The sequence below is a fragment of the Epinephelus fuscoguttatus genome, linkage group LG18, assembly GCF_011397635.1.
Source record: "Epinephelus fuscoguttatus linkage group LG18, E.fuscoguttatus.final_Chr_v1".
Lineage (NCBI taxonomy): Eukaryota > Metazoa > Chordata > Actinopteri > Perciformes > Serranidae > Epinephelus > Epinephelus fuscoguttatus.
The window spans coordinates 2,680,132-2,752,220 of NC_064769.1; the positions used below are offsets into that span (position 1 = coordinate 2,680,132).

Here is a 72,089-nt window from a genome sequence, read left to right on the forward strand (position 1 = left end):
ACCTTGGATGTATATCACTGCCTAGCAGGGCTAGCATCCTCCTCCTCCTGCCCTTGTATCTGCTCTTGTGGTAACTGTTGTCCACTGTAATCCTTGTTTGTCTTTGTTTTTGATGGATTTTCTGGTGAATTGTTGTTCTTCTGAAGCTGTATTTGTCATATCGTGGCGTCACTAGGCAGCGGCCATATTGGATTTCATAAATCTCAGTAAAACAGCATTTTTAACATGTTTACACAGTACATTTCTTTTGTTTTGTGCCGTTTTTGTCGTCTCATCCTCAAAATAAAGGAAGAGGAATCTGATGGGAGTAAAGTAACTCATCTAATTTGCATATTGTGGCGTCACTAGGCGGCGGCCATATTGGATTTCATAAATCTCAGTAAAACATTCAAATATTCAAATCATTCAAACTTTATTTTATAATAGGCAGCTATTTAGTGTGGCGTCAGCTTTTCAACAAACTTTCAAACATTCAAATCATTCAAACTTTATTGTATTCAAGGCAGCATTGCAGCGTGGCTTCAGCTCGCAGCATTCACACCCGCAATTTCTTCAGAAATTGCTTCTCTAGTTATGATTATTATTCTTCTTCCTCCAAATAAATTGCCTTTTTGGGAGGCTTAACATACCCGAAAACTCATGAAACTTTTCACACATCTCAGAAGTGGTGAAAAATTTGATATTTTAAGGGTCTCGTGTGCGGGTTCCAAAAAATGGCTCAGTAGCGCCCCCTACAAAAGTTTGAGGAAACAGCCCCTGAAGCTAGTTTAACCTACATGTATGAAACTCGGCAGGCTCATGTAACGCTCCAGGACCTACAAAAAAGCCTCTAGGAGGCATCCTCTAAACCCAACAGGAAGTCGGCCATTTTGAATTTACTGTGCAATTTTGGTGCATTTTTGGCCATTTCCAGGAGTCATAAATGAACGAATTAGTCCTAGAGATTTCATCCGATCGACTTCAAACCTTGGTCTGTCGCATCCCAAGACCTTGAAGATGAAAAGTTATCAAAAGCTTGAGTTTTCGTCAATGCGTGTGACTGTGGGATGGCGTCAAAGTTAGGGGTCTCGCTACTAAACAGGAAGTAGTTTATAACTCCAGCATACATGGTCCAATTTTGGCCAAACTTAACAGGAGTCTGTGTGTTGAAGCATCTCATTTAGTATGCCATCAGGTCCACTGGCTTTTTTACACTTTAGGGTTTTCAGTTTATGGCCTAATTCTTTTTCAGTAATTTCATAGTCTAATGGGTTTTGGTAGTCTTTGATTATTGTTTCTCACTGGCTTAATTTTTCTTCTATTTGGTCTTGTTCAGGTGTGTTACTTGTTTGTTGGTATAATTCTTTAAAGTGCTTTATCCAGATATCTCCATCTTGAATGGCTAGATTATTATTATTTTTATTATAGTTTAAGGTCCTCCAGTGGTCCCAGAAACTGTTTGAGTTTATTGATTCTTCAATTAAGTTCACCTGGTTTTCAAGGTGGTGTTTTCTTTTAGTTCTCAATGTTTGTTTATATTGTTTGAGCAGGTCACTATAGTGTATATGTAGCTCCTGATTTTCTGGAGCCCTGTGCTCTTGGTTAGATAGTTGTCTTAGTTTTTCCTCATATTTTTGCATTCTGAGTCAAACCATTTTTCTTGTTGTCCCTTTTTTTATTTTGGTTTTAGGAAGGGTAAGTTAGATTGTTGTGCCACATGATAAAATATATTGTTGATGTGGTTTGTGGCTATATTTACTCCTTCTTTACTGCATGGATATGTATGGGCCAGGACAGAGTTTAAATACTCTAAACTATAAAATAGTTTCATGGCTACTCATTGCTTCCTGGTATTCAGTGAGTCTGTTTTGCTCCCATCTGTAGTGAGTTGTTATATTGTATAATTTACTGGGATTTGGGCATGGTTGGTTAGAGTGTGTTCTTTTTAGATATAGTCTGATCTGGTTATGGTCTGAAAAGGGGTTTGTTGCCCAACTGTGAATGCTCTAAAAGAGAAAGGGTCCAAATCTGTTAGTGCATAATCTACTGTGCTACTGCCAAGAGAAGAACTGTAGGTGTAATGGCCAAAGGAGTCCCCTCTTACCTGACCATTGACTATGTACAGACTGAGGGCCCGGCAGAGCTGCAGTAGTTCTTTCCCATTTTTGTTTGTCATTTTATCATAATTATTCCTCGGGGGAAGAGTTAGACAGGTGTTAGTTTTGTTATTCATGTATCTGTCTCCCTTTGTACTTATACTATCTGTTTCTTCTGCTGTGCGTGCATTCATATCACCTATAATTAGGACATTTCCTTGAGTTTGGAAATGACTGATGTCACCTTCTAGATCAGTAAAGGTTTGATCATTAAAGTAGGGAGATTCAGCTGGAGGGATATAGATTGCACATAGATAGATGTTTTGGGTGTTGGAGGTCAGGTCTTTCTTTAACTTAAGCCATATATAATTTTCACCTTCTTTAACAAGTTCAATAGAATTTGTATATTCAGCTTTGAACCAGATAAGTATTCCCCCTGAGCTCCTTCCTTGTGTTACACCAGGAAGCTTTCTTGAATTGACTGTCAACTCCCCATAGCCTGGAGGACAACTGGTGGTAAGTCTCCTCTGTCCCACGTCTCCATTAAAATGATAATGTCTGAGTGTTTGAGCTCATCAGTAAACTTGGAGTTATTACTTTTAAGTCCAAAAGCTGATGATCTCAACCCTTGGATGTTCCATTGGCTGATGACAAAGGATTCATATCGTGTCATGCTACAGTGTTAATTATTGAATTAGTTGTTGTTTTTATACAAAGTGAAAATGCTTTCTTTTCTTTCTCTCTTTTTTTTTTGGATTAATAAATTATTTTATGTATAGAATTGGTTTACATAAACAGTATTAATAACATATAGTTGCATTGATATTAGTGAATATTGATCGGTTAATAGAATTCGTAAACAGAGAAATAAAAATAAAGAAATAAAAAATAAAATTTAACAGTAGCTTATAACAATAACATATAGTAATAGTAATATATTTTGTGTGTGTGGGTGTGTGGGTTCACCACGGCCCCTGGTCTGTAAGGCGAGTGCAGATGAGTGTAAGCATTTGTCTGATGTCCATCATGTCATGGGAGCTTGGAGGACCAGTGAGGGCTTCAGCGTAGCTTCTCCTATGAGTCTGTGATGGTGCTGGTGGGTGGAGGTCTTGCTGCCATGTTTGTGGAGGTCGTGCAGTGACATTAGTGTCACTCCTGGGAGGGGGTGAGGGGTCAAGGTGAGGTGGGCATGAACGTGGGATTAGAAGTGGGGGTGGGTATGGCAGGGGTCGGGGGGGGGGTACTGGGGGGTTGCGTTGGGGTGGGGGTCTGGGGTGAGTTCCTTGGTGGTGCTCTGGGGGCTCTCCAGTTGTTCCATGTCCTGGGTGGTGTGAAGGGCGGTGTTGTGGGTTCTGGTGTGGTGGTCTTGGTGGACCTCTCCTTTCTTGTCTCCGGTGTGCTGGTCCTTGTGTCCTGGTCGGTGCCATCTGTGTTCTGTTCTCTCTGTTGTTTTGGTTGCCTGATGTGGGGATGCGACCCAGTGCAGCATCTTTCAGTGTTTTGGCAAAGACAGAAATGTTTTCCTTTTTGAGGTGTACTTGGTCATAGAGGCTGTCCACACTGATGTTTGGGTGATGGGCCAGATATACATTAGGTTTGAGAGCACAGTCTCTTGATATACTGGCGTTAATTCCTAAAATTGTTTTAGGATGGAAGTCTTTTCTGGGAGCAGAGTGGACATGACAATCTTTGTGTTTGGAAAAGTGTTGCTGGCCTTATTAATCACTGCTCTTAGTGATGTTGCAACCGTTCCTGCTGGGCTCTCAAATCATTGGTTCCTGTATGGATTATGATGTGGCTCGGGCTGCCAAGATGTTGTTCGGATAGCAGGTCAAGGGCTTTGTTAGTGGTGGGATACCTGAGTTTGGTCACGCTATGATTTGGGAACAGCCTTTTTTCATCCAAGAATTTCCCATTAGAGTCTATAAGAAGAACAATGTCCGAATTTTGCTGATCAAGGTGAGGTGACGATTGCTCTGATGGGTGTTGCTGCTCGCTGGGTGAACTGAGGTTTGTCTGTGTTTCTGGTGGTTGCTTCAGGTCAGGAGAGGCAGCCGGTGGATTGGTGAGAGTTTGTGGTTCATCGGGGTGTGGGTTTGGGGTAGTAGGATGTTGTAGCTGCTTGTTGAGACTGTTAATTGTCGCCTCTTTCTCTCTTAGCTTCTCAGCCAGTAAAAATATCTCTTTCTTGTTGTTAGTGTTCTCTTGCTGTATTTCTCTCAGCAGTTTGTTTAGTATGGCCAACTCTTTCCTGCATGTGTCTCTGTCATCTTGCAGTTCTTTTAGCTGGGTCTGGGTCTGTTCATATTGTGACTTCATTGTTGACAGTTGCAGGTGGATGGCTTTGTTCAATTCTCTAAGAGAGTTTGTCTGGAGGGAAATTTCCTGAAGTTGCACTAGTTCACTTTCCATATGTGCAAGCTTATCTCTCATTTCAGTCATGGTGGTATGTATGAGCAGGGTCCTGCAGGTCAGGTCCTCTGCTAGGCTGCTGTGTGTTGGTGAGGGAGGTGATGACACTGTCTGTGGAGATCTAGAGGAAGAATGACAGCAGGGCCAGGTTTTTCTTTCTGTGCTCCTGCTAATGTTTTCAAGGTTTGAAATTCATACTGGAAGTTCTTTAAGTTGCCTTGTACCATAATCTTCCCAGTTTTGTAGATGTTGATAGTTGTCATCACTGTATCTGGGTCCTCACTCTCTTTAATCTGCAGCTTCCATCCATTACAGATGCCTTTTCTTTCTGCAGAGTGGTGATGTAGAATGATGGCACTGTGCCATGCACTGGGGTGTCCAGAATAAAATATTAGGTTGCTGACCTCTCCATTTTTATAAAGATCAACAAACAGTCTGTCTCAGGTTTTTCTTCCATCAGCTTCTGTTTAAACTCCTTTCTCTGAGATTCATTTTTTATCTCAGGAGGGTAGTGGATTGGGTGGTAGTTACTTACAGTTGAGCAGTGGGGGAGTGTCTCTGATTGGCTCATGCTGGTGGGGCTGTTTGTATACAGCACTCTGATTGGTCAGATTACTTCTAGCTTCTTGATTGGTTCTCACTGAGCCTTGTTTGAATGAAGTAACTGATAATGCTTGTCCCAGCTGTTAATGGAATCCTTACTGTTAACTGCCAATGCTAATGTTAGCTCAACTTAGCTAACTGATTAGACTGATCAGAAATGTGTGGCAAAAAATGAATTTTCAGGATTTTCCAGTTCCTCTTAACGTTTTTGTTACAGATACATTGTCTCCATTTAAAAGTGGATGGGTGCTCTTCAGTACCTTGGATGTATATCACTGCCTAGCAGGGCTAGCATCCTCCTCCTCCTGCCCTTGTATCTGCTCTTGTGGTAACTGTTGTCCACTGTAATCCTTGTTTGTCTTTGTTTTTGATGGATTTTCTGGTGAATTGTTGTTCTTCTGAAGCTGTATTTGTCATATCGTGGCGTCACTAGGCAGCGGCCATATTGGATTTCATAAATCTCAGTAAAACAGCATTTTTAACATGTTTACACAGTACATTTCTTTTGTTTTGTGCTGTTTTTGTCATCTCATCCTCAAAATAAAGGAAGAGGAATCTGATGGGAGTAAAGTAACTCATCTAATTTGCATATTGAGGCGTCACTAGGTGGCGGCCATATTGGATTTCATAAATCTCAGTAAAACATTCAAATATTCAAATCATTCAAACTTTATTTTATAATAGGCAGCTATTGAGTGTGGCGTCAGCTTTTCAACAAACTTTCAAACATTCAAATCATTCAAACTTTATTGTATTCAAGGCAGCATTGCAGCGTGGCTTCAGCTCAGCATTCACACCATAATTTCTTCAGAAATTGCTTCTCTAGTTATGATTATTATTCTTCTTCCTCCAAATAAATTGCCTTTTTGGGAGGCTTAACATACCCGAAAACTCATGAAACTTTTCACACATCTCAGAAGTGGTGAAAAATTTGATATTTTAAGGGTCTCGTGTGCGGGTTCCAAAAAATGGCTCAGTAGCGCCCCCTACAAAAGTTTGAGGAAACAGCCCCTGAAGCTAGTTTAACCTACATGTATGAAACTCGGCAGGCTCATGTAACGCTCCAGGACCTACAAAAAAGCCTCTAGGAGGCATCCTCTAAACCCAACAGGAAGTCGGCCATTTTGAATTTACTGTGCAATTTTGGTGCATTTTTGGCCATTTCCAGGAGTCATAAATGAACGAATTAGTCCTAGAGATTTCATCCGATCGACTTCAAACCTTGGTCTGTCGCATCCCAAGACCTTGAAGATGAAAAGTTATCAAAAGCTTGAGTTTTCGTCAATGCGTGTGACTGTGGGATGGCGTCAAAGTTAGGGGTCTCGCTACTAAACAGGAAGTAGTTTATAACTCCAGCATACATGGTCCAATTTTGGCCAAACTTAACAGGATTGATGACAGTCCCACCCTGAACACATCTACATGTCAATAATTAGAGATAAACATAGCGTCCCCTACTGGCAACGGGAATGTCATGTTTTAGACTTTAATGTACATCTCCTACAGACTTGAACAGATCCACTTCAAACTTGGTGAAAAAAGTCATAAGATGTTGATAATGCTTTATTGTGGAAACTGTGAGTTTTCGTCGAAGGGCGTGGCCATGGCCTGGTGGCGAACTTTGATGTTTCGCCGTGATGATAAACGTTGCTGTAACTTGACTCCACGTGGGAATATCTTGCCAAAACTTCACACATATCATGACAGTCCAGCCCTGAACACATCTACAGAGGAATTTTGAATCACAGCAATAGCGCCACCTTCTGGCAACAGAAAGCTACTTTATACATTCTTTGATGTCCCGCTTCTAGCAGGTTAATCAGACCCACCTCAGACTTGCTGGTCTAAGTCCTTAGACAATGAAGCTTGTTAGTTTTCATCAAACGCTGTCACCGTGGCGCCGCCTTGTTCGGCATCAAACACGATGTTGTTTTGAAGGGACAAGGGATGCTTGAAAACTCACCAAACGTGGCATACACATCACAGGTCACAAGTCCTGTTGTCTGATGTGATTTTTGTGCTTTGATGCACCAAGATGGCTCAACAGCGCCCCCTAGAATATTTCAATTATGCAGCCCCCAAAGCTGCTTTGACCTGCATGTATGAAACTTGGTAGGCACCTGTAACACTCTATTACGTACAAAAAAGTCTCTTGGAGCAATGCTCCAAACCCAACAGGAAGTCGGCCATTTTGAATTTACTTGTGCCACTTTTGTGTGTTTTTGCCCATTTCCAGGGTTTGTAAATTAACGAACTTGTCCTACAGATTTAATCAGATTGGCTCCAAACTTGGTGTATGTAAGCGTGACTACGTTGTGACCAAAAGTTATCACAGGATTTGCCCAATGTTGAATGACGCGCCCGCTGTCGAGCGTTGAATCTTGAGGTCTCGCCATGAAAAACGAAATTGCTGTAGCTCTGGCATAAATGGTCCAATCTCCACCAAACTTCACATGATTCATATTAGTCCCGCCCTGAACACATTTTCATTACCGTATTTCCTGATAATCATAGCGCCACCTAGTGTCAAAAGGAAGTACTTCTTATCAGACACTTATCTTTGGATTAACCTGAAATTTCAATGCTGTGGTCTATATTGGTTCACAAACATATCATAACATATCATTAGTGTCTACGTGTGCAGCAGAGGGTTTAATTTTGATGTCTCGCCATGAAACAGGAAATTGCTATAAATTTGGAGTAAATGGTCTGTTGTCCATCAAACTTGACATGATTGATATTTGTCCCACCCTGAACACATTTATATGACAATATTCTGTGATAGTCATAGCGCCACCTAGTGGTGAAAGGAAGTACTTTTTACCAGACATTTACCAGTCACTCCTGCATGCGATGTCCAACTTTGACAAAAATGAACTGACACGTCAGAAGACGTCCTGCCAGCCCCCCCGAGTTGCGTGAAGGTGCGAGGGCCCGTTCATCGCTGCTTGCAGCTTTAATTATTATTATTATTATTATTCTTGCAACATTTCGTGCCCCAATTTCGCCCCTTTCCCAAATTTAAAAATGCTTCTAACTTTCCACATTCGTCCGGCCACATCCAAAATTCGATATTTTTGGGCGGTTGCACGTGGTCGGCGCGAAATGCTGAAATAGCGCCCCCTACAAACTTTCAAAATACCCTCCCCATTGGGGTTAGTTTGTCGTAGGCAAACGAAATTTGATACACACATGTATCATACCGAGACGCACAAAAAAGTCTCATGACGTCATGGTGAAATCCCAACAGGAAGTCGGCCATTTTGTTTTGAATGTTTTCGTTACGGCGATTTCCACAACTTACATTTCAACGAACTTGTCCTAGGGATTTCGTCCTATCGACTTCAAAGTTGGTACAGATCATCCTGAGAACATGCTGATCAAATGTTATTAAAAGCTTTTCTCTATGTCAAGGGGCGTGGCCGCTAGGACGTGACAAATTTTGGCGACTTTTTGTTTTCTTGCCATCGAATTTTGAACGACTCTTCCGCCCACATACTTGATCTCAGCAACTTCAAACTTGTTGGACATGATGATGGCTCTGCCCCGAATGCCCCGATATGTTAATATCCCATCTTACTCATAGCGCCCCCTGGTGGTAACAGGAAGTGACCAGTTTTTACTTTAACATGTACTGATGCCACAAACTTGACCGCATCAACTTCATACCACTTCTAATGCATGCAGAACAAGTTGGTTAAGCTACCTTATGAACGCTGTGAAGCTACGTCTAATGGTGTCCATGTGGCGGCTTGGCGACTATCGATCCCTCGCCCCTAAATACGTTTGGCAATTTGATGGTTTGAATGACCTCATCTCCTCATTAAAATTGATACACAGGTCAAGAATGGCAAGCTCTTACATCTGATAGGGGTGTCGCCCATGGGGGGGACAAAATGCCTCTATAGTGCCCCCTTGAAATTTTCAAAACCCCCTCCCCATAAGGTTTGAACATGAAAATTGGTACACATGTGTATGTTGTACAGACGCACATAAAAGTCTCTGGCACCAATGGTCTACTCCAAACAGGAAGTCGGCCATTTTGATTTTGACTTGTCATTTTGGCGTGCATCTGATAGGAGCGTCACCCATGAGGGGGACAAAATGCCTCTATAGCGCCCCCTTGAAATTTTCAAAAAACCCTCCCCACAGGGTTTTTTTTTTTTTGGAGTAGGAACATCGCCTTGCATATTCAAGCAGCTCTCTCTCCCACATAATTCATCCAAACTGCTTCAAAATTTCTGTACATGATAAGAGCCCCGCCCTCAACACCTCCATATGCTCGAAGGCAATCTTGCTCATGGTGCCACCTTGTAGAAACAGGAAATGCCATCTTTTACACTGACAAACGCCAACCTCAAGCTCCTGATCTATCAACTCCATTTTGTGGCCACATGACGATCAAGTTGATGAATCTCCACAGTGACACACGTGTCCTGTCATGTTGCAGGCCGCAGCAGTGGCGACTTTTCATCCTTCGCCACGGAACATCAACTTGGTATAAATCCTTCATATACCGTCCGATTTGCTCGAAATTTTACATGTGTGATGAGGGTCCACCCCTGAATGCACCTGCCCACATCTGGTTTCGCTCATGCCGCCCCCTTGTGGAAACAGGAAATGCCCTATTATACACTGACATTGTCAGATTTGCTCGAAACTTCCCATGTGTGATAACGGTCCACCCCTGAACGCACCTGCCCACATCTGGTTACGCTCATGCTGCCCCCTTGTGGAAACAGGAAATGCCATATTATACATTGACATTGTCAGGTTTGCTCGAAACTTCACGTGTGATGATGGTCCACCCCTGAACGCACCTGCCCACATCTGGTTACGCTCGTAGCGCCACCTGGTGGATGAACGAAACATTGTGTTTTTTCGCTCCTACCAGGTTTTTTCTCCCTTCTCGCTTCGCGCCACAGCCCCCACGTGCTTCAGGCCCCCGCGGTTACATGGGGGAGCGAGGGCCCGATCACAGTTGCTTGCAGCTTTAATTTATTATTATTATTCTTACGAGAATATAATCGCCAATTTGGCCCCTTTCCCAAATTCAAAAACGCAGCAAATTTGGCGCACCCGTTTGGTCTGGCGAAAAATTTTATAATCTATTGTCGTCCTGAATTTCCACCGCTAGGTGGCGCTATAATCAAGGAAAGTGCGTTTTGGGTCAGAAGTCCCATATACTTTGTGGCACATTCAAAAATCTTATATCCTCATGTTCAGTGAATTGTGCTGAATCTCCTGATATAGGCCACGCCCATTTCTGCCTACGTTTTTTTTTTTTTTCAGAAAATTCGCAAAATGTCGCAAACCTACTTTTTCGAACTCCTCCTAGGCAATTTCACCGATTTGCAACTTTGCACACAGCATCTGTGGACTCTTCTGACAAAAAGTTGTTAAAAGAATTTCGATATTCCAAAGAATAATGAAGTTATTAAATCACAACTTCCTGCAGATTTCGTTTTAAACAAGAAGTGCTGCATATCTCCACATTAGTGTATCCAAATGACACGAAACTCAGTTTACTACTTCCCCATGAGCCCCTGAGGCTCTGTGCAAAATATCAGGTGATGACCACCAGGTGGCGCTCTTTAAATTGAAGTATTTTATATCTCAACATTGGTTGGACAGATTAACACGATACTTAGTATAATTATTGTCAATGCCCTCCTGAGGATATCTGATGAAGGACTAACCGATCCGCCACTAGGTGGCGCTCTGGTGGCCGTCTAATTTAATGTTTGGCACTGTGCCAACACCATAACACTTATGGAAATAAAATTGATAGGGGTGGTATAGACTGGCCCCTGTAACTCACACACCAAAAATCACCAGCAAGTGGCGCTATTTTCAATGCAAAAGCGTTTTTGGCCCACAACTCCCACATAACATGTCACACATTGTTAAACCTTCTATTTACGTGTTCTCTGAATTCAGCTGAATTGTGTGGTGTAAGCCACGCCCACTTTCGCAGTAACTTTGCATTCGCTAAATCGCAACAAATGAAAAACGTACTTTTTCGAACTCCTCCTAGGCGATTTGACTGATTTGCACCAAACTTTGCAAGAAGCATCTGTGGACCCTTCTGACAAAAAGTTATTAAAAGAATTTTGAATTTTTTGTCCAAAAAACGCCCAAAATATAAAACAACAAATTCCTGCACATTGTTTTCAAAACAGACTTTCATATCTTGACCAAATACAGTCCGATTACACAATACTTTTGCTGATTGTGTTCCATGGCCTGATGAGAGTTTGTGCAAAATTCTGTGCAAATCAGCCAATAGGTGGCGTTCTGGTGGCAGTCTAATTAGTGTGAATGGAAGTAAATTGGAAAATCTTCAAATCCTCTTCAAAACTCATCGACTTTCAACCTCTTCTTGTCCCTCATACTTTGAGCTACAGACACCATGTCAACTTTTAAAGAGTCAGAAGACCTTGAACGCATTAACTGTACATAATTATTATCTATCTTTATCTTTATCTTTATTTCGGCCATGACCAATATTCTTTTGTTTATGAACACTGGTAGATAACTATCTTGCCACCAGGTGATCTTTGGCTGCTCCTGACGCTACCGTCATAAAAACAAGAGACCGCACATGCGCAGTTGCGCACTCTCAGCTGATTGTTAACAGATAAGATCACAACAAGACGCAACTTCAGTGTTCATTTAAAGCTAGACGTTGTGAAATATTCTGAGCAAATGTCGGGCAATACGCCGCGGAGCATATGACGCCTGGTATGCAGAGGACGGCAACAAGACCTTCACAAAAGGAGGGAACATGAGAGCAGCTGACAAACGCAAGATAACGGCTTACCGGTGACACACAAGCCCGTCTCCAGTTCCAGTAATTTCCTCTTTCGTTGGTGTGATGACTGCCCAGTAGTACCTGGACAACCGAGCAGTAGTCTCGCTCACCAGACCTTTCTCAAGAAAAGAAAGGTCTGGCTGGGTCGACTCTCACTTTGAGATTGGAGAAAAAAACACCCCGGCTGCTTGTACTTCTTTCAAACAATCACAGTCGTTCTGGGCGGTGCCACAGCAAGGTGCGCTTGCAAAAATATTGCTGGGGGGAAACAGGTTTTGGTGTAACATGCCCACAAAAATATCACCTACAGGACACGAACCATGGCAGAAAAATGGCTACATCCCCACAAGATCAAACACCGCAAAAGTTAGTAAAGGATGTGTTGAAAACGGTTGAAAACTGCTACACAACCGGAGGTGGTAGGGCGGGACTTCAGCGGGTGGCTCGTTCCGCCCAATGAGAGGCTGATCTCTGCAGCGAACTTCCGCCTGCTCAGACTAACCGAGCAGTGGCGGCACACAGGTATGTGGTGTATCAGAGGAGAAACGAGCCATTCACATTTCTCTCTTTATGTCAGTAATGGCCCACAAACCCCACTGCACTTTAGGGACTGCTCATTACTTGTCAGGGGAGGAGGGTGGCTGGTTGAATTTTATTTTATTTTTTGATTTAATTTTGACTGGCAAATGCAGGCTCGCACAGAAATGTCACGCATATCACATGAAAGCGCAGGAGCAGAGATACCACACACATCATTGTACTGTCATCCCATCAATAAATACAGATTAATTGTCTACAAAATAAAAACCTGACGAATTTCTTTACAATCCATTATACAGATCTTCTTATCAGTCACTTCATATAGTGAGGAATATGTATCTTACCACGTCTTAGGCTTGCGTGTGTTTCTCCCTGTCTATCCACATTTGTAGTCTGGCTTTCAAGATGCAAATATCTCCATACTGTCCAGTTGATACTCCATCAAACTTTGTATGACAAGACCAGCGCACTTCACCTTTGCACACCCAGACGACAGTAGCCTAATTATGCATGCATGACAGGGCCGTAGACACCATATACATTGAGGGAGACACGTGCCCCCCCCCCCCCCCCCCTCCCAGTGCCCAAATTTTTGTTTACTGCTAACAAAGTGGCAAATATTATCTTGGAGGACATCATTGCACTTGGTTGACTATTTTTCTATGATCTTAGATGTAAATATTAAATGTTTCTTTCAGATAAAACACATTTTTGACTTGTGAATGAGTCAATGGAATTTCTTGCAATAATGAAAAAATACTGGCAATCATGTCCGCCTGGCACAAACCACATGTTTTGGACAGCTGTGAAGTGACAGAATGTCCCACCATCATGGTTCTTATAATGCCACATTCCAGAGAGTCTCCCCTCTTCATAAATGGCAGAATATGTCTTTTTCCAACTTGCTATGGTGAAATACATGTAAAAATGTAAGAATTTAGTAACACGGATTTGTTTTTTTCATTGATATAAAAATTTATATAAAATACAGGCACATAGAAGGACATGAAATGATGGCAAATCTGGATAGCCCACATTGTCCTGAAAAAAAATACCCCAAAAACGCCTAGGGTCCATAGGGTTAATCACTTATTGATGCTGTTTTTGAAGTATGAATAAGTCAATAAGTAATTTATTCCATTGAAATATCAGTGATGTATTATAGAAAAGTGATTTATCTTTTTATAAATGACAAAAGGCACATCTGCCTCATTCTTGCCGTGGTTTCATGATACTACTCAGAACCGTGATACTTTCACTGGTATCGTACCGTGGAGGGTGGGGAGAGGTGGTGGGTTGGGGGGGGGGGGCGCCGAGGTATGGTTCACCCAGGGTGTAAAACTAGCCAGGACCGCCTCTGGCACTGATATTTTTACCGTAACCATCTTTTTATCTATGGAAGCCCATTTTCACCAGTAATGGGAAAAAATCGCCATTCCAAATCAAAAATGTGAGACAAAAACTCATAATTATGAATGTAGCCTAGTTTTAAAATTAATTTGTGGTATGTTGTCTTGTTAGGTGTGTGGCATCACGGTGGCTGCAGATGGGACAGAGGATGAGATGATTCACTGATTCAAGGCAGGACAACTAGTACACTGTGCTGTATTAAATAGTAAATATTGGTGATTTACAAAAACACCAAAAACTATTTTTATTGTTAAAGTAAAGTTTGTTACTGTAAATAATACAGTACTTTATTTGTAATACTAGAAAAAAATTTTTTACTGTAAAGACAAGTTTACATAAATATTTCTGCTGTTTCAATTTAAAAAAAATACAGTATTTGTATTTTCAAATTTGGCTGTGATTTTTTTCTTTTATTAAAAGCCTCCTTCAAACAGTAGCCTGCCCCTATTTGTAGCCTGGTCCCAAATTATGTTTTTGTTTACAGTGGCTCCAGCTACTATTTGAGGAAATACACCTGTCTAATCTAATGCAATCCAGTAGAACGACTATAAAATGATTTTTGCCCCTGAAGCTTATAAATTTTCGGTTATTGTTGACATCGTCTAGAAAGTGGTGATTCTACTTTGTTTATTATTTAGGTCATAGTAAATGGTGGTGGTGTATTGGGGTGGTCTCCTAATGTTGTCTAATTGAAGGGGACAAAATATTAGGAACACTTTTAAATATATTTCAGTCCAGTACACCAACACCACCCACTATGACCTCAACAATAAAGTAGAATAATCACCTTTCTGACAAAAGATGAAAATGTAAAAGCTTTGCAAACGTAGAATGCGTGGCAGAGCTGTTGTATTGGATTGTATTAGATTGCACAGGTGTACCTAATAAAGTGGCCAGTAAGCCCCACATTTACACCACCAATCCATGCCTGCTCTGGGTCTCCCTGCAGCCCCTGGTTGCTCGGCAGCCTCAGCCCCTGAGACCATGCTGATCAACTGTTATTAAAAGCTTTTCTCTATGGCGCCGTCCTCGCCACCAAATACATTTGGCTTTTTGATGGCTTCAGCGACCTCATATCCTCACAAAATTGATACACAGGTCAAGAATGGCGAGCTCTTACATCTGATAGGGCCGTTGCCCATGGGGGGGACAAAATGCCTCTATAGTGCCCCCTTGAAATTTTCAAAAAACCTTCCCCATTGGGGTTTTCTTGGAGTAGGAAGATGAAACGTCACACCACGTCAGGGTTAACTTACTCTGAGTTTGCACATAACCACTTCAGTGATGCGTGCTGCTGGCCCCCCGCGGTGGCGTGGGAGAACGAGGACCCGATCACAGCTGCTTGCAGCTTTAATTTTTATTGGGATAGAATTGCTCTGTTTGATGACATTGAATTAGCTTGGGATTATTTTTGCAAAAATTTCATTGGTTTTGTAAAATAAACATGCCCCTCTCCGTACATTTCGAATCAAAGGACATAATAATCCCTGGTTCACATCCGACCTGGCAGATATACTGCATGAATGTAATACTGCATGGGCTAGGGCACACAAATCTAATACTGAAGTCATATTGTCAACACGCGTCTTCTGCCTCCATTTCCTTCTTGAGTCTCAAGCTCAGTGTCGTGTACGGATTTAAGATGTGGGCCCAAACTACACGTAACATGATTTGTTTCTTCGGGACACATTGCATACGTACAACCGTATTGCCACGCGCAGTCCCCCGTTACTCCGGCCAAGCTTCCACGCACACCTTGCTTCAGTCCCTGGATATGCTTCAACCTCCGCCTCGTCATCGTCCTCATCACCACAGGCCTCCACATGCAGCGGCCACCACTCTCAGCTGACTGGTCTATACTCGCAGCCGGTGTCCACCCCGAACCAGCGCTTCATTCTGCCTCCAGCCTCTCCAGCCCTGGAGCTCCCGAATCCCTCGTGGCAAGAGAGCCTGCGGTTCAAGCCATCCGATCATCAGCCGCCCTCACTGTTTAAGTTAAGTGTGTCTCATACGATCAGCCTACTACTCCATTCAGTGCTGCAGATCACTGCTGCTATCACTGCATCATTTTTATGAAGTGATTTATTTAATTCTCCTGTCGCCCGCGTTTTTCGATTTTCGGCTCACTGGGTTTCATCAAAGTAAGCATATTAAGCAGGCACACTATGCCCTCTGTTCTCAATCATATTCGTTTTAAGATAAGCAACTTTTCCCTCTTCGTCTTCATTCATAAAAATAAATAAACTCACGTGTGCATCATGCCACTATCTTACCACACTTCCTGTATCATTTCAAATCATAAGCCCTTCAGTGATTCTCCAGTGTGGGTTTTTTACAGGTGACTGAGAATATACTTCTAGCACAATCAATTAAAAACGCATCATCGTAGCACTCGTATTTACTCACATTCCCTTTCTTTCAGGAAACACAGCTTTGTTTGCATGCGTGTGTATGCACGTGCTCTCACACTTACCTCTGTGGCATCCTTCAGGAACACCCCCTCCCGCACCCTCCGCCCAACCTCTGCCGGACTCCTCATCATCCCCACCTCACGCCTCAGTACCATGGGTGCCTGAGCCTTCAGCCACGGCACCCAGACTCTTTATCATAGGACCACTATCATAGGACCCACTACATCTAATTGGGTAATAATCTTGATCCACTTGTTGTTGAGATAGATGCATCTAGCATTGCACTTCCCAATCAGTGTTGGTAATACCTATTAAGGCTGAGCAATATAAGGAGGAAAATAAATAAATAAATAAATTAATCTCTTTATTTACAGGGTCGCAAGTTGAGCCACGTTCGAGATGTCACAAGCAATTTAAATTAAAAAAATAAATAAATAAATAAAAAATAAAATAACATACAAAGACAGGGATATTATCCTCTTTTGAAAACATGCAGCAGCACAATGTTACTCCTCAAACACACTAGTCAGCAGCGGGGCCCCTTGGAGTGCTGCTAAACATGACTGGTTCAAGACACAAATGCATCATTCTAATGTTTAGCACAAGCTATGGCATTTTAAATTGCATTAAGTAGCCTTGCGGCTAGCAGACTCTCCCCTACTCACGCTAAACCAGGGCAAACAGAAACACTTAACTATGTAAATTCTACCAAATAAAACCAGTAGCATGGCCATCTGACCTTTTTCAAGCTGTCCTGGCCATTGGTGACCCTATGTCAATCATCATAATCCCAACTGCCACGATAATCGCCAGGGCAGAATTTTTGAGCGGGTAGCAAAGTACCCACTGGTTTTTGGGGGGAGCTAGGTATGGCTCCATTTTAGCACCGTTTCATAAATCAAATTTCTCCATCCCAAATTCTCACTAAGTCATTCATATAGCTGGTGGTGGTGTTTTGTAGTTTTCTCATCTGCTACCTTCAATCAAATCCCAGTTATGGTTTGTCCTATTGCCCACCTTCATATTCGATGGAGCCACAGTCATGCATCAGCCATTTGCCATTTCTGTTTGGTTATCATATTGCTATTGCACATTGCTGACCTGAAATTTGCTTGTTGTTCAGTCCTATTTTCCTTGCACTCGTTTATATGATTCCAATTCCGTCTGCCTCAGTTTGGTTAGGATGGCTGTCATTTATCACACGTTCCCACAATACCCATGCTCTATGTGATCTCATGCCATTTGCTCAGTCATCCGTGGTCCCCTAACTACATGCTACATGCACGAACACCCGCTCATCCGCTAACTGCTCACCTATCCTTTTATAATGCTCAATCATGTATCACCCATGAATATTCCATTTTGGTTATATAATCACAATTTCTATCTGCTGATTCTCTATCTGCTGGTCCTGGGATATATTCTGCTGTACTCATTTATTCAAGTTGGCTGTGAATTATTGCAATTCTACTGGTTCATCTCCATTTACCTTGTTCGCCTTATCATGCTACTCACTCATTTACATGGTCTTCGGGGCCTCATGCAAATGCACAATCATGGTTTGTGGGACCTCATGCTGTATGCACTAACATCCGTGGTCTTCGGGACCTCATGCAAATGCCCCATCATGGTCTGTTCTTGGCAGTGTAGAAATTGATGCCAGTGACAAACTTCCATTTAGAAATCTGTTTTAGACAGTACTGAGCACCAATTGCGGTATAAGAGTGATAAATTATGCCAGATTTTGCAGTTGAACAGCCACATTTTAAGTGCTGATATGTCAGATTTCCACATAGCACTGTGAACGCAGTGTACTGTCCGTTTTGCTTGCATGATGGCATCCGGTCGGTCGGGTCAATCTGCTGGAGCCCATACGTCCAGCACACAGGTGAGAAATGTTAACTAAGCTTTGGGAAATCATAACAAGTATTAAGGGGCCGTTTTTGTGACAACATACATTTTCACAGCTCCATCGTCACGGCCCTGTTGATGCTTCCACATCCAGACGTGTCCCCTGGATGAAACCTTTGAGCTTGGGGAAAAGGAAACAATCCTAAAACACCTCCCTACTCTCCTGGTGCCACAAAAATCACCTGGAGCCAGGTCAGGTGAGTAGGGAGGTGTTTTAGGATTGTTTCCTTTTCCCCAAGCTCAAAGGTTTCATCCAGGGGACACGTTTTCTGGATGAGGAAGCATCAACAGGGCCGTGATGATGGAGCTGTGGACAATCACTCTTTCCAGCTCTGACAAATTTGCCACTTAAAAGACGTCACAAAAAAAATATGTTGTCACAAAAATGACCCCTTAATATTTGTTATGATTTCCCAAAACTTAATTAACATTTCTCACCTGTGTGCTGGATGTATGGGCTCCAGCAGATTGATGCGGCCGACCGGACGCCATCATCGCAAAGTGGACACTACGCTGCGTTCACAGTGCTATGTGGATATTGGGCATCAGCACTTAAAATGTGGCTGTTGAACTGCAAAATCTGGCATAATTTATCGCTCTTATACCACAACTGGTGCTCAGTACTGTCTAAAACTACAGTGATTCCACACCCCTCTCAGTTGATGCCGCGCCCCCCACGCCACATCAGGGTCAAAAGTCTGAAACTCAAAAAACAGATTTGAACAAAAAACAGATTTGAAACTGAAAAAAAAAGATCTAAAAGTAGAAAAAAAAAGATTTGAAAGTGAAAAAATAAGATTTGAATCTGAAAAGATAAAACATGCAACTGAAAAAAATAAGACCTCAAATGTTAAAATATATATGGAAGTGAAAAGTGAAAATAAATTCAAAAGAATTACCAAAGTGAATCAAAATTATATTTCACCTGAAAAAACGTTTCATATACTTATTTTTATTTTGAATACATTGTTGTATTTTTCAAAATTCAAGATCAACACATGAATTTTCAGTTTCAAATTTTATTTTTTCAAGTACAAAACATTTGACCCTAATGTAGCTCCATACCCCTGCAGATAATTTGTCTCCTGGTTAAAAACCTCCTGAACAGCGAACACGGAAGGAGTCCTAACTGGGATTTCACACTTGGCACATGGGAGACCTTTCAGCTGGCTGCAATCTGCAGTCCTCATGGCTAGATACCACTAAACCCTACACACTGCTACTTAACGCTCCTCAGTGCTTGTAGTCGCAATGAATACAAATCCCATTTTTCCATTTCCAATCTAGTTTTATTGTACAACTTATTACTAAAATTCAGTTTTAAAGCACAAAAAATATCAAGTGTAATCTCATTGTATTAGACACTGATCAGAGCTTAATGCCTTTGTATGCTAATGTGAAGAATACTGAAGAGGCTCTGAGTCTTCATGCCCAGCTGTGCTTGGCATGGAGCATCTCAGTGAGCAGGTTGTTGCAGGGCACCTCACCACTCAGGTGTTTGCAATACAGGTAGTCTTCGGCGAAGGAGCTGAGACAGCGTAACTCAGACAAACAAAGCAGCAGATGAGCAAAGTGTCCAGGAGGGTGAGAGGACGTGCACAGTGTGTACTCGAGCAGGGCTCCTTCAACCTGCTCCTGCACACTCTCTATTAACTGATGGTCTTCGAGTGGTGTCACATCTGGTTGGTGGAGCATAGGGAAAGCAACAACCAATGAATTTACACAGAGCAAAGGTTGTCAAACATTTTCATATCAGAAGTAGCCTACCACTCCTTTTAAATTGTTCTTCTTCATCTGTAACTAGCATCACAGCTCTATAATAATGACATTCCTGGAACCACAACAGTTACAGCTTGAGTTATCTAGACAGCTGCTTTTTGACCAAAAATAATTTTTTGAAACAAATAGTTAACAAAAACAAATTGTCCTCTTCACTTGTTGTATCTCAAGCACTAGATGTCACTAGTCATCATAATTGAAGCTGTACACAGGTTGAAACAGCTGTTTGTGTTTGATCAGTGAACAAAGTTTAATAAATAATAACTAATGCAGGTTTCATCTTCATGGTTCCTGGGCCATCAGAGAGTACTACTTCAAGAGGAGGGACATAGTATTTGACAGCTATGGCTGAGGAACTACATTAGAAGCCTCTCCAAAACCAGACCCTACCCACTCCTATTCTGTCATGGACTGTAAGGCCCAATCCCAATTCCTATCTTAACCCTCAGTCTTAACCCTCAGTCTCAAAAATCCGCGCTCCCGTGAAGTGCTAGTGCTGTCCCAATTCTCAGAGTGTTGAGTTGAGGGTCAAGAATAAGGGCTGTATGGCCCTCACTTTTAAGATTTTCCAGGACCAGCCTTGGCAATAAGTGCTATCCCAGAATCCTTTGCGTATCATCCGCCGAGCTCAGCCGAATCAGACGATTCAGTCAATGCAAGATGGTGGCGACAAGCGTAAGGAAGCAGAGTTATCAATGAGTATTTTCTTCGTTAATAGTTGTTTTAAAATTATGATAACCATTGCATTATCTTAGTTTAACATCATTTTATGGACTATAGACCTCTTTGTAGCGTAACACACATATTTTTGGTCGTGGGTGACGGCTTGCCTGCCCCGTCCCACGTAACCCTGGTTCTCTGATAACCGAGTATGCTGTCATTCAGTTACAAAAAGTCATTTTTCTCAGTGATAATGTAGTTGTTAAGTTGTTTTAATATATGTGAAATGTTTGCGTCTACATTTTTGTAAGATGACCGGACAGTGTCATCTCCTGTAGCCGTAGAGTCTGCAGCTGGTAACGTTACAGCTGCAGGTTAACTTTAGTGATTAGGGATGCACCGAATATTCGGTAACCGAATATATTCGGCCGAATATTGCAAAAAAACACACATTTGGTATTCGGTGGAATAAGTTAAAAGCCAGGCTGAATAATAGCGGCGTTTTGATAACGCAATCAAACAGCGTGCCATGACGGGCGGAATAAAATGTCGGCAGCGTGGCAATCCATCCGTCACGGCACTCACATTTGCGACTAAAAATAGTTTTGAGTGAGCAAAATAGGCTTAAATCATTCAGCACGCTGTGCGAGCAGCCTACAGATTTCAACCAGCAGCAGAAACGAAAGGCGAATCCCACCGAATGTGGGTTGAACGGGGGTCACAGACACAGACAGTCAGGGCCGTATGCAGGATTTTTGAAATACCGAGGTCATTTAGTTGTGGTGCACGTGGGGGGGTCAGAAATTTTTGTCAATTATATATCAAAAGCCTTCAATCGGTGTACTTTGACAGCCAAATTAAGAGGCTACATCTATAAAGAACTACACACATCATTTTAGATTAATCCCATCTTATCATGTTTCTCTTCCCACTTCATACTATAGCGTAATTGCCTTTCACCAAACTTTGTTTGTGGGTATTTATAATTATGTTTGAACCACTTATTCTTGAGCAGGAAGTACTTCTCTTCATCTGTCAGTTGTCAATTATATTAATTTTTATATCAATGAAAAAAACAAATCTGTGTGACTAAATTCTTACATTTTTACATGTATCTCACCATAGCAAGTTGGAAGATGACATATTCTGCCATATATGAAGAGGGGAGACTCTCTGGAATCTGGCAATATAAGAACCATGATGGTGGGACATTCTGTCACTTCACAGCTGTCCAAAACATGTGGTTTGTGCCAGGCGGACATGATTGCCAGTATTTTTTCATTATTGCAAGAAATTCCATTGACTCATTCACAAGTCAAAAATGTGTTTCATTTGAAATAAACATGCAATATTTACATCTAAGATAATAGAAAAATAGTCAACCAAGCGCAATGATCTCCTCCAAGATAATATTTGCCACTTTGCAGTAAAAAAAAATTCTGGACGTTTTCTTGTCGACATGATCTTGGGGGGGGGATGTGTCCCCCTCAATGTATATGGTGACTACGGCCCTGTCACGCATGCATAATTAGGCTACAGTTGTCTGGGTGCGCAAAGGTGAAGTGCGCTGGTCTTGTCATACAAAGTTTGATGGAGTATCAACTGGACAGTATGGAGATATTTGCATCTTGAAAGCCAGACTACAAATGTGGATAGACAGGGAGAAACACACACAAGCCTGAGACGTGGTAAGATACGATATTTCTCACTATATGAAGTGACTGATAAGAAGATCTGTATAACGGATTGTAAAGAAATTCATCAGGTTTTTATTTTGTAGACAATTGATCTGTATTTATAGCGTGATGGGATGACAGCACAATGATGTGTTTGGTATCCTCGGAAAGCTCTGGTCCTGCACTTTCATATGATATGTGTGGCATTTCTGTGCGACCCTGCATTCGTGAGTAATCCATCTAAGAATAATGTGTGTGCAAAGCTGTATGAAAGCTGCGTCGATCAAACAAGAGTACCAGAATTTTCTTTTTTAAATAATTGTTATTACAGAGAAGAGAGAGTCATTCAATCACCTTCCATCGGTCCTCCCACGTACTTTCACCGCACAAATGAAATGGTTTATTTTTATTTTCATTTTATTCATTCATTTAGGTCGGGAAAAATTACCGAGGTCATGACCTCGGTGTCCTCAATGGTAGTTACGGCCTTGCAGACAGTAACGTTAATGTATTCCTGTCAAATACAGCAGCCATAGGCTTACCGGGCGACGGAGAAGTCGGTTCCAATAATATCCTCTTCTTGGTGTCATGACTGCCCAGAAGTACGTGAACAGCCGAGCCAGCCGAACACAGGTATGTGACGTGTCAGAGGACAAACGAGCCTTTCACATTTCTCTCTTTCTGGCAGTAACGGCCCACAAACCTCACCGCACTTTAGGGACTGTTCATTACTCATGAAGGGACTGTAAGGGGAGGAGGGTGGCTGGTTGACTTTTAATTTAATTAATTTATTTTATTTTGATCCCCCCTATGTTAATCCCTTATTGATGCTGTTTTTGAAGTATGAATAAGTCAATAAGTAATTTATTCCATTGAAATATCATTGATGTATTATAGAAAAGTGATTTATCTTTTCATAAATGACAAAAGGCACATCTGCCTCATTTTCGCTGTGGTATCGTGATACTACTCAGAACCATGATATTTTCATTGGTATCGCACAGTGGGTCCCAATTTTGGTACCGTGACAACACTAATCTGGAACGGGTTCATCGGCAAAAATTAATGAAAAACTAAACAATGATATTCGGTATTCGGTACTCGGTATTTGGCCAAGCATTTAATAATATTTGGCTTCGGCCACAAATTTTCATTTTGGTGCATCCCTATTAGTGATCGTATTATCTGGTGACTTTCTGCTGAATAAGTTACGTCGGTTGTTGTGGTACAGGTTATTTGGTTGAATATCAACTTCTAATCCAAAGAGTGAAACGTTAACATGGATGAAAGTCATCAGATAACACTTGTGTGACTGTGTAAACAGCCTCACCAATTCTGCTGGATATTGACTACAGTATTCATTGTGATAATACTTGCAATACTACATGAAACTAAACTAATAACTTAATGAATATCTGACAGGTACCCCCAAAAAATAAAAGAAAGTAATGTTGTTATCTCTGTTCCATTTCAGGGCCACCAGACAAAACACAAGCCGTGATTCATTTCAGGGCTACCAATGAAGACAAGTTTACAAAAAGCAAGCAGACTCCAAAAAAAACTATGGGAGTGAGTAATTTGTAACTTGTGAACTGTTCATATTCATAACATAATTCTTGGTCACAACGGCAACTGTTCCCCTAGTGATCAAGCATTCTGTTTCAATATGAAGTCAGCACAGCTGCAGACGGCATTGTCGAAGATTATTGTTTGGTAACTGTACATTTGTTTTGCTGCCCCTATACTGTCACTTTTTGGAAAGATTTTGTCGAGTATATTCGTTGCAACATTTATGTTCTATTTTCACTACTGTACAAAGATGTGTTGTTTGGATTTTATGATGTCAGCATTTCAAAACAAAAACAATTCTATATCATTAATCTATTTATTATCTTAGCGAAATTCCATATTCATAAGAGTAAATTTTGTAACAGAAAACCCTTGTTCAAAATTTTTATGAATGAAATGCAGCAATACTTAGAAACGATTCAGCACTCCACAAACTCCAAAGCTATAAAGACTCTGAAAATATGTAAACAATTTAATTGTTTGAGCTGCTGAACTTTTTATTTATCTATTTGTTTATTTTATTTCTTTTTCTTTTCTCTTAACCCTGGCATATTTGTTCTGGTCATGTCTGTCACTGCTTGTTTTGTACAAGAATTGAAATAAAGTTTTGGAAAAAAGTGACAGACTGGACGGAGTTTTGGCATATTGCTGCCCCCGACAGTCTTAAGACGTATTTGCCTTTTAGGGATGTCCCATTTTGAAGTCACAAGATAGCCCTTAACACTTGGTTTTGAGGGCTAGTGAGATTGAGGGTTGAGCTTGAAAATTAAGATTGAGGGTTAAGATAGGAATTGGGATTGGGCCCAACTCTGTTTGTAGTTATCTTCATAGATGAATGAAGCACCATTCACTAAGCTGTAGGGTATAATACAGCTGCAACCTTTGGGACAAATTTCACTCTCTGCAGTGAAAAATAGAAATATAGCTTTTTGTAACCACAGGGAAATAAATAACACGATAAACAAACAAATAAATAAAAAGAAATAAAACTTACATCTAAGCTTTTTTTTTGTAAACATCTTTTGGCTTTTTACTCTGATGTTTAAAAGCTGCTTGGCTTTTGTAACAGTTGTAAATATACAGCACTACAATCAAGTGAACATGACCGTTTTCTAGAGACTAGAGAAGGATATACTTTATCCTTTATACAATGTAGCCTTTAAGATGTTAGCATCTGTATGACAATAGGCCTATAAATGTCTGTCTGGTTTGAACAGGTTAAGTTTGTAGGGTTAGTCTCAGAAATTCATTTGTATGGCGAGTCTTCCATGATGCACACAATACGGCAGTTAACATGGTCAGTAAGTCAGCATCTGTGCAGGCTCGCTGTTGGAAGAGTTTAAAATTCCACGTCCAATCCTCACTAGTTGGTTTGGACAGCACTCAATGTGGTGTACCCTCCACATGAAGATGGTAGGGAGAGGGTGCAGCGGGTGATCTAGGAAAGGCTAGTTCAGACCAAAGATTTGCGATGAGACGAGCTGAAACAGGCAACTATTTGCAATGAGCCTTTCTGCAATGCTCTAAAAACCTGCCGGTTCACATCAATGCAACTAGATGAGACAGTGTATCATCTCCATCCAACAACTCTCTGTACTTTGTTCTGATTTCCAGGTTTTCAGGCTTATTTTGTGGCTGAATACAATTTGTAGCTTCTTTAAAATATGAATGAGGACAGTGATAGTGAGATACTGGCTACAGTTGCATTTGTGGTAGTGATGAAACGGTGAAAAACAGTAACAAAATGAGCACCAGATGGACTGTATTCATAATAAATAGGCCACAATATTATATGTAACTTGCACCAATTAATCAGTCAGTGAGAATGCGTGTATGTGTGTATGTGTGTTTGTATGTGTGTGTGTGTGGGTGGTGCATACACATATACAGTACAGCGAGCAGCAGCAGAAACCGAGGGCTCAGCGGCACCTGCCACAGCAAGCGACCACGCCATCTGCGGTCATTTTCACCAGCAGATTTCACTGCAAGCCGACTGGCTGTTGAAACAGGAGACGTGCTTTACATTCTTAAACCAGTCGCCGGTGATTTGACCAGCTGAGATGCAGGTAACACCGTCAGCTGGCTTGAGTCGAGCTCAGACCGGCCAGTTCACACCGCTGCAACTTTTCTCTGCAACATTCTACAACAGTTTCATCTTGTTGCAAATCTTTGGTCTCAACTGGGCTTTAGACTCTGGTTTTTCTGGTCCATAGTTCAACGCAGTGCAGCCTGTGGACCAGTGAAGGCCCTCAGAAACATTTTGTGTGCCCCCTGAAAGTGACATAAAATGCAAGCATTGTATTTGAATGATTCACCTGTCCAACCCTCACTCTCAATAGCTTACACTTCATACGCTACCTGGCTACTGCATCAAACTGTGCCCTCTGACAAGCGTCTGCCAGGTTAAGAATGACAACTTGTAAAAAAAAAACGTAGCATGGCAACTGGGGGCACCTTACAAGTGTTGTAGGAAAATGCACATGGCGGAAGTTAGCCTTTAGTGCCCTCTACCACAAAACGGGGTTCATGTTGTGAAACAGACTATTCTAATCCAAATAAGGATTTTTTCCTAAACCTAAACTGGTAGTTTTGTTTCAAAAACCTACCAAACTGCAACTGTAAAAACAAAACAAAAACAACAACAACAACAAAAAACAATTGGAATTACTGCCCTGTAGTTGTATGCCTTTGCACAACAGTCAGGTTTCTCTTACAGTTCACATCTATGTCTGTGAAAACATGGATGCTTCACACACATCTTCACCCCAGCAACACAGAAGAGCTATACAATCAGCACAGTTTCAAGATATGACGAGATATATGATATATCTGACGAGATATGACGCTGAATAAGTGTTATATGCAGAACATTATGATGTCACAGTGAAGCTGACCTTTGACCTCTTCGATATAAAATGTCACCACTTCATTATTTTATCCTATTTGACATTTGTGTGAAGTTTTGTCATAATTAGCATATGAATTCTTGAGCCAAAAATATATTTTTGAGGTCATACTGACCAAATTTGAAGAAATTCCCTCAAGGCGTTCTTGAGATATTGTGTTCATGAGAATGAGAGAAACAAGATCAAAGTGACCTATGCCCACCAAAAATGACCCAATTCAACGTTAACTCCAAATGAACATTTGTGCCAAATTTGAAGAAATTCCCTTGTGGCGTTCTTGAGATATTGTGTTCACAAGCATGGAATGGACAGACTAATGCGAAAATAACATGCCTCTGGCTGTGGCTATCGCTGGTGCAGAGGCATAAAAAAAACTGTTAGCTAATAGAAAGCAATTTCAGTTCACAACTTGGTAGTTCCATGTGGAAGTATGTATACACTGTTCTTGTTCGGCCCTCAATCACATTAGCTTACACGGCAGCTTGATTCTCATATCACGCAGTCACACAAGGATCACATGATCACCTGAAAGTCCTCATCGGGCATTAAGTAATGCCTTTGTGTCCGAACCACGAAAGCTTCAGCCCAATCAGCATCCTGTGAGAAGCTCCTTGTAGCTATGGGCATGTGTGTGTGTTAGATGTGTGGGACAACACACGCTCGGCGAAAGATATAAATGCCTCCCTTCATAGACATATAGTTATTTTTTTTACACTGTTTTAAACACACAAATTAAAGGAACTTACAGATTACATTTCACTAGATTTAATTAATTGATCATCATCATTTAATTGATTGATTGATTGATTGCTGTTTGCATTATTAGATACTGAAAGGTCCCTTGGCTTAAATACACTTGTGGAATAATTTACAAATAATCCATTAAATCTGTTTGAAACTCCAAGACCTTTTTTCTTTTTGTTTTCTTTTCTTTTTTTTTTTTTTTTTTTTTACCAATTTGATACTTAATGGATAAAAAGCATCAGTTGTCACTAACCTGGGTTAAAGAGGATGAGGAACTTGATGCAGGCAAACTCTTGGCGGTCCACATTTAGGATGTGGAGCTTCTCAACCAGCTCCTGCCCTCTCTGGACGAGGCTGGCCAAGGTAAGACCAGCATGTGAAGCCATGTCAGACAGCTCCATCTGAACCAAACAACAAATGGACTAACATCAGGAACAGTTTCAGGTGTCCCTTTGTACTGGACAACTTTCATATTGATGTCTCCTACCTCCTTTCTAACTGTGCATTCACACCAAAAGCGTCATGAGCGTCATAAGCGGCCGGCAGCCATTCATTTTCAATGTACGCTTGCTACAAAGGGCGTCAGGGGCGTCGGCTGCAGCGAGCGGCGCGATGCCAGCGACCAGAGCGTCAAGTAGAAGTTGAGAGAAGCTGAACTTTATGCAAATGAGCAGCGCCGCTGCCGAAGCAGCAGCTAATTGCAGACCGGGATTCGGGTACGGAGGTCTGGGCTCTCCCGGAGCTGTACGAGCCGGTGAAATTCACCGTGGAGTTGCCGGGTTTGCAGGACACTGTGGACCCAGACGGCCCGACGGCTCCGGTCCCTGTGTTTCCTCAGCAAATACGCCGATGCAGTACAAAGCAGGCTTCCGAAAGTGCGATTAAAGAGCTCCCACTTATTTACCACCAATTACATTTCTCAGTGGTCCTACGTGCCAACAGGAGAGTAAAATCATATTTATAAAGGACTCTATATTGACTGTGTTTATTAGCGTTATTTTAATTGTGTAATGAAAGTCATGGATAATACAAAGTGAAGACATATATGATATATTTGTTCATCCTTGTAAAGTGAACAGCCGTGTCAGCCTTGATGGACACATCTGCAGCAGCCGGCCCCGCCCCTTTGGCCGCTGCAAGCGCCTGCTGGAGCTGCTGCCAAGCAGCGCGATGCCAGCGACCTGAGCGACCGCTGGCGCTCAGGTCGCTTTTGGTGTGAATGCACCATAACTTTCTAAAATGACTCTCAAATTTACACACCAACTTTAATCTCCATAAACAATTTCTGAATATGTGTGCAGAATCTGCAGGACAGGAGATAAGATTTGTTTTTGGAAATATTCTGGTTTCTATTCGTAGTCCGTGTTGTACTGACCACTCACATTTAAACGGCAGGAACCCAGTCCATGTACAGTAAAGAGGTGGACGGCATTGGCCACAATGCAATCTCGGAGCCCACCGGCTATCATCTGACAACTATTACATACAGACAGACATCTATTTTCAGAGATTACCAACACGTAAGAGGAAGTCTTGGCCCAGATGTCCAGTTTGTTCTCATTCCAAACTCATCAAATAGTGGACTGATAAGAGAATAAGTAATAAGAAGCACCTTGTAACCAAATAACCAAAGAAAATTCTCACAAGGTGCCTTTGAAACTTTACAATTTCCAAAATGAATAGCTGAGATTTACTGTTCATTGTATTAAGTAGACCATAGGCTGTTAGAAATGCATGTTGGTCAAACTCAAGCACTTATTATAAATTACCTGCAGACCAGGGGCGTAAATATGGACAGTGCAGGCAGTGCTTTTGCGCTGGGGCCTGTGGGGCGCTGGGGCCTGTAGAGAGAGTGGGCCCTCCAACAGTGTGTTGGCCATAGAACAGGCTTTTGTAACTCAGAAATACCTCTGAAATACACCCAAGTTCAAAGAAGAACGTATGTTAAATTAATAAAGTGGGGCCAGGTGCTATGCCTTCATAAAGGCAAACCCATCTCCATTATGATTTCTTTTTTGTGTGTGTGAAAGACTCAGTAGCAATCTATCTACAATAAAGTTATATGTTTACATAAATTATAACACCACAAATAAACTATAGAATATAGCCGCAAGGGCAATTCCGGGGTTCAAGCCAGCATGGACATTTAAAACTCGAAAGCTGGGTAGACTGGCTAGTAGGTTTATATAGGTATATATAGTAGGTTTTATGACAGTCAGACAGATGCTCATTCATTTATGTCCAAATCTCTACTGGGCCACGCTTTTCTTTGGAAGCACTGTCGCTTACTATTTGTCAACTGCAAAAAAATTTGGTGACATGCTTTAATGGCTTAATTAAAAAAAGTTCACCAAGTTTTGTGATGTTTGAACAAATTGTGATTGTGGCCAAATCATGTGAAAGGCCACTGCACTTGTTTGTAACTTGGGGTGCTCCCTATTGACCAAATTTAATAATTAAAAATAATTAAATAAACATGGTTGATAATTATTATTCAACATAGCAAGCAAAACTTTATTTATGTAGCACATTTCATTCCAGGTGGAAGCACAATGTGCTTCGCAGAGCAAAAAGTAATCAAATAGTTACAGCCATCAAGTAATCAGTAAAACTAGTTAAAAACAATATAAAATGATAAAAGATAAAGCTATAAGAGTTAGAATAAAATAATAGCTGAGAGCAGAAATGGACCGCTAAAAGATAAAAGACATAAAATCATTTAAATAATTAAAATAATGAAAACCATTAAAACCAATAAAACCAGTAAAACAAGTCAAAACCAGTAAAAACATGCCCTGCAAGTTTTGTAATGACTGAACGATCAATTTCTGATTTTTAGTGTGATTTGTGCTATTGCATGCCCATTTTTTTGTATTTGTGGTGCCCCCTAGTGGTCATATAATAAAACTTTTGAGTTATGTTCCTGGTACCTCTTCAGACATTCCTTGCAAGGTTTGTGATGATTGGCCCAAACGTTGTGGAGTCATTTGTTGAGCCACGCCCCCTTTAAAGTTCACTGGTCATTATCTTAAAAAAGCAGTGAGATATCAATAAGAGTTAAAGCGTTGGTGGTAAAATTCTGAAAAAAAAAAAATCTCACATCATTCTGTTGATTTTAGGTATATTGTCTAATATTTTGGAGACATTTGGTAAAAAAATTAGATGAAATAGAAAATGTAGTGCATACAGTAGAAATTAAGATGATAAATATCATTGTGAGGTAACTGTTAAACCAATCTGAACACTATTTGAAACATATGACATCTAGTATCCAAAGAATGTTTCTTCAATGGTGCTTGCATTTAATTCAAGACTTTAAAAAAAAAAAAATAAATAAAGTTTTGTCAGAATTCATTGGATGTGCTGAAAACATTTCAGCTGTGTAGGACATACTAGTGATTTATTATGATTTGAAGTTTGGAATGTGAAATGTATTGAAATTTAAATTTATTGCAATAAGCCAAACACCTATTATGCAATAATTTTTAAATTTTGTGCATCGACTGAGAAATGAGCCTCGATGATGCAAACCTAATTTTGTACAAATGTCTATGGCTGATTATGAGATATCAACTTTCTGCATGTTTAGCGCCCCCTATCGGTCGATTTGAATCAAACTTTCAGGGTATGATTCAGTTACTTATGTTGCTACAAGTTTTGTAGTTTGTACTCACTGTCTCATTTGACAATGAGACAATGAGTGTCGTACACGATAATCCATCGTTTAACCTCATGTAGTGTGTCATAGTAGACGCCAATCGACGCCACGTCTGGGACGCCTCACGACGTTCCAACATAAAGTCTAGTATGTTTGAGCCGTCACTTTGACCAAAAGGGACACAGAGCGATCTGCTGCTGTTGACAACTGTACGACAACAACATCCTGGGGTTTTTGACATTTCCTCTAGGGATGTTACCACAACAGAGGAAAAAGGAAAAAATTATGGTGTGAAACAGCAGAGGCACTTTATCAACCTGGTAAGTACTGCCACTGGCATCAAGCTAGCAAACAATGTTACTTCTTCATAATGGAGATGGACATAAAGTAATAAAAAAAATAGTGGCTTTTACTTACCACAACTGCAGTTCACTTCATTTGAAACAGACTATATTATAAACGGGCAGTTATTTATTATTCCCTCTGTATTTTTATATTTTTACTTTTGATCCGCTCCTGTTTGCCTTGATAAAGTCAATGCATCGCGCTGTCATTTCAAACTCAACACTTCCTGTATCTCTTTCAAATTAAAAGCCACTTATAACCTCGGTTGAGAGAATCCCTTCATTTTCTAAATAGGATTCGGTGACTTGCATGTTTTCATATGGTACTTCAAATGTAGCTCCTGGCATCTAGTGGCAACATTTCAGCTGGGACATGAACAGACACAGTGACTTAAATAATAGTAAAAGTAATAAAAATAGGACAAGAACAACCCATTGACATCATGTCGTGAAAGATGACAGGGGATGATTGGTGTGGACCATCGTGTAGTGTATCATGTCTTCGGCCAAGTCATGGCACGATTTTATGACTCCACAATCGCGTAATGTGACATAGTCACTGTCAGAATGGACAGAAATGTTGTGTAGTGTGTACCAGGCATAAGGCTTTCATAGAGCCCCTTCACCTGACCATGTGTGTCGAGTTTCAAGTCAATCTGACATACGGTGAGACGGTGGTGGCCTTTCAAAACCAAATTTTCCTTGACCTTAATTATAGCACCACCATCTAGCCTGTTGGCATTATATTTCTTGAGCACCATTTGCACACAATTTCCAATCACTGGTGAAAATGGCATGTCTCTATGATGTACTATCTCACAGGAATTTGAAGACATTTCTGAATAATAATAATAATTAAAGCTGCAAGCAGCATTGGGCGGGACCTCGGACTCACGCCTTTTCGGCCTCCAGCTCACGTAGACGGTTAAAGATAAATGTTTTCAAAGATTTTAGACCCCTCTCCACTCTAGCTCACAGCTGACAATTTCTCCACATTTGCTCATGTTACTCTCAGAGGCCCTGGCTCACTTCCTGTTGGATTTAGGTCAGGGGTGTCAGCAGGTGATTTGTAGGTCTTGATGAGGCGAACAAGCCAGTTTTGGTTTGATCTCTCTACGACATTCCTACGGGCCGCAGTGACCACTTTAGTGTGGCTAGGTGGCGTGAAGATTGTCAGGAGGTTTTGTGTCACATCACCCTTAAGAGGGCATAAAATCCAAACCATTTGAGTCATGACAAAGTTATACACAGATCTGTTCAGCAGAAGTTGGCCTGTGATGTGTGCGAGTTTGAAGCTGATATGATAAATGGTGGGCCATTGTAGTGTGTCTAGGTGGTGCGAAGACATTCAGGAGGTTTTGTGGCACATCACCTTTAAGAGCCCATAAAATCCAAACCGTTCAAGTAATGACAAAGTGCTTCAGAAGATCTGTTCAGTAGGAGTTGGCCTGTAATGTGTGCATGTTTGAAGCTCATACGATAAACGGCGTAGGAGAAGGTATTTTTTGAAAAAGTTTGAAAAAGGGCATTTTTGAGGTGAAATCTTACTTTGAAAGGGCAAATAGCTCACTTCCTATTGGGTTTAGGTCAGGGGTGTCAGTACGTGATTTGTAGGTCTCGATGAGACGAACAGGCCAGTTTTAGTTTGATCTTTCTACGACATTCCTACAGGCCACAGCGGCCATTTTAGTGTGTGTAGGTAGCTAGGTGGCGCTAGAGAGGCCATTTTGGCACTTTAGGGGTTAATTTTTTCATTTTATCAAATTTTTCGCCAGTCCTGACATGCATGCCAATTTTGGTGAGTTTTTGAGAATGTTCAGCATGCCTTCAGCCGAGGTCCCTAATAATGACAAAAACAATAGGGTTTTCAGCCCTTCAGGCTTGAACCCCTAAACATATTCAACTGAATGAATACTTTATCATTTTATTTGGTATTTTTGTCACATACTAATTTGTGCTGTATAATGTGCATGTTGATGTTGTCCAATGTCAAGTCGTAGCCAGTTTAGATGCAAAATCTTACACCAGGGTCCATCATAATTAAAACTGCAAGCAGCGTTGGGCGGGACCTCGGCCTCATACCGTTTCAGCCTCCAGCTCATGTAGACAGTTAAAAACAAAAGTTTTAGATGATTTTAGACCCCTCTCCACTCTAGCTCACAGCTTGCTAAAACTTTAGATTTTGATATAATTCTAAAGAACTAACTCGGTCCCCTGGTGCTGTACTGTGGCTGTGTGTGGTTATGTGGTTCTTTAGCTGCTAAGAAGAGGTGCAATTGAATGTGAGAGGATGATAAATCACTCAATAGACCTCTGAATAATGTGTCCCCCTCACTTCTGAAATGATGGCTACGCCCCTGCTGAGTCCATCACTCAGAGGGAGAGACAAGCTGTGTGAGAGCAGGCAGGCCTTTAATTCCCAAACCGTGGGTCTAATTGTCAATCTGAGCATACCAGCAGGGAGATACCTTCGTCCTGAACGCAGCTATATAGTTTTTATATTTGTGGATTAAAAAATGCGGATTTCTGATGGCTGGCTCACAGCTGACAATTTCTCCACATTTGCTCATGTTAATTTCAGAGGCAATAGCTCACTTCCTATTGGATTTAGGTCAGGGGTGTCAGAGAGTGATTTGTAGGTCTCAAAGAGAAGAACAAGCCAGTTTTGGTTTGATCTTTCTATGACATTCGTACGGGTTGCAGTGGCCATTTTAAGGCAGATTGAGATGGTTTTAAAATGTGTCGAACTCCTCCCTTTAATTCCCAAACCGTGGGTCCAGTCGTCAATCTGAGCATACCAGCAGAGAGATATACTTGTCCCGAATGCAGACATATAGGTTTTCATGTTTATGGAGTCAAAAATTTGATCTTGATCGCTGGTGGATCAGGTCTAGGTCACAGCTAACAATTTCTCCACATTTGCTCATGTTACTTTCAGAGGCACTAGCTCATTTCCTGTTGTATTTAGGTCAGGGGTGTCGGTACACGGTTTGTAGGTCATGAGGAATCGAACAAGCCAGTTTTGGTGTGATCTTTCTACAACATTCCTACTGGCCGCAGCGGCCATTTTAGTGTGTGTAGGTGGTGCGAAGATTGTCAAGAGGTTTTGAGACATGTCACCTTTAAGAAGGCATAAAATCCAAACCGTTCGAGTAATGACAAAGTTGTTCAGAGGATCTGTTTAGCAGGACTTGGCCAGTCATGTGTGCATGTTTGAAGTCGATACAATAAAGAGTGTAGGAGCAGATATTTTTTGAGAAAGAGAATTTTTGAAAAATGACATCTTACTTTGAAAGGGCAAATAGCTCACTTCCTGTTAGATTTAGGTCAGGATGTAAGCACGTGATTTCTAGGTCTTGATGAGGCGAACAAGCCAGTTTTGGTTTTGTCATTCTATGACATTCCTACGTGCCGCAGCGGCCATTTTAGTGTGTCTAGGTGCCGTGAAAATTGTCAGGGTGTATTGTAACACGTCACCTGTAAGAGCCCATAAAATCCAAACCGAGTAATGAAAAAGTTACACAGAAGATCCATTTAGCAGGAGTTGGCCTGTAATGTGTGCGTGTTTGAAGCCAATACGATAAACGTTTAAGGAGATATTTTTTGAAGAAAGAGCATTTTTGAGGGGAAATCTTACATTGAAAGGGCAAACAGCTCACTTCCTGCTGGATTTAGGTAAGGGGTGTCAATGCCTGATTTGTAGGTCTCGATGAGCCGAATAAGCCAGTTTTGGTTTGATCTTTCTATGACATTGTGTGTCTAGGTGGCGCTAGAGAGCCCATTTTGGCACTTTTGGGGTCTACTTTTTCATTTTATCAAATTTTTTCGCCAATTTTGGTGAGTTTTTGAGCATGTTTAGGGGGTCAAATTGGGATTCAAAGAGACAGCGGAAGAAAGAATAAAGAATAAAGAATAATAAACGTCCTTCAGCCGAGGTCCCTAAAAATATGCACTGGGGCCTGTCCTAACTACCATATGCCATTGCTGCAGACAATGTTCAAGCACACTGCAAATATTTCCACCCTGGAAATGGAGGAATTCAAAGTAGGGTAAATACATTTTCATTGCATAGTGGTCATAAAATGTACATTTCAAGAAAAATATTTAGTTCCTTTCTCAATAATATAATTTAGTGAATGGGAAAGGTCTTTTGATAATAATTAAATTGCTGCAAAAATCTTTGTTTCACTGTAAAATATGTGATAATTGCACTTTCTTTTTCTAAAAATCTATAACAAAGATACCTGGTCAAACCTTAAAACAATACTATTTGGCCCTCATTTGTTAATAAAGGAATCACACAAAGGTTTTTGCTAATGGGTGAATTCATTTACACAAGCTGAAGAGAAATTCACAGTTTGTTCTATGACATAAAATATGCCAGTAAATACCCTGTTGTAAACTGTGGGGCTTTTATGTGTCTTAAAAATGGTGGTTGCAAATAAGTTGAACATGGCTTTAAAGCCTTGTTGTGGTGGCGACTTTAAGTGACTGTGGTGTGGTTTGTTTATAATGCTAGCTTTTTACTTCTGTCGATTGCATTAAGTCTTCAGTAATCATGAAGTGGTGTTCATTTGTGAAAAAAAAAAAAAATCTTGTGGAACAAAGAATGTAAATATGTTTCATAATCTTTTGTTTGCCAGAGCTAATTTTCTGCAGCAATCCAAAATTCAACAGAAAAATCTCATAGGCTTTTTGATGAGGGAATCATTGCAAAGCTAACTTCTGCATCGTCCTACAGAAAAGCATCATCCCTGGAACTCTTTATGGCCACAGTATTTAATGGTGAATGTCTTGTGGCTTATCAGCAAAAACAGTCTGTGCATCAGAAATGTTTAGAGCAGGGGTGTCAAATGAACGGCCCCTGGGCCAGAACTGGCCTGCCAGTCGATTTCTTGGGATGACTATATGAACAGAATGATTGCATCTGTGATTTTCTTGACTACTAAATTCATCAGTTGGTTTGTTTCTCCATGTAACAATAATGGACTGTATTTTGAAACTTACTTTTATTGTTACTCCTACCGAACGTATAAACAATTGGATACAACAGCTGGTCTCAAGAAATGGCTGAAACTATAAACCAGCACAAAAAGGACAATTACCAATATAACACGTTATCAAGTCTGTTGTTTCAGTTACACAGAATAGTTTTTTCATCAAAACTCTACATCGGCCACTCCTATGGGTAGCATCTACTGTTATAAGGTGTGTAATAACTGTTGCAATATGTATAGTATTATCAGAATGTGGCCAAAAGTATGCAGATGTCCTCCCTGTCATGAAGGCTTGTGCTGAGAGTGGACAATGACAGGGTGGCTGGCTAAAGTTTAAATTTAATGAACACATGGTGGACCTTCAGTTAGCAAAGAGATTCATCCAGGAGTGTCATATTGGGGAAAAAGTGTGGCTGATTATCCAGGGCCCCAGTGAGGGTGTGGGGTGGGGTAGTGGGCCTGAAATGCCTGGAATGGAAAATTGGCATTGTTTGCAGTTTTTTTATTTTTAAGTATTTAGTGCCAAAACTAAATTCAAATTAGCTGAATAATCAGTTTAAAGACTAAACTAGTGGAAGCTCTGAGGCTCCTCTCACCCCTTGAAGGCGCAAAATGGTTCAGTCCACCCCTGCACTAGGATACGTCTCTAAACGCAGCTGGTGTGTCGAGTAAGTGACTGCTTTTGCTGCTGGAGCACCACTGTGCTGTGTACATGAGAGAGACATGGATAACGACCTGATCTCACAGAAATACGTGAAATGACCACAACCTCTTAACACCGCATTCCGTGGTGGCAGCACGGAATGGGTTGAAATTACATGCCGGTACCACGGAAACAATGCCAATGTAAAGTCAATTAGGATCCATTGTCGTAGTGTCCACACGGATTCCCTGATTCAACAACGTCCTGTATACACACAAAAACACGAAAGTGTTCTTGATATTAAAACGGTAAATATATTCCGCCATTTCTACAGTACTAGCTAAATTATCTAAAATTAACCATCATCCTTACTTTTTCTTGACATATTTCATTTAGGTGCAGTGTCATTATTAGTTCGGCTTTACTAGACATTTGATATAATCAGTAGATGTATCTTTCTATGACTCTATTTTACAACAAGGCGCAAAAAACCTACCGTCCCCAAAACGCTGTTTTTAGAATACTATCTAAAATATCTGAAATTAGCCAGCATCTTTGCTTTTTTTCTTAACGTAATTCATCTAGGTGCAGTGTCATTACTAGTTTGGCTTTACTAGATATTAGATATATTCAGTAGATCTATCTTTTTACGACCCTATTTTACAACTCTATTTTACAAGCCGCAAACCAACCTACCGTCCTAAAAACGCAGTTTCTAGCGTATTAGCTAAAATATCGAAAATTAGCCGACATCTTTACTTTTTCTTAACATAGTTCATCTAGGTGCAGTGTCATCACTAGTTCGGCTTTACTAGATATTAGATATCTTGGGTAGATATATCTTTTTACATGATCAAGGATACGTGTACCCGGGCCCAGCCCGAACCAGCTACATGGGTTCGTCCCCCTGCAGGCCCACCACCCGTAGAGGGATCCAGAAGGGTTCGGTGCAATGTGGATTGGGCAGCAGACCAAGGCGGGGGCCTTGGTGGTCCGATCCTCGGTTACAGAAGTTGGCTCTTGGGACATGGAATGTCACCTCTCTGGCGGGGAAGGAGCCGGAGCTTGTGGAAGAGGCTGAGCGCTACCGGCTAGATATAGTCGGCCTCACCTCGACACATAGTTCCGGCTCTGGAACCCTAGTCCTTGAGAGGGGTTGGACTCTCTCCTTCACTGGAGTTGCTCCGGGTGAGAGGCGGAGGGCCGGGGTGGGCTTTCTGATAGCCCCCAGACTCTCTGCCTGTACGTTGGGGTTTACCCCAGTAGACAAAAGGGTTGCTTCCCTGCGCCTTCGGGTCGGGGAACGGGTCCTGACTGTTGTCTGTGCTTATGCACCGAACAACAGTTCAGAGTACCCACCCTTTTGGGGTCCCTGGGACGGGTGCTGGACAGTACCCCAACCGGGGACTCCATTGTTCTGCTGGGGGACTTCAACGCTCACGTGGGCAATGACAGTGGGACCTGGAGGGGCGTGATTGGGAGGAACGGCCTGCCCGATCTGAACCCGAGTGGTGTTCAGTTATTGGACTTCTGTGCAGGTCGCAGTTTGGCCATAACTAACACCATGTTCAAACATAAGGATGTCCACCGGTGCACGTGGCACCAGGACAGCCTAGGTCGCAGGTCAATGATCGACTTTGTAGTCGTATCATTTGACCTGCGGCCATATGTTCTGGACACTCGGGTGAAGAGAGGAGCAGAGCTGTCAACTGATCACCACCTGGTGGTGAGTTGGATCAGATGGTGGGGGAAGACGCCGCGCAGACCTGGCAGGCCCAAACGAACAGTGAAGGTCTGCTGGGAACGCCTGGCGGAAGAACCTGTCCAGATGATCTTCAACTCCCACCTCCAGGAGAGCTTCGACCGCGTCCCGAGGGCGGAGGGGGACATTGAGTCCGAATGGGCCTTGTTCCGCTTTGCCATTGTTGAGGCGGCGGTTGTGAGCTGTGGCCGCAAGGCCACTGGTGCCAGTCGCGGCGGTAATCCCCGAACCCGCTAGTGGACACCAGAGGTGAGGGGAGCCGTCAGGCTGAAGAAGGAGGCCTACAGGGCATGGTTGGTCTGTGGGTCTCCGGAAGCAGCTGACGGTACCGCGGCTGCGGCAGTGGCGGCGGCAGTCGTGGAGGCAAAAACTCGGGCGTGGGAGGAGTTTGGTGAGGCCATGGAGGAAGACTATCGATCGGCTCCAAAGAGGTTCTGGCAAACCGTCCGGCGCCTCAGGGGGGGAAGGCGGCAACTTGCTCACACTGTTTACAGTGGGGGCGGGGAGCTGCTAATGTCAACCGAGGACATTGTCGGGCGGTGGAAGGAATACTTTGAGGAGCTCCTCAATCCCACCAACACGTATTTCAGTGAGGAAACAGAGACAGGGGTCTCGGGGGCGGGTCGTCCAATTTCTGGGGCAGAAGTCGCCGAGGTGGTGAAACAACTCCGAGGCGGCGGAGCCCCGGGGGTGGATGAGATTCGTCCCGGATATCTCAAGGCTCTGGATGTTGTAGGGCTGTCTTGGCTGACACGCTCTGCAGCATTGCGTGGACATCGGGGCAGTGCCTCTGGTGTGGCAGACCGGGGTGGTCCCCATTTTCAAGAAAGGGGACCAGAGGGTGTGTTCCAACTACAGGGGATCACACTCCTCAGCCTACCCGGTAAGGTCTACTCAGGGTGCTGGAGAAGAGGGTCCGTCGATAGTTGAACCTCGGATCGAGGAGGAGCAATGTGGTTTTTGTCCCGGACGGGAACCGTGGACCAGCTCTTTACCCTCGCCGGGTGCTGGAGGGCATGGGAGTTCGCCCAACCAGTCCACATGTGTTTTGTGGATTTGGAGAAGGCTTACGACCGTGTCCCCAGGGGCATCCTGTGGGGGTGCTCCAGGAGTATGGGGTGGGTGGCCCCTCGCTAAGGGCCATCCAGTCCCTGTACCGAAGGAGCATGAGTCTGGTTCGCGTGGCTGGCAGTAAGTCGGACCTGTTCCCGGTGAGGGTTGGACTCCGCCAGGGCTGCCCTTTGTCACCGGTTCGGTTCATAACTTTTATGGACAGAATTTCTAGGCGCAGCCGAGTGGTGGAGGGTGTCGGGTTCGGTGATGGGAGAATCTCGTCCCTGCTTTTTGCGGATGACGTGGTCCTCCTAGCTCCATCGAACAGTGACCTCCAGCTCTCACTGGGGCGGTTCGCAGCCGAGTGTGAAGCGGCTGGGATGAGAATCAGCACCTCCAAGTCCGAGGCCATGGTCCTCAGCCGGAAAAGGGTGGATTGCCCACTCCAGGTCAGGGGGGAGGTCCTTCCTCAGGTGGAGGAGTTTAAGTATCTCGGGATCTTGTTCACGAGTGAGGGTAGGATGGAGCGGGAGATTGACAGGTGGATTGGGGCTGCGTCAGCAGTGATGCGGGCGCTTAACCAGTCCGTTGTGGTGAAAAGGGAGCTTAGCCAGAAAGCGAAGCTCTTGATTTACCGGTCGATCTTCGTTCCAACCCTCACCTATGGTCACGAGCTCTGGGTAGTGACCGAAAGAATGAGATCGCGAATACAAGCGGCCGAAATGAGTTTCCTCCGCAGGGTGGCTGGGCTCAGCCTTAGGGATAGGGTGAGGAGCTCAGACATTCGGGAGGGACTCGGAGTAGAGCTGCTGCTCCTCCACATCGAGAGGAGCCAGTTGAGGTGGTTCGGGCATCTGGTAAGGATGACTTCCGGACGCCTCCCTTGGGAGGTGTTTCGGGCATGTCCAACCGGGAGGAGACCTCGGGGCTGCCCCAGGACACGCTGGAGGGACTACATCACCCGGCTGGCCTGGGAACGCCTCGGGGTTCCCGCGGAAGAGCTGATGGAAGTGGCTGGGGAGAGGACTGTCTGGGTTTCCTTGCTGAGGCTGCTGCCCCCGCGACCCGGACCCGGATAAGCGGAGGACGACGAGTACGAGTACGAGTACGATATCTTTTTACAACCCTATTTAGAACCCTACTTTGCAAATCAGAAGAACTACAACTATGTTGCTGATATGTATCAAACTGCAAACTTCCCAGGGAATTGTAGTTTTAAAAAAATATAAGCGTTTTTCCTAGATTTGGAAGTTGTAAATATTGAATTGAGAGTACACTGTGGACTTTAAGGGGATGGTAAACACACTTGTGTAATCAGATTTTAATATCTAATTTCTAAATGGGTGAAAATTAATTTTATCCACATTTTACCCATATCTGACAGCACCCCCAGTTGTTGACTACACTCACATGATAGCTGAGGTCAAGAGCTCTCTATAACAGATGGTCCCATGTCTTTTGTTGCTAAGTTATAAGCCCTCAAACATGCACTGAGGTCAAGGTTCAAAGGTAAATGGCTGAAAGCAGGAGCCATGCAGAATCTTCATACTGACATATGTTACTCTCCAGGTTGAGACCTTTCCAATGATGTATTTGGTTTCGCTGTATTTCGCTGTGGCGCTGGCTTGGGGTCCGCTCTCACCTGGTGGAGTGGAGGGTGGCCAGATTGCGGCAGCGGCCGCCTCCCTCCATGTGATGGTTTTTCCTCTCTGGTTCTTCTGTGCTAAGCCTTATTTTTCTCTTCTTATTTATTCATTTATTAGTGGCATTTGGATTCGGTTACGGCAGACGGACGGCAATCTGAATGAAGCCCACACATAGCAGACAGTAGCTACAAAACAGTAGTAGAACGCGCCCCATCCGCCCACAGCACAATGCTCTTAAAGCCCTACGCTATCAAAAGCTGGCAAAATACATTTATTTTATTTTATGGCCTTGACATTAACCTGTCATATTGTTGATTTATCAAGGACACTTCTGTGTTTTTGTGTGTTTACAGGAATGTTAAATATATCATTGAGGAAAACGAGGTTGACGTGACGTTATTGAATCAGGGAATCCGTGTCTCCACCATGAAAAAGGATCCTAATTGACTTTACATTGGCATTGTTTACGTGGTACCGGCACGTAATTTCAACCCATTACGTGCTGCCACCACAGAATGCGGTGTTAAGAGGTTGTGGTTATTTCACGTATTTCTGTGAGATCAGGTTGTGGACAAAGAGAAGAAGGGCGAGGGGGCTTTGGTGCTATGCCCCTTGATTCATCATTGAAGGTGGCTGTGCACTGTTTCACAAATATGATTTGAATTTCTGAAAAGTTTTTAAATTATTTGAGATTTCACTGTAACAGGTTGGACATGTGAAACTCCACAACACCCAACTACAAACACAATACGATAAAAAAAGTAAGAAATATCAGTGTAGATATTTACTGTAATGCACTGCAGCACTCTTTTTAGCCTCCACTAAAGAAAGACAAAAATGGAGGTGGTTATGTCACTGATGACATCAGCCTTTTTCTTAAAGAGGCAGTTACCCAGGGACATGTGAAAAATGTTTAAGTTCATTTTGAAAATAGAATAAAATGATCAAAATGGCTTGTTTTTAATCAAAGAACTTATTGAGGATGATACGACTGTATAAAAAGTATTTTAATTTTGTGTCATTTAAGAACTTATTACACTCACAGAGCAGAGTTAGCAGAGCAGCATGTGGGACGTGCCAAAATCACCCACAGCCAATCAAAGAAAAATGGTATAAAATGAGGGAAACCCATTTTAAGAGATTTATCACTGTACTGATAAGTGTGTACATATTTGGTCATTTATGATAAGACCTTGAAATGTCATTGTTTTTGCAATATGTCCATGACGACTGAATGATTCTGACAGGGCACCCAATAATGATCCTAGTCAACAATGAACGGACACAGCAGAGACGGAAATCAAATATTTTTCCTGAGGAATAAGGGGAGACATCCTTCCAAGGAAATGGGAGGATTAGATCACTCTTATTCCAAACAACATGGAAGAGTGTGGCTTAGAGGGTAGAGTGGGTTGTCAACTAATCTGAAGATTGGTGGTCCAATCCCAGGCTCCTAAAGTTCGCATGTCGAAGTGTCTTTGGGCAAGATACTGGACCCCAAATTGCTCCTAATGACTGTTCCATTGGTGTGTGAGTGTGTTAAAATAAGCAGCGGCTGGCACCTTGTATGGTAGCCTCAGCCACCTTTGTATGGATGTGTGTGTGAATGGGTGAATGTGACTCATAGAGTAAAAAATGCTTTGAGTGGTCGCAAGACTAGAAAGGCACCATACAAGTGCAGTCCATCCACCATTACCATTTACCAAGCTATCATTTATGGTTCAGGGTAAATTTAAGAACAATAAAATTATACCATGGGGTCCTTGTATAACCAAAGTCAGAGCTGTGTCCACATACTTAGCACAAAGTCAGACATGTTTTTCGGTGGGCGTTGGTCTCCATCATCTTGCATCTCTGCTTTTGGCAGATGATGTGGTTCTGTTTGTGGTATTAGGTGACAAAATGGCATCAGTTAGAAGAAAATGAAGAAGAAGAAGAAGAAAGAATGTTAATAAGTGTTAATAAGCTACATGTATTGATATTGTTCCTGACTGTGCTCTTAGCTTACAGCTACAGTTTCTAATTGCTCTCTGTTGCTTGTACATGCTTTTCCCTGAGGTGACATGCCGAGGTAGGAACCTTGTGTGAGTTGTATTGTGTCGCACAGGGGAGAGCAGAATAAAGAACACACTGAACCGTCCTGAAGTGCCTGTCATACATTCCTTTGAAAAGCCTCCAAGCAGCGACAAAACTACATTCGCAGACACCGAGTACATGACATGCTGCATCTGCAGTCAGGACGTCAGGTGTGGATCAAAGATGTGCTTGAGATAGGCACAGTTGTGTCTTCAGCAGATACACCAAGGTCCTACATCTTTGAGACACAGGGGCATAACTGCGCTGAAACAGATACCATCTCTCACAGACCCCTGGGGCACCTGAAACACCTTCCAACTTGCCTGAGACCACCCCTGATGCAGTGAGTGCCCCTGTCTCACCTGAGGTCCAGCATGACAGCAGTTAGCAGGCTCCAGTGTGTGAGAGACGTTTCTCCTCCAGAATCAAGGTGCCCCCGGTGTACCTGAAAGACTTTGATTGCTCATAGACTTAGGAACTGAGTGAGCAATGGGACAGACTAATCCCCACACTCAGGTGGAGGCTTGGGTAGTCTACCCCATCTCTCGTAGAGAAGAGGAGAAGAACAGTTGATTGCGGAAAGGAAAAAAAAATCTCTTTGAAAGGACTGTGTTGTTGTTGTTTTGAGGTGTTATTGTTTTGACAGAAACATCCACTAAAAATGTTAATGTTTACTCAGTCACCTATGCTTAATGGAGTTAAATTGTTTACATCAGCCAGTGCTGAAAAGTATGCTGTCGTTTACATAAGGAAAGTATTCTGTTCACTTAAGAAAACATTTGACAGTTAAGAGAAATGGCATCAGTTAGAAGAAACCATAAATGTTAATAAGTGTTAATAAGCTACATGTATTGATATTGTTCCTGACTGTGCTCTTAGCTTACAGCTACAGTTTCTAATTGCTCTCTGTTGCTTGTGCATGCTTTTCCCTGAGGTGACATGCCGAGGTAGGAACCTTGTGTGAGTTGTATTGTGTTACACAGGGGACAGCAGAATAAAGAACACACTGAACTGTCCTGAGGCGTATGTCATATGTTCCTGTGTTAAGCCTCCAGCTATTACTCCACAATAGATAAGAGTAACAAGACACTGTTGGCTTCATAACACCATGACCTCCAGCATGCACTAAAGTTAGCTGAGTGTGAAGCAGTCGGGATGAGAGTCAACACTTCTCTGCCGTAAAATGGTTGATTGCCTCCTCAGGGTTGGGAGAGAGTTACTCTGCTTTGGGTAGTGACTGAAAGAATGATATTGCAGAGGCTGTCCCAAAACATGCTGGAGGGATTATATATACTTCATCAAAAGGAGCGAGAAAGCATCGCTGGGAAGAAGGACGACTGGAATATGTTGCTCAGCCTGCTGCCCCCGCAGTTTAAGATGGATAGATGGATGGATGAAATATAATTGTATAATATGGGTGCAAAGACAGTACATTAAATGCTTTGTGGCTATTTGTTAACTCCTTTGAGTTTGTAAAATATTGTTATAAAATTGTTATAACAAAGATAAATAAAGATGACAAAATAGAGAAATGCAGAGATTAATTACCTCCTGCCCAGTGAACGGGAGCAGACTGCCCTCTTTGCCACACAGGACCTGCCTGGAGATGATGTCCAGGAGCAACAGTTCACTCCAGCAGCTGTGCAGCAACTTCACCTGGTCATTCAACTTGGAGCAGAAAGAAAGTAGAAACCATTCAAGTACTGGTTTCATCCAGCGCGTCAAATATCTGTGATTTAAAGGGAGATCCTTTCATCTAATCTGAGCACTGAGGCTCATGGGAATGCTATTATTTTTGCACATGGCAAACAATTCATTCTCTGGACTATCTGGTGCCCAGATAGGCTACTGTGGAAAAGCTGGGGTTTATTCACATGCTGAAAGCTTTGGACCCCAGGTATGTGCTACCAGGCCGCAAATATATATTTTTTAACTAGGAGGGGGAAAAAATCGATTTAAATTGTGAATCGGATTTTTTGTGAAAAAAATTGTCGATTTTTTTTTAGGCCATATCACCCAGCCCTACTTTCTAGGTATGGTGTGCGTGTGAGGTCTGTGTGAAAATTGTTCAATTAGTGAAACTCCTGTCTCATTCTGGTTGTGCTCCCTCCACAAGGGTCTACCTGCAACACCGCTGACAAAGGGCAGAGTTGGCTTCCTGAGGGCTGAAGTTTTACCAGCCTTGTCCATGGTGTGGCTCAAAGACGACTGCACTAAGTGTGTTGATTTGTGAACAGACTGAGGAAGCAAGAAACCTGTGGCCCTGGACCTTGGACTCCCCCTGCCCCCCCGATAAATAGACACTGACAGTGACGCTTATCAGTGGAGAGTGGAGGACCTCATGAATATATTTTGCCCATTTGGTTTTAATATGTTTTGCCCTTGCTGAGACGGGTTGTGAAATCAGAACCTGTAGGCCCACTACAGTGTGTTGTATGTACCAAATTTGGTGTTAATAGAGTGAATGTGGTCGATTTGAACATCATTGTCACTTATTGGGCCACGTTTCCTGACTCTAGCTCATTCCAGCTCATGGGTAATTGCAGAAATAGCAGATAACTGACAAAAGAAATAATCTGTATATAACTGATAATGGTCAACCTGGGTTCAAGTTCTTTTTCAGCCAAAAAGCAGCTCAAAGTTTTAGGCTTCTCAAAGCCAAGCAAAGTCACTACAGCTGGTTTAATTTTTTCTAAAGGAGGGAGACCAATCTCACACTCGTTTCGGCATTACAATGTCTGCAACATTTGGATGTGAATGAAACTGAATGATTAATGGCTGCCATATTTTTTGACTGATTTTGTTCATTGGCAGTAGGATTGTGTTTCTCAGTCCTACAAGGTTGCATATCGACTTTGGTGTTGACAATAAATATCCAGAAAAGTCCATTCATATTACTAATTTTCACATGATGCAAATAAGCAAAGAATCCACCATGGTGGCCTCAATTGTCCAACCAAGCAGAACCTCTAGGGCTGAAAAAATGAAGGCAACACAGAAGTGCCCATATCTGCAGTTTATCAAATGTCCAGTTGAGGCTGGCCCCAGAAGCCAGCCAATCCCCATGTTAAAATGCCCAACTTAACAGCAGAAATAAACATGTTTACAGCCTGGTACAAAAAAAAAAAAAAAAAAAAGTTTTTGGTTTCTATAGCTAATTTTCCCTGTTCGTGACACCTGTACAGGGGGTGAATTTTTATATAACTCACCTGTTTACATTTTATTAAGGCTTAACATTACATATAATTGAGAGCTGGGCAGCTTTAAGTGACAGGCTGTCTGCCTATGGTATCCTCAGTCTCAGTCAGATCCACCCCTTACTCCTCCACAGGGCCTCTTACCCAAATATGGTTTTACAGTGCCCAAAATGAGTCCCGTTTTCTTTTATATTGTGTAAACTATCAGTTTACTTAAGAGAGCTTGTATTCTGTGAAAGGGCTCATCTAAACCCTGACATTCTCTGGTACTTAGATGACCAAAAGCTAGAATGGTTGGTTATTCTGATGTGTTTAGATTTTCCACTTTTGTTGTTAAAGCCTGGAAGGGAAGGCAAGAAAGTTTGTTTAATTAGTATTGATTTGATTTCTTTTCTCAGTTTTACATGATAAATGCCTTTGTGAGTGATCCACGAACTTAATCTTTCAAACTGATGATCTGATTATATATGATGCTTTTGCTGCTTTGTTCCATTTTCTTTCCTTTTAATGCTGTCTGAATTTATGTTTGCTGGACTCTGATCCTGGCTTGCTCTGAATCTGTGGTGTCTTGTAAGCCCCTGTGGGCTCGGCATAACTGCTTGCATGACACAATTATGAAAATTCATTCATTCATTCATATGATCACTTCTGCCTCCAACAACAAAGATGGCAATGGCCCAAATGCCAAATTCGATGCTTCAAAATGGGAGTATGTGGATGATGCACAGGAAATCACAGGCAGCTGAACAGATAAATTCACAATGTAGAGCTGACTGGTAGTCTCTCCACACAGCCATGGGGAACAGATGAACAGAAACCAGGGATGTGGAAGCAGAGCTCTTGGTCAAGGACAGAAAGCTGAGTGGTTTACCAGGGAGCAGGAGACAGGCAAGGAAAGCAATGAGGAAGCAGTCTGTGAACACATGCTGGGAAGTCTTGCATGTATATGACAAAGAACAATCTGGCAACAAGAGTGTGAAGCAGGAGTCTTTATAGTGGCAGGGAGTAATGAGCCACAGGTGAGCTGAGTTGGGTGGGTTTGGTGGACCAGCAGAAGCGGTAGATATGTGAACAGGTAATAGGCAAGCAGGTGGGAGTGGTTGAGAGGCGGGGATGGGTGGAAATTTATTGGGTGAGTTAAGATCATGACATGTATGGCAGGTCAGAAGTGCACACTATGACAAAACCTGCATGAACTCAATGGGGTTCTGCCCCTTTGGTGCTTGAACCATAAATATAGCCACAAATACAGTCACATAATTACAGGTTCAAGCCCTTTTTCAGCCAATACCAGGATGCAGCTCAATAGCCCAAAACTGAAGCCCAACAAAGTCACATGAAGTCACTTCAGCTTGTTTACCTCTGTCTAAAGAAGTGAGACAAATCACACACTTGTCCCACCGTTAAATGTATACATGATTTTAATAACAGCATACTCAAAGTCCCACCATTTGCCCTTTAATGGACTTTTGGATATGTCTACTGACTTTAATCAGGATTGCTCTAAAGGCCCTGACACACCAAGCCGACTGTCGGCTGTTGGGCCGTCGGTGAGAGCCTGTCGGCCTAGTTTTTGTGGTGTGTCCCGCACCATCAGCACTTCCGTGTCGGCGGCTTTTTGGCCGATTGGGCATGTTGAATCGGCGGCAGAAATAGTCGGTGAAAGAGATCACTCTGACTGGCTGTTCAGGTGAGAGCGATCACTCTGATTGGCTGTTCAGCTTAGCGAATCAGTGCACAAGAAGAGAAACGGAAGTGATGAAAGAAAGCAAACGACAAAGATATACAGAAAATAAATAAATAATTCCTTATTATATTCCTTATTGTTGTGGCTACTGGCTTCTGGTTACTGCTCGCTACTGGCTACTGGCTACTGGCTACTGCTCCTTTCCGTCCTCTGTCTTCCTGTTACTCCTCTTCCCCCCAAGTGAGGAGTTGTACAGTCTGATGGCCTGAGGGACAAAGGAGTTTTTCAGTCTGTTAATCCTGCACTTGGGAAGGAGCAGTCTTTGGCTGAACAGGCTCCTCTGGTTGCTGATGAACCTGAGGGTGCTGAGGGTGACTGGCATCATCCATAATGTCCAGCAGTTTGTCCAGTGTTCTCTTCTCTGCCACCGTCACCAGAGAGTCCAGCTTCATGCCAACCACAGAGCCGGCCCGCCTGATCAGTTTGTCCAGCCTGGATGTGTCCTTCTTGGATGTGCTGCCCCCCAGCACACCACGGTGTAAAAGAGGACGCTGGTTACCACGGACTGGTAAAACATCCGCAGGAGTTTCCTGCAGATGTTAAACAACCGCAGCCTCCTCAGGAAGTACAGCCTGCTCTGTCCCTTCCTGTACAGGTGGTTGGTGTGGGGTTGTCCAGTCCAGTTTGCTGTCCAGCCACAGCCCGAGGTACCTGTAGGAATCCACAGCCTCCACCTCAACTCCCTCGATCAGAACTGGTTGTGGTCTTGGTCTGGACTTCCCGAAGTCAATGACCAGCTCCTTTGTCTTTGAGGTGTTGAGCTGTAGATGGTTTGTGTGGCACCAGGGCCCAGTATTTCTAAACTTGTAATCCGGATCAGAATAATCCGGATAATGAAATCCTCCTTTTCTCAGTCAGGGATCAAGGTGATCCTGCTGACTTTATCTGGGTATTTCAAAACACTGGCAGGGTGGATCACTTTGATCCTAATCTGACTGGATACAGATTTCCAAATCTCACGACTCCGCCCCTGGATCTGAAATGTTTCCCCTTTGGGGGCGTGGCTTTCAGATTACGACCCGCTGTGCTCTGTCTCCACGGCGGAGTACTTCACAAAAGGAGCAGTTGGTAGCACAGCTTTCGCATCAAAATGTAAGTATACCGTTGTCTAATATGTAGCGTTTTTAAGGCCATACAAAGGCCACCCACCATCTGGTGTGAGCCAGCTATTTGAATTGTCACCTACTTAAAATGTGGGCGTACCGATCTCTAATTGAGCCGAGGTCATGCTAACGGTAGCTAACGCGGCTCCATTGACTTCATTAAATCAGAAGCATGAAAATATACATTGTGCTTAAATGTGATTTAAATTGAGACTTACAGTAATGTTTTTTCAGGACATAGTTGAGCTATTACATTTCCCCCCTCAAACATGTGATGTAACATTGGAAAAATGCAAGTGCACACATCATTTATTTCTAATTGCTTTTTTAGTACTTTGTTTGAATTGCCATGTGCTTATTATGTTAATCCCTGTGTTGTTTCTTGCACTCGATGTAAAGAAATTTGCTATACAAATAAATTTGCTTTGCACTGCATTTCCTTGCCTTTGTCTGACCACAAACATATGTTGGATGTTTTGGTACAAACAGGTTACAATGTTAGGTGAAACTAGGCGTTGAGAAAGAGGTCTGTATTTGTTACTCTTATTTACAGCAGTTTCAGGAAGTATGGCCAAACAATATTTTTCTATGCTTGAAATTACTTACAACTAAAACACTAATTTAGATGAAGTGTAATGAACATCTTGAGTATCAATATCTAGGAGAAGTGGAGCTGAGGCTTTGTCAAATCCACCTCTGAGGTGGGATCCAAATAATCCTGAAATTTGGTATCACATTGATCCAGATCTCTGCCTTAACTTTTGAAATACCCAAATGCAGCCTTTATCTGGATTAAAGGGAGGATTGGATTACCAGAACTGAATCCTGATCCTCAGGATCAGGATCCTCTTGATCTGTGTTGAAATACCCAGTTTTCAGATCAGATCAGGATTTAATCCAATCCGGTGTTGGGAATAGAATGATTTTATGTGTTTTACTATCAGTTGTGTTTCACTATATAAGTTTTAGATATGTGAACAATGAGAATACTGAGATGATTTCAGCTGATCTGAATGTGTTTGCTTTGCAGAAGTGGAGAAGTACAGGAGAGGAAGAGACATGAAGTCTGAGGAGCACATATCGCAATGCTTAGATAATTAGTTTCATATATGGTAAAAAGAATAGAAAGTGATATACAGATAGTAAGGTACAGCACGTGTAGGGAGTTGTGTTGTTCTCTTGTCTTTCAAAACAGGAACCACGCCCCCACCGCCAGCGGGAAGGAGTCAGATTAACACGAGGCAGGGGCGTGGTGTGGTGAAGGAGGAAGTGGAACTGCCAATGAGAAGAGGACAACGCCTTGCGTGCACAATGACACTCTGTTACGCTCAAATATACTGGGTCAGGGAAAGGACAAGAGGTCAGACTTCGTGAACTGACACACCTTTGTTGTTCGTCAGGGACGTGAAGTTGAGACCCAGAGTTCTGTAATTTTATTCCTTTACTGCTTAATAAACTACATTAACTGAGACCAAATATCTTCTCCTATTGCTTCATTAAAGAACATGCAGGACTGAGCTCACACATAGCACATTGGAGAGTAGGATGAGACTCCCAGTCCGACAATTTGGTGACCCCGACGTGATGAAGACGGAGAAGTGATGGAATAAAGATTATTCAGTGGAGGACGACAGTATCGTGACAACACTTGGCCGGCCTGAGAAAAAGGTAAGCAGACGCCTGTTTTATCGGGTTCTGCAATTGGAAATGCTAAAAGATTGTGTTGTCATTTTACTACAGTCTCTAGTCTAAAACGTAAAGGAATAAAATTAAAACCAAACAAAGTGGAATGCCCTGGGGCAGGGTGAAAGGCCCTGGAGCAAATCATAAATTTGACTCCTAAATACGAAACATAGTCAACACCTCGACAGGACAGGGTGAAAGGCCCTGGAGCAAATCATAAATTTGACTCCTAAATATGAAACATAGTCGGGTGTAAGGCCCTGGAGCAAATCATAAATTTGACTCCTAAATATGAAACATAGTCGGGTGAAAAGCCCTGAGACTAGGTTTTCCATCTAGTCTCTAAAAAAGAAAAAGACGAGTGTCCTGAGGTTGATAAGCTCGGGGGGAAACCCATAAGGTTGCCCTTGGACAGCTGAGAATATAGTCTGAAGACACGGGTTGTCTGAGGTTGAAAGACCTTTGTGTAGATTGTTACAACACAAAAAGAGGTTACAGAGTTCTGCGGGCAGGGGAGCGTTTTCCATGTGATCCCTAACACTGAATACTATCGCTCATGTTGAGACATCTATTCAGTGGTCCGCAGAACCACCCTGATATTGGGAGTGTAAATAAATAAGTCTTTTAAGGGGTTATTGTTTTGTGGGTGGCTTACCGACAACCAGCTATTTTTACGGGGCGGAAGAGTTGTGTAGAGTCTATTAGAGGTGACTCGAATTCCAACTCTTTTCGTGCCTGAGCGGTGGTCGCGTTCTGTGGGGAAGAAAAGAGGAAGTTGTGTAATTTCGCCTTAAGATAGAAGCCATTTGCCGCCGAGCCATAGGCACCCCGCACCCTCCTAGGAGAGTGGTGTAGAAGCTTGGGTGTGTCGGCCTGCATTTGGTGGAACTTAAGCAGCGAAATCACAATGGTCGAAAGGAAAATAAGTCCGCGGACTGCGCTGCAGAGCAGTCACGTGGCGCTGAGTATTGTGTGTATTGTTGTAATTGTGTGAAGCTTTGTAACATCGTGACGAGTAGTACCCTCTGAGTAAAATAAGTAAGGACAGAGGAGGGACAGAGAGACATCATGGACGGTGAATTTGACAGGGACTATCATGAGCAGAGTGGGTGTCCTCCCATCCCAGAAAAACACAGTGCGGGGAGATTAGGAAACAGTTATTGTCAGGAGTAATAGATAAGCAGAGACAGGCTGTAGGAAAGGAGTTTGATGATTTATGGAAGGCATTACAGGCCCAAAATGAGCTTCCTGGCGATGAGGAGGCAGTAAATGTTACAAAGAAATTGCTGGCTGCAGAGGTAAAGGCGAGAGATGATTTGGAAGAACATACAAAAAAAGGAGAATAAACCAAAACTCATAAAAAGACAATGGAAAAACCAGAAGGAGGAGAAGGAACGTAAACGCGCCTTGCTCCATCAGATGGCAGTTACTGCCATGGCTTATTGGAAACACACTGATAAGACTCACAAAAAACCAAAAAAAAGAGACAAACAACTCCACCAACTCCTGCGCCAGTTCCTGCGACACCACCAGAGCCCACCCATAATAGATTGTATCCCGAGCTACCTCAGACACCCCAGCCCCATCTCCACCACCATACTTGGGAGCAACAGGCAAATGCATTTGCTGGTGATTAAGGAGGAGTGATCAATGCAGATGTGGTGGATGAGGAGGAGTATGAGAAAGCTAAACAGGAAGTAACTAGGGAAATAAGACAGGGGTTAGCACATGTAGAGAGACTGACACAGGAAGCAGACGATGAGGGAGATCAGATATGGTCAGACACAGACTCAGGGGAAGAATACGAGGAGAGAGCAGTGAAGCTTATAGGATTAATGAAGTCATATACAATGCCATCAGAGAAAGGCAGAGAAGGACAGTACAGAGTCAGCAGAGGTTCAGCTGTTGAAACTCCAATTGGAAGATACATGTTGTAAAACCAACGATGCAAAAAAGCAGAGAAAAAATCAACCAATCAGACGGTTCAGCAGCGTCCGCCCTCCCCCATACACACTCCAGATCTATTTCCGACCCCAGAGTGGGTTGATCCTCGCCCTCCACATTGGAGTGGCTCGAGAGGAGGTACAGGAGGATCGTGGCGGCCCAAGAGGGGGTCAGGGCGGTAGAGGGTGTTTTATTTGTGGAGCCACCTTGAATCTCCCTGTGTCTAAACACCAAATATCATCCTCAGCAGTTGAACTAACTGGGTTCTCGAGACAACCACAAAATCTGCCGCTCACCAAACCACTCACTACCACCATACTCCAGGCTGAACAGACATTTTCACACAGATGTGTTTCTCCTTTGTCATGCCCTGTGAATCTATTGGGGAGAGATGTGCTGCTGAAGTGTGGAGCTTCACTCTGCACCGGATGGGCTGATAGTGACCTTCCCAAATGGCTACACTGTGAACTGCTTGTTAACAACTGTGCATTCCTCCTCAAATGTTGTTATCAGCGGATACCTCCCCACGGCTGAAGGACATTGGGCTGATATCTACTGGGGCCTTCTCAGCCAGAAACCATGGAGACGCCTGGCATTGGCACTCTCTATCAGTCTTGGCGTCCCTGGGTTCAGTCATTAAATCCCTACACGCCTCCTCCCGATCCCCTCCATGTAACTCTTTATTATGACAGGAATGGCGACGAGCTGTATCAACAGGCATTTTATAATGAGATAGAAGGGAAAATGGAGATAACATCCACCTGCATACTGGTGGGAAATGAGGAGTGGCTGCAGCTGTTGAACTGACCTCAGAGCAATTGCAGTGGTATGAGGCGGCGGAGGAAGCCTCCCCTCACATATCCTTGGCAGTGCATGCAAAACATCAAGCTAAAGACTTAGGCCCTATGTGTAAAAAAAACATTATTCACAGATGGATGTTGTTTTAGACATCCAACGGAGGAACTCAAAGCAGCATATGCAGTGGTAAGACAGACAGACAGAGACAGGGTTTGAGGAAGTGATTACAGAAAGTGTGACAGGAAAAGAATCATCTCAATTGACTGAATTCCAAGCAATGATTGCAGCATTAGAATGGTCAGAAGGGAAAAAGTGAACATCTACACAGACTCTGCCTATGTCGTAGGAGCGATCCATGTGGAAATGACACAGTGGATCAGATCTGGCTTTTTAACAGCAGCAAAGACCCCCAGTAAGCATGAGAAGGACATGAGGAGACTACGGGAGGCTCTGATGAAGCCGGCACAGGTAGCAGTGATTAAGTGCAAGGGTCATGACAAAACAGGGACAGTTGTCTCCAGAGAGAATGACGCAGATGTGGCAGCCAAAGGAAAGGCAGGATACAGTCAGCAGTATGTAATGCTACAAACAGAGAGAACAGTGCATAACCTCCTGCCGCCCTGTGATGTAAATATGTTAATAGCAGAACAGCAGAAAGCCTCTCCAGAGGAGCTCACAGTCTGGAGAGAAAGAGGAGCAGTAAAGACAGAGGGTATGTGGAGGTCCCCAGACGGGAGACCTGCACTGCCCCCAGGGCTGAGGAGATCAGTCCAGAAGCTCATGGTGTGACTCATTGTGGAACGATGCAAATGGTGCGAGGTCTCACTCATTGGTGGCACCCTTTTCTGCCAGCCATGAATGAGAATCACATCAGAGAATGTAAAATATGTACAGAATACAATGTTAGACCCACGGTGAAACCACATCAGGAGATTTCCACTCCCCAAACTCCCAGGTCAAGAGGTCATTAATGACTATACAGACATGCTAGAGAGAGTGGGAGGATACAGGTGTCTTCTGGTGGCAGTGGATGCATACACTGGTTGGCCAGAAGCCATACCTGCCAAATCAGAGGATGCAAAGACAGTAATCAAATTTCTGATCAATCAATACATTCCCACATGGGTTTCCCAAAAGAATCAGATCCGACAACGGAACCCATTCCAAAACAGAGATCTACAAGAAGTAGAGAGAGCATTGGGACTAAAACATACATTTGGTACAGTCTATCATCCTCAGTCACAGGGCAGAGTGGAAAGAATGAATCAGTCTATTAAGGGAAAAATAGGCAAGATTTGTGCCCAGACTAAAATGACTTGGGTGGATGCGCTACCCCTAGCTCTATTATCCATCAGGAGCTCTGTTAACTCACTGACAGGTTTTACTCCATATGAGCTGAAAACAGGGCAACAGTTCCCAGGACCGGGAGCTGGGATTCAAACTACAGAAGAGGAAGAAAGTCCTCTACAATATAAACTGTATTATGACCAACTAACAGCATTGGTGTCAGTTTTCTCCAAACAGGTGACCACAGCTCAGGAGGGAGCAGAAGGAGAGGGGCACCCAACATCAGAGTGGGTCCTGCTCAAGGTGATTAAAAGAAAGTGGTCGGAGCATAGGTGGACTGGCCCCTACAAAGTCATGGAACGGACGTCCCACCCCGTCAAACTACAGGGAAAAGGTGACACATGGTATCACTGGAGTCAGTGTGCAGTGGCAGAGACACCTGCCCGAACACTGGAAGACATAAGAGACAATAAAGACTAAAAAAAAAACCCAACTCACTCACACCTACATTTACTCTTAGTTCAGCATAAGTGCGGTAAAGATATCCTGTGATCAATGTGAAGGTTAGAAGCTCCTCTGAAGCAACACTTTGCCCAGAGTACGTCTGAGTAATATAAAACCAGAATACAAGAAAGATTCTTTACACTCCATATTTACTTTTATATTTTACACGTTTATATTTACCTTTTTGCAATACAAAATAAAGAAATGAGTGGTCTCATGTGTATGAGACCAAAAGGGGGAGTTATAACTTTTTGTTTCAAAAGAAACAAAAAGTGCAGTAATCACAAGACCTAAAAAGGGGGACCTGGAGACATTGGGACTGAAAAAAAAAAAAAGTGGCCTCAGTCCTATGAGGCCAAAAGGGGGACTGTTGGGAATAGAATGATTTTATGTGTTTTACTATCAGTTGTGTTTCACTATATAAGTTTTAGATATGTGAACAATGAGAATACTGAGATGATTTCAGCTGATCTGAATGTGTTTGCTTTGCAGAAGTGGAGAAGTACAGGAGAGGAAGAGACATGAAGTCTGAGGAGCACATATCGCAATGCTTAGATAATTAGTTTCATATATGGTAAAAAGAATAGAAAGTGATGTACAGATAGTAAGGTACAGCACGTGTAGGGAGTTGTGTTGTTCTCTTGTCTTTCAAAACAGGAACCACGCCCCCACCACCAGCGGGAAGGAGTCAGATTAACACGAGGCAGGGGCGTGGTGTGGTGAAGGAGGAAGTGGAACTGCCAATGAGAAGAGGACAACGCCTTGCGTGCACAATGACACTCTGTTACGCTCAAATATACTGGGTCAGGGAAAGGACAGGAGGTCAGACTTCGTGAACTGACACACCTTTGTTGTTCGTCAGGGACGTGAAGTTGAGACCCAGAGTTCTGTATTTTTATTCCTTTACTGCTTAATAAACTACATTAACTGAGACCAAATATCTTCTCCTATTGCTTCATTAAAGAACATGCAGGACTGAGCTCACACATAGCACATTGGAGAGTAGGATGAGACTCCCAGTCCGACACCGGCCAGGATAATCCTATCAGATCACTTTGAAATACTGGGCCCAGACAGCAAAGTCCCTCACTAGGCTCCTGTACTCCTCCTCTCTGTTGTCCCTGATGCATCCAATGATGGCTGTGTCATTGGCAAACCTCTGGATGTGACACAGCTCAGAGTTGTAGCAGAAGTCCGAGGTGTACAGGGTGAAGAGAAGAGGGGCCAGCACCGTACCCTGGGGTGCTCCGGTGCTGCTGATCACAGTGTCAGGTGTGGTGTCCTTCAGCCTGACGTACTGCGGCCTGTCGGTGAGGTAGCTGAAGATCCAAGTGACCAGGTAGGGGTCCACTCGCATCCTGTTCAGTTTATCCTGATGCACAAGGGGCTGGATGGTGTTAAAGGCGCTTGAGAAGTCCAGGAAGAGGATCCTCACCATGCCGCTTCCCTTATCCGGGTGCGAGTAGCAGGTAGAGGATGGCATCCTCCACACCAACACCAACACCTGCCCAGTATGCAAACTGCAGACAGTCCTGGGCGTGTTGCACCTGGGGTCTGAGGAGGCTGAGGAAGAGCCGCTCCAACGTCTTCATCAGGTGTGAAGTGAATGCCACTGATCGGAAGTCATTCAGCTCACTGGGCCGGTTCTTCTTAGGAACTGGAACGATGCAGGATGTCATCCAGGGTGGGCACTCTCCCTAGCTGCAGGCTAAGATTGAAGATGCATTGTAGCGGTTCTCCTAGTTCAGCAGCGCAGGTCTTCAGTAGTCGGGGACACACCTTGTCCGGGCCTGCTGCTTTCCTGGGGTGAAGCTTCCTCAGCTGTCCTCTGACCTGGTCCACAGTGATGTATAGAGGAGGTTGTGTTGAGGTGGTGGGGGAGGAGGAGGAGGAGGGGGCTGCTGCTGTGATGTCTGGGGAGAGGTGTGCTGAGGGAAGAAGGAGAGATGGCTGCAGTGAGGGAGAGGGTGGGGGGGGGCATGGGCTGGTTGAACCGGTTGAAGAAGTTGTTAAGTTCGTTCGCCTTCTCCATTGTCCCCCCTATGACTCTGGTCTTTGCGTTATGGTTTGTGATGGACACACCTTCCCAGACCTCCCTCATGTTGTTTTCTTTCAGCTTCTGCTCCACCTTTCTCCTGTAGCTGTCCTTTGCTTCCCTCACGTAGTGTTTCACCTCCTGCTGTGCTGCCTTCATCGCCTCCTTGTCTCTGCTCCAGAAGGAAGCCTTCTTCCTGTTGAGGACAGCTTTGACTTCCCATGGTTTGTTATTAGGGTAGCAGCAGACAGTCTTGGTAGGGGAGACCACGTCTGCACAGAAGTTAAGGTAATCCGTCAGACAGTGTGTCAGCCCCTTTATGTCCTCACCGTGAGGGTTGATCAACTCATCCCAGACCGTGGTGTTGTAGCAGTCTCTCAGGGCACCTTCCATCTCAGGGGACCACCTCCTGATGGAGTGAGTGGTTACCAGCTTCCTTTGGACCAGGGGGGTGTACCGTGGCTGTAGGTGGACCAGGTTGTGGTCAGACTTCCCCAGCGGGGGGCGGGGTGTGACTCTGTATGCTTCCCTCACATTAACATACAGCAAGTCGATTGTCCTGTTGTTTCTTGTTGGACAGTCTACAACCTGGTGGAAAGCAGCCAAAGTAGAGTCCAAAGTTGCATGAATAAAATCCCCAGAAATGATCATAAATGCCTCAGGGTGCTGTGTCTGCAGCCTTGCTGTCACGGTGTGAATCTTTTCACGTGCAGTGGCTGCGTCCGCTCTCGGAGGGATGTAAACACAGATGGTGATCACGTGACTAAACTCCCACAGCAGATAATATGGCCGCAGGCTAACGGCTAGTAGCTTGAGGTCCCGGCAACACAATACCGTCTTTACGGAGATATGTCCTGGGTTACACCAGCGGTTGTTAACGTACATGATGAGTCCCCCACCTTTGCTTTTCCCGCACACTTTAGTGTCTCTGTCGGCTCTCACAGCAGTGAATCCCAGCAGGTCCACGTTAGTGTCCGGTACGAGGTGGGTTAACCACGTCTCTGTAAAGATGAACAAGCTGCTCTCACGGTAAATCCGCTGGTTGTTCAGTGTGGACAGCTTGTCGATCTTGTTCGGCAGGGAGTTCACATTCCCCATGATCACGGAGGGAATCGATGGTTTGTAGTGCCTCCGATTGTCCGCTAGCCTAGCCTTTAGCTTAGCCCCGGCCTTGCAGCCCCTGGGTCTCCTCCTCAACTCTGCCGGGATGGGGTGTCGCCAGTAGTTCCTCTCTTGAATAAGTGAGAAAACTGGCTCCTGGTAGCGTTGGAAAGTTAAAAATATCCATGGGATATGTATAAAACACACTCTTCATGAGAAGAGCAGAAAGGTAGAAAAGATAGGAAAAAAGAGCTAAAAAAAAAGCTAAATCTGGAGATCTACTGGAGAGGCAGCCGTTTCCCACAGTGCCAGACAGTATACACTGACACCAGTATACAATGACACCAACAGTCTCTCTGTCAAGATGTTTTTCCTGAGGATCCTCAGGATCCTGTTGAGCCTTTTTCAGAAGTGTAGTAGTGTTTGCAGTCCAGGTCAGGTTCTCCACGATGTGGGTGTCCAGGAACCTGAAGTCTGAGACCCTCTCCACGCTGTCTCCGTTTATGCAGATTGGATGAATGTCCAGTTTATTTCTCCTGAAATCCACAATCAACTCTTTGGTCTCTGAGGTGTTAAGGATCAGGTTGTTTTCTGCACACCATACTGACAACTGCTGGACCTCCTCCCTGTATGCAGTCTCATCTCCTCCTGAGATGAGCCCCACCTTGGTCGTGTCATCCACAAACTTAATGATGGCATTGCTTGAGTGAGTGGGGGTGCAGTCGTGGGTGTAGAGAGTGCAGAGTAGGGGGCTCAGCACACAGCCCTGGGGGGAGCCAGTGCTGAGGTTCAGTGCTGAGGAGAGATGGGGTCCTACTCTAACTCTCTGAGGGCGGTCTGTCAGAAAGTCTCTGATCCAGCAGCAGATGTGTTGTGAAAGACCCAAGTCCATAAGTTTTGTTACCAGTCTGCTCGGTATAATGGTGATAAAAAAGCAGAGCTGAAGTCTATGAAGAGCAGCCTGGCGTAGCTCCCGCGCTGTTCCACGTGTGTCAGTGTGGTGTGGAGAGCTGAAGCTATGGTGTCCTCTGTAGACTGGTTTGCCCTCTAAGCAAACTGGTTTGGGTCAAGTGTGGATGGCAGGCTTGTTGTGATGTGACTCCTGACCAGTTTCTCAAAACACTACATGATGATAGGCGTAAGTGCCACTGGCCGGTAGTCGTTGGGGCTGCTCTTCTTTGGTAGAGGAATGATTGTGGAGGACTTCAAGCAGGGTGGAATTGTGCACTGGGACAGTTGTTTAGAGCACTGTTTCAAGCTGATTTTCACATGATGTGCACACACTGTGCTTACAAACATATAAGCCCTTATATTACTCAGTCTACATTATGATTGACATTCACCATATTTTTCATCATCTTTAGGACCCATTGGGCAAAATGACTGTTAATACATATGCAGTATTAATACAATATGGGGTACCTGTCCTAAGAGAAATGCAGCTTGGGTGCGCAGTGGACTGCAGATATCACCTGTTGCCTGGGTTTAATTCCGTATTTTAATCCTGTGATTGTGTGGAGTTACTCTCTTGTTTTTGTCAATGTTGTTGACTAATTTGGATCAGCCCCCTTAACTTTTCATTTAATTTCAATAGTTGGTTTTGATTAATTTGATTTCTTTGTGTAAAATAGATATCTGTTTGGGGCAAGTGTTGTTGCTTCTTTACATTGTCTATTCATCTTTTTGTTTGTGGGCAGTTATTTTGTTTAGCTTGTTGTTGTCACCTTCCCACTTTTCCTCAGTTTGTATATTTTGTCTTATATTTTGATTAAATAATTTTATGTTGTAACTCCGTTTTGTTTTATTCCCTTTTCAGTTGCTGCAGGCTGGTGGTGGTGGTACTGGTGACTTGGGTGGCGGTATCCCCCCTTCTGTGTGCTGTGTCTCCCCTTGGATCGCAGGTGATTTCACAAAGTGTGTGAGTGACTGTCATGTGTTCCTGGGTGATTTGTATATATACATATGTATATATATATATATATATATATATATATATATATGTGTGTGTGTGTGTGTGTGTGTATATATACAGTACAGGCCAAAAGTTTGGACACACCTTCTCATTCAATGCGTTTTCTTTATTTTCATGACTATTTACATTGTAGATTCTCACTGAAGGCATCAAAACTATGAATGAACACATATGGAGTTATGTACTTAACAAAAAAAGGTGAAATAACTGAAAACATGTTTTATATTCTAGTTTCTTCAAAATAGCCACCCTTTGCTCTGATTACTGCTTTGCACACTCTTGGCATTCTCTCCATGAGCTTCAAGAGGTAGTCACCTGAAATGGTTTCCACTTCACAGGTGTGCCTTATCAGGGTTAATTAGTGGAATTTCTTGCTTTATCAATGGGGTTGGGACCATCAGTTGAGTTGTGCAGAAGTCAGGTTAATACACAGCCGACAGCCCTATTGGACAACTGTTAAAATTCATATTATGGCAAGAACCAATCAGCTAACTAAAGAAAAATGAGTGGCCATCATTACTTTAAGAAACGAAGGTCAGTCAGTCCGGAAAATTGCAAAAACTTTAAATGTGTCCCCAAGTGGAGTCGCAAAAACCATCAAGCGCTACAACGAAACTGGCACACATGAGGACCGACCCAGGAAAGGAAGACCAAGAGTCACCTCTGCTTCTGAGGATAAGTTCATCCGAGTCACCAGCCTCAGAAATCGCAAGTTAACAGCAGCTCAGATCAGAGACCAGATGAATGCCACACAGAGTTCTAGCAGCAGACCCATCTCTAGAACAACTGTTAAGAGGAGACTGCGCGAATCAGGCCTTCATGGTCAAATAGCTGCTAGGAAACCACTGCTAAGGAGAGGCAACAAGCAGAAGAGATTTGTTTGGGCCAAGAAACACAAGGAATGGACATTAGACCAGTGGAAATCTGTGCTTTGGTCTGATGAGTCCAAATTTGAGATCTTTGGTTCCAACCGCCGTGTCTTTGTGAGACGCAGAAAAGGTGAACGGATGGATTCCACATGCCTGGTTCCCACTGTGAAGCATGGAGGAGGAGGTGTGATGGTGTGGGGGTGTTTTGCTGGTGACACTGTTGGGGATTTATTCAAAATTGAAGGCACACTGAACCAGCATGGCTGCCACAGCATCCTGCAGCGATATGCCATCCCATCCGGTTTGCGTTTAGTTGGACGATCATTTATTTTTCAACAGGACAATGACCCCAAACACACCTCCAGGCTGTGTAAGGGCTATTTGACCAAGAAGGAGAGTGATGGAGTACTGCGGCAGACGACCTGGCCTCCACAGTCACCGGACCTGAACCCAATCGAGATGGTTTGGGGTGGGCTGGACCGCAGAGTGAAGGCAAAGGGGCCAACAAGTGCTAAACACCTCTGGGAACTCCTTCAAGACTGTTGGAAAACCATTTCAGGTGACTACCTCTTGAAGCTCATGGAGAGAATGCCAAGAGTGTGCAAAGCAGTAATCAGAGCAAAGGATGGCTATTTTGAAGAAACTAGAATATAAAACATCAGTTATTTCACCTTTTTTTGTTAAGTACATAACTCCACGTGTTCATTCATAGTTTTGATGCCTTCAGTGAGAATCTACAATGTAAATAGTCATGAAAATAAAGAAAACGCATTGAATGAGAAGGTGTGTCCAAACTTTTGGCCTGTACTGTATATATATATATTCCCAAATATTTTGGTTTGTTCCACTGTGGATCCCCATCCCCTCACTAGCTCCTGCTGTCCCACCAGTAGGCCTCAGCCCTTACTAGGTTCCCTCCCCCTTCCAGTATGAATGGTGTTTTGTAGTTTTGAAAGAACATATATATTTTTTTGTAATAAAGTGTACCATTTTTTAATGATTTGGAACCACATCTCTTGCCTATGAGTAAAACAAACCCGTGTGTCTTACTGATATAAATTGTAAATAATTCTTTCGGTGAAATTCCCAAAGTGGCATTGTCCGGCAACCACATAAACATATCTTTAGCCCCTTTTACACTGCCAGATTTTTGGTGAATGTTGGGCAGTTTTGCTGGCAAGCTGTGAGTTTAGACACACAGAGCCGGATTGGTGAGTTGATCTGAGGGGCCCGCGTAGGGGTAAACATATTGGCGGAACCTTTTTGGTTTAAAAAGAACGAGGCGCCCTTCCGCCATGGGAGGGGCTGTTGATGACTTGTGGGAGGAGCTGTTGATGATGCCGCACGTGCGACCCACTGGTGGTGGATAAACAGGAAACAGCTGATAGCAGGAATAAGCAGCTAGCAGCAAGAGGGAATTGCAAACCTGACAGACACTACAGTAAAGATGAGCAACTGGGGACAACTCCTTGTCCTTGCAAATGAAGAGGCCATTAACCGTCAAATGACGGGGACGGTGAAGGAGAGAGAATTGCCGAAGGTCTGACCAGCCGCGGCTTCCCTCGGAGTACGTCACTGTAAAAGGCACATTCTGTATGAACAAAAGTAGGCAGGCAGCATTTTGCTGCACTCCCCGATTTCGTTTTTATACTGCCAATGCTGAAAGAAGACTGATTGGGCTTTCCTGCAAATTTGCACAATTCCTATTTAAAAAGGGCTATAGATAATTGTATTTGTAGACCTCCTTGCCACACAAACATCAAGGATGTCATTACCCCTCCCCCCACTGGGCCGCTCAGACCACAACCTGGTCCATCTGTCTCCTGCTTACATACCTGTGGTGAGCAGATAACCCCCCACCGTTAGGTATGTGAGAAAATGGTCTGAGGAGACCAACATGGCACTGAGGGACTGTTTTGGGACAACTGACTGGGGAGTGCTGTGCCGTCCACATGGGGAGGACACAGACAGTTTGACCAACTGCATCTCAGACTATTAAAATTCTGCATGGAGAACACCGTACCAACCAGGAGGGTACGGTGCTTTTTCAACAACAAGCCGTGGGTGACCCCTAATCTGAAAGTGCTTCTGAGCGAGAAGAGGATTTTTAGATCGGGGGACAAAGAATAGTTGAGCGGGGTCCAGAAGGAACTTAAAAGAGAATTAAAGTCGGGCAAGGACAGCTATAGGAGGAAGATGGAAGAGTACCTTCAACAAAACAACATTTGAGAGGTGTGAAGAGGCCTGAATACAATCTCGGGCCACAACAACAACAACAGCGAGAGGGGCCCAGAGTCCGTCGACTGTGGGTGGGCGAATGAACTGAGCCTGTTTTTCAACAAGTTTGAGGCCGTGTTTACACGAAAATGATCTACTGAAAACAGAATCATTTCTCATTTTTGTTTTGAAAATGTTCCACGTTTAGACAACAGCGTTTTGATAACAATCACCATGCACACGGATCTGCAAAAATGATCAAAAATGCTGCACTATACATGCCAGGCCAGTAGTTGGTGGTGTGATGCTTACGCTTCCTTCTACAGAGCGGCGATGTATTAACAAACAAAATGGCAACCGCATGAACTTTTGTCTGGATGGACGACGAGGTGGAGTTGCTACAGTAAATCTACACTATCATGGGGCAGCGTTGATAAATTCAATAGGGTGAGCAGCACAAGCAGAGCTTGGGAGTCCGCCATTGTTGTTGTGATGGTTGACTTTCTCGCACATGCCTAGTGACTGGAAGCGTAATGCGCATATGCGAAAAGTCTCCATTTTCAGAGGAACTGCTTATTGCAAGTTTACATGACAATGGAGACGGTGCCGTTTCCAAAAAATTGCACTCTGGAACCCGTTTTCAAAACGTTGCGTTTTCAGGCACCCAAAACCTGATTCTGCTCCCTCTCCCTCCCCTACCCACCAGAGCACAGACCCAGGGCCCTCTCATCCTCTCTGGCACACCTCCTCCCCCTCCCTCAGGACATCAGGGACATCAGCTGCACCCTCCCCTCACCTTTTAACCCACCTCCACTTCACATCTCCCTCCCCCCATATTCCTCAGCTGGAATCACCCCCCACCCCCCCCGCTGCAGCCTCTCCATAACAGCTGACCAGGTGAGGAGGAATCTCATGAAGATCAAGGTGAGAAAGGCTACTGGTCCGGATGGCATCAGCTCCAGACTGCTGAGGGACTGTGCGGTTCAGCTCTGTCAGGTGGTTCTGCGAATCTTCAACCTCAGCCTCAGTCTGGAGAAGGTTCCTGTCTTGTGGAAGACTTCCTGTGTAGTTCTTGTACCAAAGACTGCACACCCCAGGGAGTCCAACCACTTCAGACCTGTAGCCCTGACCTCCCACCTGTTGAAGACCATGGAGAGGATTATATTGAACTACCTCCGACCCCTGGGGAGAACAGATCTGAACCCCCTGCAGTTCGCATATTAGACAGGCATTGGGGTGGATGACGGAGGAGCTGGAGTCAATAGCCAACTGGCTGCATGGACCATACTACCTCACCAGCAGACCACAGTATGTGAGGCATCATGACTGTGTGTCTGATGTGGTAGTCTGCAGCACGGAGGCTCCACAGGGGACAGTCCTCTCCTCCTTCCTCTTCACCCTGTACACATAGGACTTCAGATACAACATGGACAGCTGCCACTTCCAGAAGTTCTCTGATGATATAGACATTGTTGGATGTGTGTCAGAGGGGAATGATCTGGAGTACAGGGGGGTCATCATGGACTTTGTCAGCTGGTGTGAGGTCAACCACATTAACATCAGCGCCAGCAAGACAAAGGAGTTAGTGATTGACTTCCGTAGGAAAGCACCCCAGACTACTCCAGTCAACATCCAGGGTTTGGACATTGAGGTCGTGGAGAAGTACAAATACCTGTTCACCTCAACTAACAATAAACTGGACTGGTCCACAAACATCGACTTCCTGTACAGGAAGGGCCAAAGTTGTCTCCACCTGCTGAGGTGACTGAGGTCTTTTGGAGTGTGCAGGACACTGCTAAGGACTTTTTATGACACTGTGGTAGCATCTGCCATCCTCTATGCAGTGGTCTGCTGGAGCTGTGGAAGCACGTAGAGGAGCAGGAAAAGACTGAAAAAGCTGGTCAGGATGGCCAGCTCGGTCCTGGACTGTCCCCTGGAGACCATCGCAGAGGTGGGCGAGAGGAGGACGTTAGCCGAGCTGATATCCATCACGGACAACACCTCTCTCCCCCTGCATGAGAATGTCCGTGCACTGAGCAGCTCATTCAGCAGCAGACTGCTGCACCCACAGTGCAAGAAGAAGCACTACCGCAGGTCATTCATCCCATCAGCTGTCAGACTCTTTAACAGCAACATCTGCACTGTAAAAATTGTTAAGCTCAATAAGTTATCATAACTTGTGTCAATCATTTACTTCTAATTAACATAATGAGTTATGAAATTTCAACTTAATTTAATGAGTTATTGGTGTTCCAACTCAAGGTTTTAAGCCTGTTCAGTGAAATGGAAATTTCAATGTGTCAACATGACTTAACAGTATGAGTTTTCAGTGTTAACCGGATCTCTCAGAAACTGATCATGACTGTGGTGTGACAGCAATATTAATGCGCCGTAAAAATAGTGCTTGTTGAAATTTCGTCTTGATCTGATAGGGGACTAATAATTATGATATAATATTTTTAAAAACTTGAGCAGGGGCTCCACCTGGTTGCAGCTGCCTATTAACAGAAGAAGAGGTATACTAGGTGAGCAGATTGAGAACGGTGAAAGGAGAAATGGCGGCTGACTATTGTTTGTTAGCAAGGTCAGGGTCAGGTCTGGCGGCAGTACAGCGCGTCATTCGGATGAGGGGCAGCCAAGGAGCAGACGGGAAGCAGGCGAGAGCAATGAAATAAGGTAAGTGGTTGCATTTATCACATTATTAATCTAACCCAATTTGTAAATTGGTTCAGAAGAAATTAATTTATGTCTGTAACATTTCTAAACACAGGATAGTTGAGCCTAACATTAGTTATAGTCCTTAGGCCTTAACTTACGTTACGTTACTTTTTAAACTTTCAGTAAAAAGAAATGCAAGAAATTATTAAGAGTTTTATAACAATCACCCCCTCAGAAGCACATTCATGGCGCTTGGTGAACGTTTTGCATGGTACCGGTGTAAGGTTACCGTGTATGGCGTTATATTTGTGTCATATGTCGCGGGAGCGGATAACACATCTGCACGCACGCAGATCTCTCTCTTGTGTAAATTATTTCATGTCACATGCGCAGATTTCAACTGCCGTGCGCACTTGTTTGATCTTCGCGCACATATTCAGCAACAGAGTGAAGCAGAGGCAGGTGCGAGCGAGTAAAAAACAGCAGCGACACACACAACAACACTGTGCAGCTGCTTTGCGCGTGCTGGCTCGCTCCTGCTCTCGTTCTCTCTCTCCCCTGTGCTCGCTCGCGGTGGAGTTCTGCTCGCTCGAAGCAAGGACTTTTGACACTTTGGGGGCGGAGACCAAGGCTGACCCCGGCCCTCTTATGATTGGTCATTTTCCAGCCCCCCACGTTGGTGCCTTTTTGGTTTTCTGCTGATGACAGCTTCCGTCACAGACAGGAAGCTCAGTGGGTTTTTTTGGTTTGTTTAGCTAACTAGCCTGGTAAGAAGCTACACGCTGACTATGAGGGAGAAAAACACACATGGAACTTGCTATGGGTTGGGGAACTGCAATACGCTACATACTTCCATGGGAAATACGGGCTAGAGTGATGCACCATCAAAGTGATGTATTAGTTCTCATCTATTAAAGGTAGAGTCTGGAGTTTTGTTTGTTGCAGCTTGTAAACAAAACATTCAAACTGGGCCCCTCTTCTCTGGCTCAACTGTGTAGCATCCTGCCCCAGACAGCAGCAATAGCAGTTGTCAGGACCGTAAAGGAAAGGAATTACAGTCCGAGTGAAGCGCTGGAGCCATGGGCTGATACCCGGCTGTCATCGGCAACGGGAGCCTCCAGCGTTTTGTTGCAATGGGCAGGAGGGCCGTTGTGGTGAGCTGGGAAGCGGATGTTAGCGGCGGATGCTAACCGCTACCGCTAGCCGAAGTTAGCATCGAGCTAGTACACCACAACGGCCCTCATACTTGTTACCAGTCGAGGCTTTAGTTGTCGGTGACAGCTGGGTATCCGCCTGCGGCTCAAGCGCTTCACTCGGACTGTATTTCTTTTACTTTGCAGTTCTGCTGCTGTGAGAGAGACGTGCTAGCACTCGCTAACATCCGGGACAGCTAGTGGGGCTAGTAGCCCTCCTGCACTGCTGCACGTAGCTTCACCTGAGCTCTGTCATCAACACATTAATACTGATAATAGCAATAATAATAATAGGGCGGCACGGTGGTGTGGTGGTTAGCACTCTCGCCTCAGCAAGAGGGTTGCCGGTTCGATCCCGGGCGTGGGAGCCCTTCTGTGTGGAGTTTGCATGTTCTCCCCGTGTCAGCGTGGGTTCTCTCTGGGCACTGCGGCTTCCTCCCACAGCCCAAAGACATGCAGATTGGGGACTAGGTTAATTGATAACTCTAAATTGTCCATAGGTGTGAATGTGAGCGTGAATGGTTGTTTGTCTCTATGTGTCAGCCCTGCGATAGTCTGGCGACCTGTCCAGGGTGTACCCCGCCTCTCGGCCGATGTAGTTGGGATAGGCTCCAGCCCCCCCGCGATCCTCAAGAGGATGAAGCGGTTAGAAGATGAATGAATGAATGAATGAATGAGCAATAATAATAATCAATTTAAAAGTCCATTCTCATTGAGGCGAATATCCGCGCGGATTATTTTCATGGAAAAATATAAACGTTGATTTCATGGGTTCTTATGGAAGTTTGCACACCGGGGCGGAACTTTCGTGCGGTGAAAACTGTTTCCGCCCAGACTTTGACCCCCCGTGGAATTCACCGGCGGAACTACACAGCTGGGCCAATGAAATTGTTTGTTAATAGTCGCGCAGTCTGGGAGAGTCCGAAATCCAGTCAGGCAGGACAGTTTGGGATAAAGGTTGATAATTTCACAGCACCACGTCCTTTTTGATAAAAAACGGGATGATTTTATGAACAATGAATTAAAGGACAACGTCTGGCAGTCCATTGTCCAGCTTGGTGGCTTATTATTACTATTATCAGTATTAATGTGTTGATGACAGCGCTCAGGTCTGTCCCGGATGTTAGTGAGTGCTAGCACATCACTCTCACAGCAACAGAACCGCAAAGTAAAAGAAATACAGTCCGAGTGAAGTGCTTGAGCTGCGGGCGGATACCCGGCCGTCACTGACAACTAAAGCCTCGACTGGTAACAAGTATGAGGGCCGTTGTGGTTAGCTAGCTCGATGCTAACTTTGGCTAGCGGTAGCGGTTAGCATCCGCCGCTAACACCCGCTTCCCAGCTCACCACAACGGCCCTCCTGCCCGTTGCAACAAAACGCTGGAGCCTCCTGTTGCCGGTGACGGCCGGGTATCAGCCCATGGCTCCAGCGCTTCACTCGGACTGTAATTCCTTTCCTTTACGGTCCTGACAACTGCTATTGCTGCTGTCTGGGGCAGGATGCTACAGTTGAGCCAGAGAAGAGGGGCCCAGTTTGAATGTTTTGTTTACAAACTGCAACGAACAAAACTCCAGACTCTACCTTTAATAGATGAGAACTAATACATCACTTTGATGGTGCATCATTCTAGCCCGTATTTCCCATGGAAGGCACCAACGTGGGGGGCTGGAAAATGACCAATCATAAGAGGGCCGGGGTCAGCCTTGGTCTCCGCCCCCAAAGTGTCAAAAGTCCTTGCTTCGAGCGAGCAGAACTCCACCGCGAGCGAGCACAGGGGAGAGAGAGAACGAGAGCAGGAGCGAGCCAGCACGCGTAAAGCAGCTGCACAGTGTTGTTGTGTGTGTCGCTGCTGTTTTTTACTCGCTCGCACCTGCCTCTGCTTCACTCTGTTGCTGAATATGTGCGCGAAGATCAAACAAGTGCGCACGGCAGTTGAAATCTGCGCATGTGACATGAAATAATTTACACAAGAGAGAGATCTGCGTGCGTGCAGATGTGTTATCCGCTCCCGCGACATATGACACAAATATAACGCCATACACGGTAACCTTACACCGGTACCATGCAAAACGTTCACCAAGCGCCATGAATGTGCTTCTGAGGGGGTGATTGTTATAAAACTCTTAATAATTTCTTGCATTTCTTTTTACTGAAAGTTTAAAAAGTAACGAACGTAAGTTAAGGCCTAAGGACTATAACTAATGTTAGGCTCAACTATCCTGTGTTTAGAAATGTTACAGACATAAATTAATTTCTTCTGAACCAATTTACAAATTGGGTTAGATTAATAATGTGATAAATGCAACCACTTACCTTATTTCATTGCTCCTCGCCTGCTTCCCGTCTGCTCCTTGGCTGCCCCTCATCCGAATGACGCGCTGTACTGCCGCCAGACCTGACCCTGACCTTGCTAACAAACAATAGTCAGCCGCCATTTCTCCTTTCACCGTTCTCAATCTGCTCACCTAGTATACCTCTTCTTCTGTTAATAGGCAGCTGCAACCAGGTGGAGCCCCTGCTCAAGTTTTTAAAAATATTATATCATAATTATTAGTCCCCTATCAGATCAAGACGAAATTTCAACAAGCACTATTTTTACGGGCGCATTAATATTGCTGTCACACCACGGTCATGATCAGTTTCTGAGAGATCCGGTTAACACTGAAAACTCATACTGTTAAGTCATGTTGACACATTGAAATTTCCATTTCACTGAACAGGCTTAAAACCTTGAGTTGGAACACCAATAACTCATTAAATTAAGTTGAAATTTCATAACTCATTATGTTAATTAGAAGTAAATGATTGACACAAGTTATGATAACTTATTGAGCTTAACAATTTTTACAGTGCAGATGTTGCTGTTAAAGAGTCTGACAGCTGATGGGATGAATGACCTGCGGTAGTGCTTCTTCTTGCACTGTGGGTGCAGCAGTCTGCTGCTGAATGAGCTGCTCAGTGCACAGACATTCTCATGCAGGGGGAGAGAGGTGTTGTCCGTGATGGATATCAGCTCGGCTAACGTCCTCCTCTCGCCTACCTCTGCGATGGTCTCCAGGGGACAGTCCAGGACCGAGCTGGCCATCCAGTATAATTATTAAATAATTTACACGAGAGAGAGATCTGCGCGCGTGCAGATGTGTTATCCGCTCGTGCGACATATGACACAAATATAACGCCATAACCGTGAGTTAGCGGCCTCACACGAGGCTCAGTGTCAGTAATTAGTCGTGGCCGTCTCGTGTGTGTGTGTGTGTGTGTGTGTGTGTGTGTGTGCACGCGGCGTCCGTTTAGTTAGCAATTAGCTGTAGCTTATGCTGTGTTGTTTGTGAAGTTAGTTGAGTTAGCGACTTCACACGAGGCTCTGTGTCAGTAATTAGTCGTGGCCTGTGGTGTGTGTGTGTGCGCGCGTGTGGCGTCTGTTTAGTTAATAATTAGCCGTAGCACATGCTGTGTGGTTAGTAGTTGAGTTAGTGGCTACGCACAAGGCTCTGTGTCAGTAATTAGTTGTGGCCCGTGTTGTGTGTGTGTGTGTATATGTGTGTGCGCGCGGCGTCCGTTTGGTTAGCAATTAGCTGTGGCATATACTGTGTTGCTTGTAACGAGTAGCGGCTTCACAAGAGCCTCTGTGTTAATATCAGTAATTAGCCGTGACTCATGCTGTGTTGCTACCAGACTGCTCCAGAAAAATTGAGGATACTTAATGTTACTACTGCTACTTTTATTGTGTTTCTTTTAACATTAAGCAACATTATCCGTATGATGTTAGACTTTAAATTCAACTTGACCTTATCTTGCCAACTCGAGACATCTGGAGGAAGGTGACTGGCGCCATTTTGGCTATTTCTGGCTGTGATAAAGGGAGTAAAAAAATGTAGTTATGCTAGTAAGCAAAGTCATTCGAGAATAGAATGCCAATAATATTCTCACACCTTTTTCTCTTTTTCAGCCCTAACCACTTTAAAGGGATAGTTCAGTTTTGGTTGTGGTTGTATGATGTATAAATGGCCACTGAGTATGCTACGTGAGCTGGTTAGTTCCAGATAAACTACTTTTTGTCCGACCAGTTGATGCACTAAAAAAATGATATA

At 43.7% G+C, this 72,089-nt stretch overlaps 1 protein-coding gene across 1 annotated transcript; it reads right to left on the bottom strand.

Annotated features, from left to right (window-relative positions):
* Positions 1–19,573: 19,573 nt before the first annotated feature.
* nr5a1b (nuclear receptor subfamily 5, group A, member 1b) lies at positions 19,574–54,000 on the bottom strand. Its single transcript, XM_049604970.1, has 6 exons — positions 53,884–54,000; positions 49,227–49,394; positions 48,879–49,124; positions 45,238–45,357; positions 27,764–27,911; positions 19,574–19,855 (listed from the first exon to the last, which is right to left on the bottom strand). The coding sequence occupies exons 1-6, from the start codon at positions 53,998–54,000 to the stop codon at positions 19,602–19,604; spliced, it is 1,053 nt and encodes a 350-aa protein (XP_049460927.1). The 3' UTR covers positions 19,574–19,601.
* Between the last annotated feature and the right edge of the window lie 18,089 nt (positions 54,001–72,089).

Bases quoted from the DNA above. Each gene is read 5' to 3' on its own strand.
- nr5a1b (XM_049604970.1), bottom strand. From the start codon at position 54,000: ATGACTGAACCCAGGGACGCCAAGACTGATAGAGAGTGCCAATGCCAG. The intron at 49,125-49,226 runs GTACAGGAAGGG...CGTGGTAACCAG, and splicing joins CAACCCCACACCAACCACCT to CGTCCTCTTTTACACCGTGG. The intron at 19,856-27,763 runs GTTAGTGACAAC...TCCACCAACCAG, and splicing joins CCTCATCCTCTTTAACCCAG to ATGTGACACCACTCGAAGAC.